General features: G+C 35.3%; 1 pseudogene; it reads right to left on the bottom strand.

Annotated features, from left to right (window-relative positions):
- Window positions 1-13280: 13280 nt before the first annotated feature.
- On the bottom strand, window positions 13281-68090 carry LOC132544762 (serine-rich adhesin for platelets-like; annotated as a pseudogene).
- Window positions 68091-72089: the final 3999 nt, after the last annotated feature.

Raw genomic sequence — 72089 nt, 5'->3', positions numbered from 1 at the left:
GAACACAACAGCTTTTGAACGCTACAAGGCACGTTAGTTACTAATTAGTAATATTTACCAACCAAGGAAAAAACAGAGCACGTAGTCTTGATCCCGCACAGGTAGGGCGTAATGAAATCATCAATGAAGGGACGTGCATTTATGCTGTGGTGTGTATAATTGGAAATTATATCGTGTTTTTCTCAATTTTGATCCAAATGATTTATCAACTTTGTTCCTTCAGTAAGCCCTTTGGAGTAATGTTATAGTTTCAAGCATTGGTCTAAACTGGTGTATGTGACCACTGTTTCACTGTAAAAATCGCTACCTCGGTTAAGATTTAAATTTGTTGTATAGAATTAACAATTATTTAACTGATTATCGATTTGATGAAACATTGAAAGACATACACACATACCGATGACGTATGCACAGATTGATGCCACATTTGAACTGGTATACACAAACAGATGGTTCCTGACAACCCGTAATATAAACAATAATATGTATGATGTGGTTATAAGATTTTAAAATGCATTGAAATTTTAGCATTTCATTTCGGAATTTGAAATTTTTTTCATCAAGATCTTAATGACAAAGGAAACTTAGCAACAGGCGTAACCTATGAAAGCTCTTTCTAGACAACAACAATTAAGTATACAGCCACAACATTCAAACAGACAGTAAATTATATGAATGATATTAAATAATACTGAGACAGACTGTTAGAAACACTAACGCCAGTTATCATGAATGAGTGAAAATGTACTAAAATGTGTCAAGATTAAGTCCAAATGTTTCTTAAATGGTGACAGATAGTGTTTAGTGGAGGTCCCAACATTTTCCAACGTAACAGGGTAAAAGGATTGGAGGGTTGTGGTGCGGGTGTTATGTAGTCATCCTGTCGAAAATTAGGATAGAAAAAAATACTAATAACTGCACAAACATACCAACGACCGCAGGTGCTGAGGAGTTGGCAACACAGGCTCCTTCATCACACCACTGAAAAGACACGTTTCATTATTATTTCGTTCCTAATTAGGCCTTCTAGGAGCAGCAGAAATTATATTTCAAAGATTTTTGCCTTATTAGGAAGTAAATACTTTCAAAAACGTTCATGAATATCTGGTCTGTGTTTTTAAAATCATAAAACATTGAAACAGATGAAAGTTATAAATCTTATCGAATTGTTGACGTCTCAAAAAATCTCTGAGAATGCTTTTCGTAAAATATCTTGACTTATTTCGGTGAATATTTTGACCTCCATTCCAGTCAAATGTTTCATATTTAACATTGATTCGGTCAAAGTTGGTTTTCTTTAAACGTTTTCTATGTTTCAACATGGAGGCCTCCCCAGAAAAAGCAAGTCAAAGGGAGCCGAAACAGCTACATATATATGAAGAAGTCACGTGTTCATTTTCTGGATATACTTTATCGAATCCTAAAAGATAATTTATGTAAATTGATATCGATTTAATAACGATGATCTCTTGTACTTATAAACCTTCTTATATCCACACGAGGTTCCTGGTAAAGCTGACTTGGTAAAGCTCCTGCATTGATCAGTACCAGGACGGAAACACCACATTCGATAGCATATATCGGCATATTTGGAAGCATAAATTCCCTGAAAGAAAACTCATACATTCAAAGCTTTGAAAACTATTTGATTCCGACAGTCAACCATTACTCAATACATCAGGTAAAAATAACATCACTATTAGTAAATGACCATTTTGTCAACAATATAATGCTATGTTTTTTTTTTTTTTTATTAAAGATGAGATTAATGAAAGACAGCAGCAAATAAGCTGCAGCTTCTGTTTAAGGCCAGGCTAATATGATTTAATAAGCGTCGTTTCGAATGATAAACTTACCCTGCACAGGTAGGATCCAACTCCTTCCTGTTGAACGCACTGTTCATCAGGTGGGGTCACCGTATCCGGAAAATTCTGACCAGCTGTTGTTGTGACTGAAGTGGTCGTTGTAATTGTTGGATTAGTAGGTTTGGTTTCAGTCATAGTTTCTGTAGTTGTGGTAGTAGGAACTGCAGTTGTGGTTGAAGGATCTGTAGTTGTGGTTGTAGGATCTGTAGTTGTGGTTAAAGAATATGTTGTTGTGGTTGTAGGATCTGTAGTTGTGGTTGTAGGATCTGTAGTTGTGGTTGAAGGATGTGTTGTTGTGGTTGTAGGATTTGTATTTGTGATTGAAGGATCTGTAGTTGTGGTTGCAGGATCTGTAGTTGAGGTTGGAAGATCTGTAATTGTGGTTGTAGGATCTGTTGTTGTGGTTGTTGTGATTGGATTAACATATCCGTTGCATGTTTTACAACAATTCTTTCTGTAACCTTCTGACGAAAAACAATTTTCTGACCGGCAGCCTGATTGTCTATCACCGTATTGACAACCTTTGAAATGAAAACAGACATTAAAGTAGCTCGACACATTATTGTATAAAAGTATACTTTTTAAATGACATTATTTTATATTAATTATCCACAGCTTGATAACTTCTGTTATGTTTTACTGAAAATGACATTTGATAATGCTATACAAATTGAATCAATCAAATCGTATTTCATGTCGTGTTTTATCTCAGTGACAAATAAATTCTTTGCTTGAATTTGAATTTGAATAGGCCGATCTGACAATGGACGGGTATCAAAAAAGATCAAGTCGAAAAATCTAGTAACGCTACTTCTATTCATTTAGAATTTCATTAAGGACATGCAAGCGAGGCTTACACAGTAGAGATCCGCCCCCACCCCCTCCCGTCCCTCCATCCTACCCAACCTCAAAACACAACAACCACCTAATGGTGTTTCGTCCAGAATGTGATTCTAATGGCATGTCAACTTTCTTGGGTGTATAAGAAGAAAAAAAAGAAATTTTACTAAAAATTTCAGATTGAAATCGATGGTTCTTAACTTATGGCCAAGGGTATATTGACCAAGTAAAACTTCCATTCGTCACGTCAAAGGCTTATTAATGCCTAGCGTACATTTGCAGTGTATATTATTGTGCCGTGACGTTCGTTAATACACTTGTCAACAACACTTTGAATTAAGACATATTCAGGAAAAAACTAACTTTTGCACTATTTCAATATATGGTCTCAGTAATAATAAATGTACGCGCATGAAGGAGTGAATATCGCCGATTCACAATCCTGCAAGATGATTTTCCCACTAATTCCATTTTACTTAAAAGTTTTGTTTACTCAAATTTGTATGAAACGAATTATTGTATTTAGGTAAGGAAGAATATTTCACTGTTATCCAAGGTTATCGCAAAAAGAAAACGGGATCGTGCGAAAAGTAGTTGCCATCTCCACAACATTTTAAGACATGGTCATTTCAAGTAATAGTTTGATGTCATATGTGCATGCGTAATAAGTTCTTTCGACTGCCTTAAAATATGTATAAAACGTGTGGTGATATTAAATCATTACTAACTTTACCTCCTCCTACGGGACGACTCTGTTGAATTCTTACCAGGTATAGACGTCCGAGCAGCCAAGCAAGATGCACAACATAGGTTGTATATGGAATGTTCACATTCATAAAGAGAAAAGGTCTTGAAAAACGTAGTACAAGTATAAGCGGTGGTATCCGTAGTATATACAACAGCCGGACTGTCACCAAAGACACAGTGATCTGAAAATGTGAAGTTTGTAATGCATCCTTAAGAACTATATATGGGTACATGAGAACACAACAGCTTTTGAACGCTACAAGGCACGTTAGTTACTAATTAGTAATATTTACCAACCAAGGAAAAAACAGAGCACGTAGTCTTGATCCCGCACAGGTAGGGCGTAATGAAATCATCAATGAAGGGACGTGCATTTATGCTGTGGTGTGTATAATTGGAAATTATATCGTGTTTTTCTCAATTTTGATCCAAATGATTTATCAACTTTGTTCCTTCAGTAAGCCCTTTGGAGTAATGTTATAGTTTCAAGCATTGGTCTAAACTGGTGTATGTGACCACTGTTTCACTGTAAAAATCGCTACCTCGGTTAAGATTTAAATTTGTTGTATAGAATTAACAATTATTTAACTGATTATCGATTTGATGAAACATTGAAAGACATACACACATACCGATGACGTATGCACAGATTGATGCCACATTTGAACTAGTTTACACAAACAGATGGTTCCTGACAACCCGTAATATAAACAATAATATGTATGATGTGGTTATAAGATTTTAAAATGCATTGAAATTTTAGCATTTCATTTCGGAATTTGAAAATTTTCATCAAGATCTTAATGACAAAGGAAACTAAGCAACAGGCGTAACCTATGAAAGCTCTTTATAGACAACAACAATTAAGTATACAGCCACAACATTCAAACAGACAGTAAATTATATGAATGATATTAAATAATACTGAGACAGACTGTTAGAAACACTAACGCCAGTTATCATGAATGAGTGAAAATGTACTAAAATGTGTCAAGATTAAGTCCAAATGTTTCTTAAATGGTGACAGATAGTGTTTAGTGGAGGTCCCAACATTTTCCAACGTAACAGGGTAAAAGGATTGGAGGGTTGTGGTGCGGGTGTTATGTAGTCATCCTGTCGAAAATTAGGATAGAAAAAAATACTAATAACTGCACAAACATACCAACGACCGCAGGTGCTGAGGAGTTGGCAACACAGGCTCCTTCATCACACCACTGAAAAGACACGTTTCATTATTATTTCGTTCCTAATTAGGCCTTCTAGGAGCAGCAGAAATTATATTTCAAAGATTTTTGCCTTATTAGGAAGTAAATACTTTCAAAAACGTTCATGAATATCTGGTCTGTGTTTTTAAAATCATAAAACATTGAAACAGATGAAAGTTATAAATCTTATCGAATTGTTGACGTCTCAAAAAATCTCTGAGAATGCTTTTCGTAAAATATCTTGACTTATTTCGGTGAATATTTTGACCTCCATTCCAGTCAAATGTTTCATATTTAACATTGATTCGGTCAAAGTTGGTTTTCTTTAAACGTTTTCTATGTTTCAACATGGAGGCCTCCCCAGAAAAAGCAAGTCAAAGGGAGCCGAAACAGCTACATATATATGAAGAAGTCACGTGTTCATTTTCTGGATATACTTTATCGAATCCTAAAAGATAATTTATGTAAATTGATATCGATTTAATAACGATGATCTCTTGTACTTATAAACCTTCTTATATCCACACGAGGTTCCTGGTAAAGCTGACTTGGTAAAGCTCCTGCATTGATCAGTACCAGGACGGAAACACCACATTCGATAGCATATATCGGCATATTTGGAAGCATAAATTCCCTGAAAGAAAACTCATACATTCAAAGCTTTGAAAACTATTTGATTCCGACAGTCAACCATTACTCAATACATCAGGTAAAAATAACATCACTATTAGTAAATGACCATTTTGTCAACAATATAATGCTATGTTTTTTTTTTTATTAAAGATGAGATTAATGAAAGACAGCAGCAAATAAGCTGCAGCTTCTGTTTAAGGCCAGGCTAATATGATTTAATAAGCGTCGTTTCGAATGATAAACTTACCCTGCACAGGTAGGATCCAACTCCTTCCTGTTGAACGCACTGTTCATCAGGTGGGGTCACCGTATCCGGAAAATTCTGACCAGCTGTTGTTGTGACTGAAGTGGTCGTTGTAATTGTTGGATTAGTAGGTTTGGTTTCAGTCATAGTTTCTGTAGTTGTGGTAGTAGGAACTGCAGTTGTGGTTGAAGGATCTGTAGTTGTGGTTGTAGGATCTGTAGTTGTGGTTAAAGAATATGTTGTTGTGGTTGTAGGATCTGTAGTAGTTGTGGTTGAAGGATGTGTTGTTGTGGTTGTAGGATTTGTATTTGTGATTGAAGGATCTGTAGTTGTGGTTGCAGGATCTGTAGTTGAGGTTGGAAGATCTGTAATTGTGGTTGTAGGATCTGTTGTTGTGGTTGTTGTGATTGGATTAACATATCCGTTGCATGTTTTACAACAATTCTTTCTGTAACCTTCTGACGAAAAACAATTTTCTGACCGGCAGCCTGATTGTCTATCACCGTATTGACAACCTTTGAAATGAAAACAGACATTAAAGTAGCTCGACACATTATTGTATAAAAGTATACTTTTTAAATGACATTATTTTATATTAATTATCCACAGCTTGATAACTTCTGTTATGTTTTACTGAAAATGACATTTGATAATGCTATACAAATTGAATCAATCAAATCGTATTTCATGTCGTGTTTTATCTCAGTGACAAATAAATTCTTTGCTTGAATTTGAATTTGAATAGGCCGATCCGACAATGGACGGGTATCAAAAAAGATCAAGTCGAAAAATCTAGTAACGCTACTTCTATTCATTTAGAATTTCATTAAGGACATGCAAGCGAGGCTTACACAGTAGAGATCCGCCCCCACCCCCTCCCGTCCCTCCATCCTACCCAACCTCAAAACACAACAACCACCTAATGGTGTTTCGTCCAGAATGTGATTCTAATGGCATGTCAACTTTCTTGGGTGTATAAGAAGAAAAAAAAGAAGATTTTACTAAAAATTTCAGATTGAAATCGATGGTTCTTAACTTATGGCCAAGGGTATATTGACCAAGTAAAACTTCCATTCGTCACGTCAAAGGCTTATTAATGCCTAGCGTACATTTGCAGTGTATATTATTGTGCCGTGACGTTCGTTAATACACTTGTCAACAACACTTTGAATTAAGACATATTCAGGAAAAAACTAACTTTTGCACTATTTCAATATATGGTCTCAGTAATAATAAATGTACGCGCATGAAGGAGTGAATATCGCCGATTCACAATCCTGCAAGATGATTTTCCCACTAATTCCATTTTACTTAAAAGTTTTGTTTACTCAAATTTGTATGAAACGAATTATTGTATTTAGGTAAGGAAGAATATTTCACTGTTATCCAAGGTTATCGCAAAAAGAAAACGGGATCGTGCGAAAAGTAGTTGCCATCTCCACAACATTTTAAGACATGGTCATTTCAAGTAATAGTTTGATGTCATATGTGCATGCGTAATAAGTTCTTTCGACTGCCTTAAAATATGTATAAAACGTGTGGTGATATTAAATCATTACTAACTTTACCTCCTCCTACGGGACGACTCTGTTGAATTCTTACCAGGTATAGACGTCCGAGCAGCCAAGCAAGATGCACAACATAGGTTGTATATGGAATGTTCACATTCATAAAGAGAAAAGGTCTTGAAAAACGTAGTACAAGTATAAGCGGTGGTATCCGTAGTATATACAACAGCCGGACTGTCACCAAAGACACAGTGATCTGAAAATGTGAAGTTTGTAATGCATCCTTAAGAACTATATATGGGTACATGAGAACACAACAGCTTTTGAACGCTACAAGGCACGTTAGTTACTAATTAGTAATATTTACCAACCAAGGAAAAAACAGAGCACGTAGTCTTGATCCCGCACAGGTAGGGCGTAATGAAATCATCAATGAAGGGACGTGCATTTATGCTGTGGTGTGTATAATTGGAAATTATATCGTGTTTTTCTCATTTTTGATCCAAATGATTTATCAACTTTGTTCCTTCAGTAAGCCCTTTGGATTAATGTTATAGTTTCAAGCATTGGTCTAAACTGGTGTATGTGACCACTGTTTCACTGTAAAAATCGCTACCTCGGTTAAGATTTAAATTTGTTGTATAGAATTAACAATTATTTAACTGATTATCGATTTGATGAAACATTGAAAGACATACACACATACCGATGACGTATGCACAGATTGATGCCACATTTGAACTGGTATACACAAACAGATGGTTCCTGACAACCCGTAATATAAACAATAATATGTATGATGTGGTTATAAGATTTTAAAATGCATTGAAATTTTAGCATTTCATTTCGGAATTTGAAAATTTTTTCATCAAGATCTTAATGACAAAGGAAACTTAGCAACAGGCGTAACCTATGAAAGCTCTTTCTAGACAACAACAATTAAGTATACAGCCACAACATTCAAACAGACAGTAAATTATATGAATGATATTAAATAATACTGAGACAGACTGTTAGAAACACTAACGCCAGTTATCATGAATGAGTGAAAATGTACTAAAATGTGTCAAGATTAAGTCCAAATGTTTCTTAAATGGTGACAGATAGTGTTTAGTGGAGGTCCCAACATTTTCCAACGTAACAGGGTAAAAGGATTGGAGGGTTGTGGTGCGGGTGTTATGTAGTCATCCTGTCGAAAATTAGGATAGAAAAAAATACTAATAACTGCACAAACATACCAACGACCGCAGGTGCTGAGGAGTTGGCAACACAGGCTCCTTCATCACACCACTGAAAAGACACGTTTCATTATTATTTCGTTCCTAATTAGGCCTTCTAGGAGCAGCAGAAATTATATTTCAAAGATTTTTGCCTTATTAGGAAGTAAATACTTTCAAAAACGTTCATGAATATCTGGTCTGTGTTTTTAAAATCATAAAACATTGAAACAGATGAAAGTTATAAATCTTATCGAATTGTTGACGTCTCAAAAAATCTCTGAGAATGCTTTTCGTAAAATATCTTGACTTATTTCGGTGAATATTTTGACCTCCATTCCAGTCAAATGTTTCATATTTAACATTGATTCGGTCAAAGTTGGTTTTCTTTAAACGTTTTCTATGTTTCAACATGGAGGCCTCCCCAGAAAAAGCAAGTCAAAGGGAGCCGAAACAGCTACATATATATGAAGAAGTCACGTGTTCATTTTCTGGATATACTTTATCGAATCCTAAAAGATAATTTATGTAAATTGATATCGATTTAATAACGATGATCTCTTGTACTTATAAACCTTCTTATATCCACACGAGGTTCCTGGTAAAGCTGACTTGGTAAAGCTCCTGCATTGATCAGTACCAGGACGGAAACACCACATTCGATAGCATATATCGGCATATTTGGAAGCATAAATTCCCTGAAAGAAAACTCATACATTCAAAGCTTTGAAAACTATTTGATTCCGACAGTCAACCATTACTCAATACATCAGGTAAAAATAACATCACTATTAGTAAATGACCATTTTGTCAACAATATAATGCTATGTTTTTTTTTTTTTTTATTAAAGATGAGATTAATGAAAGACAGCAGCAAATAAGCTGCAGCTTCTGTTTAAGGCCAGGCTAATATGATTTAATAAGCGTCGTTTCGAATGATAAACTTACCCTGCACAGGTAGGATCCAACTCCTTCCTGTTGAACGCACTGTTCATCAGGTGGGGTCACCGTATCCGGAAAATTCTGACCAGCTGTTGTTGTGACTGAAGTGGTCGTTGTAATTGTTGGATTAGTAGGTTTGGTTTCAGTCATAGTTTCTGTAGTTGTGGTAGTAGGAACTGCAGTTGTGGTTGAAGGATCTGTAGTTGTGGTTGTAGGATCTGTAGTTGTGGTTAAAGAATATGTTGTTGTGGTTGTAGGATCTGTAGTTGTGGTTGAAGGATGTGTTGTTGTGGTTGTAGGATTTGTATTTGTGATTGAAGGATCTGTAGTTGTTGTAGGATTGCTGTAGTTGTGGTTGCATCTGTAGTTGAGGTTGGAAGATCTGTAATTGTGGTTGTAGGATCTGTTGTTGTGGTTGTTGTGATTGGATTAACATATCCGTTGCATGTTTTACAACAATTCTTTCTGTAACCTTCTGACGAAAAACAATTTTCTGACCGGCAGCCTGATTGTCTATCACCGTATTGACAACCTTTGAAATGAAAACAGACATTAAAGTAGCTCGACACATTATTGTATAAAAGTATACTTTTTAAATGACATTATTTTATATTAATTATCCACAGCTTGATAACTTCTGTTATGTTTTACTGAAAATGACATTTGATAATGCTATACAAATTGAATCAATCAAATCGTATTTCATGTCGTGTTTTATCTCAGTGACAAATAAATTCTTTGCTTGAATTTGAATTTGAATAGGCCGATCTGACAATGGACGGGTATCAAAAAAGATCAAGTCGAAAAATCTAGTAACGCTACTTCTATTCATTTAGAATTTCATTAAGGACATGCAAGCGAGGCTTACACAGTAGAGATCCGCCCCCACCCCCTCCCGTCCCTCCATCCTACCCAACCTCAAAACACAACAACCACCTAATGGTGTTTCGTCCAGAATGTGATTCTAATGGCATGTCAACTTTCTTGGGTGTATAAGAAGAAAAAAAAGAAAATTTGACTAAAAATTTCAGATTGAAATCGATGGTTCTTAACTTATGGCCAAGGGTATATTGACCAAGTAAAACTTCCATTCGTCACGTCAAAGGCTTATTAATGCCTAGCGTACATTTGCAGTGTATATTATTGTGCCGTGACGTTCGTTAATACACTTGTCAACAACACTTTGAATTAAGACATATTCAGGAAAAAACTAACTTTTGCACTATTTCAATATATGGTCTCAGTAATAATAAATGTACGCGCATGAAGGAGTGAATATCGCCGATTCACAATCCTGCAAGATGATTTTCCCACTAATTCCATTTTACTTAAAAGTTTTGTTTACTCAAATTTGTATGAAACGAATTATTGTATTTAGGTAAGGAAGAATATTTCACTGTTATCCAAGGTTATCGCAAAAAAGAAAACGGGATCGTGCGAAAAGTAGTTGCCATCTCCACAACATTTTAAGACATGGTCATTTCAAGTAATAGTTTGATGTCATATGTGCATGCGTAATAAGTTCTTTCGACTGCCTTAAAATATGTATAAAACGTGTGGTGATATTAAATCATTACTAACTTTACCTCCTCCTACGGGACGACTCTGTTGAATTCTTACCAGGTATAGACGTCCGAGCAGCCAAGCAAGATGCACAACATAGGTTGTATATGGAATGTTCACATTCATAAAGAGAAAAGGTCTTGAAAAACGTAGTACAAGTATAAGCGGTGGTATCCGTAGTATATACAACAGCCGGACTGTCACCAAAGACACAGTGATCTGAAAATGTGAAGTTTGTAATGCATCCTTAAGAACTATATATGGGTACATGAGAACACAACAGCTTTTGAACGCTACAAGGCACGTTAGTTACTAATTAGTAATATTTACCAACCAAGGAAAAAACAGAGCACGTAGTCTTGATCCCGCACAGGTAGGGCGTAATGAAATCATCAATGAAGGGACGTGCATTTATGCTGTGGTGTGTATAATTGGAAATTATATCGTGTTTTTCTCATTTTTGATCCAAATGATTTATCAACTTTGTTCCTTCAGTAAGCCCTTTGGATTAATGTTATAGTTTCAAGCATTGGTCTAAACTGGTGTATGTGACCACTGTTTCACTGTAAAAATCGCTACCTCGGTTAAGATTTGAATTTGTTGTATAGAATTAACAATTATTTAACTGATTATCGATTTGATGAAACATTGAAAGACATACACACATACCGATGACGTATGCACAGATTGATGCCACATTTGAACTAGTTTACACAAACAGATGGTTCCTGACAACCCGTAATATAAACAATAATATGTATGATGTGGTTATAAGATTTTAAAATGCATTGAAATTTTAGCATTTCATTTCGGAATTTGAAAATTTTCATCAAGATCTTAATGACAAAGGAAACTAAGCAACAGGCGTAACCTATGAAAGCTCTTTATAGACAACAACAATTAAGTATACAGCCACAACATTCAGACAGACAGTAAATTATATGAATGATATTAAATAATACTGAGACAGACTGTTAGAAACACTAACGCCAGTTATCATGAATGAGTGAAAATGTACTAAAATGTGTCAAGATTAAGTCCAAATGTTTCTTAAATGGTGACAGATAGTGTTTAGTGGAGGTCCCAACATTTTCCAACGTAACAGGGTAAAAGGATTGGAGGGTTGTGGTGCGGGTGTTATGTAGTCATCCTGTCGAAAATTAGGATAGAAAAAAATACTAATAACTGCACAAACATACCAACGACCGCAGGTGCTGAGGAGTTGGCAACACAGGCTCCTTCATCACACCACTGAAAAGACACGTTTCATTATTATTTCGTTCCTAATTAGGCCTTCTAGGAGCAGCAGAAATTATATTTCAAAGATTTTTGCCTTATTAGGAAGTAAATACTTTCAAAAACGTTCATGAATATCTGGTCTGTGTTTTTAAAATCATAAAACATTGAAACAGATGAAAGTTATAAATCTTATCGAATTGTTGACGTCTCAAAAAATCTCTGAGAATGCTTTTCGTAAAATATCTTGACTTATTTCGGTGAATATTTTGACCTCCATTCCAGTCAAATGTTTCATATTTAACATTGATTCGGTCAAAGTTGGTTTTCTTTAAACGTTTTCTATGTTTCAACATGGAGGCCTCCCCAGAAAAAGCAAGTCAAAGGGAGCCGAAACAGCTACATATATATGAAGAAGTCACGTGTTCATTTTCTGGATATACTTTATCGAATCCTAAAAGATAATTTATGTAAATTGATATCGATTTAATAACGATGATCTCTTGTACGTATAAACCTTCTTATATCCACACGAGGTTCCTGGTAAAGCTGACTTGGTAAAGCTCCTGCATTGATCAGTACCAGGACGGAAACACCACATTCGATAGCATATATCGGCATATTTGGAAGCATAAATTCCCTGAAAGAAAACTCATACATTCAAAGCTTTGAAAACTATTTGATTCCGACAGTCAACCATTACTCAATACATCAGGTAAAAATAACATCACTATTAGTAAATGACCATTTTGTCAACAATATAATGCTATGTTTTTTTTTTTTTTTTTTATTAAAGATGAGATTAATGAAAGACAGCAGCAAATAAGCTGCAGCTTCTGTTTAAGGCCAGGCTAATATGATTTAATAAGCGTCGTTTCGAATGATAAACTTACCCTGCACAGGTAGGATCCAACTCCTTCCTGTTGAACGCACTGTTCATCAGGTGGGGTCACCGTATCCGGAAAATTCTGACCAGCTGTTGTTGTGACTGAAGTGGTCGTTGTAATTGTTGGATTAGTAGGTTTGGTTTCAGTCATAGTTTCTGTAGTTGTGGTAGTAGGAACTGCAGTTGTGGTTGAAGGATCTGTAGTTGTGGTTGTAGGATCTGTAGTTGTGGTTAAAGAATATGTTGTTGTGGTTGTAGGATCTGTAGTTGTGGTTGAAGGATGTGTTGTTGTGGTTGTAGGATTTGTATTTGTGATTGAAGGATCTGTAGTTGTGGTTGTAGGATCTGTAGTTGTGGTTGTAGGATCTGTAGTTGTGGTTGAAGGATGTGTTGTTGTGGTTGTAGGATTTGTATTTGTGATTGAAGGATCTGTAGTTGTGGTTGCAGGATCTGTAGTTGAGGTTGAAAGATCTGTAATTGTGGTTGTAGGATCTGTTGTGGTTGTTGTAATTGGATTAACATATCCGTTGCATGTTTTACAACAATTATTTCTGTAACCTTCTGACGAAAAACAATTTTCTGACCGGCAGCCTGATTGTCTATCACCGTATTGACAACCTTTGAAATGAAAACAGACATTAAAGTAGCTCGACACATTATTGTATAAAAGTATACTTTTTAAATGACATTATTTTATATTAATTATCCACAGCTTGATAACTTCTGTTATGTTTTACTGAAAATGACATTTGATAATGCTATACAAATTGAATCAATCAAATCGTATTTCATGTCGTGTTTTATCTCAGTGACAAATAAATTCTTTGCTTGAATTTGAATTTGAATAGGCCGATCTGACAATGGACGGGTATCAAAAAAGATCAAGTCGAAAAATCTAGTAACGCTACTTCTATTCATTTAGAATTTCATTAAGGACATGCAAGCGAGGCTTACACAGTAGAGATCCGCCCCCACCCCCTCCCGTCCCTCCATCCTACCCAACCTCAAAACACAACAACCACCTAATGGTGTTTCGTCCAGAATGTGATTCTAATGGCATGTCAACTTTCTTGGGTGTATAAGAAGAAAAAAAGAAAATTTGACTAAAAATTTCAGATTGAAATCGATGGTTCTTAACTTATGGCCAAGGGTATATTGACCAAGTAAAACTTCCATTCGTCACGTCAAAGGCTTATTAATGCCTAGCGTACATTTGCAGTGTATATTATTGTGCCGTGACGTTCGTTAATACACTTGTCAACAACACTTTGAATTAAGACATATTCAGGAAAAAACTAACTTTTGCACTATTTCAATATATGGTCTCAGTAATAATAAATGTACGCGCATGAAGGAGTGAATATCGCCGATTCACAATCCTGCAAGATGATTTTCCCACTAATTCCATTTTACTTAAAAGTTTTGTTTACTCAAATTTGTATGAAACGAATTATTGTATTTAGGTAAGGAAGAATATTTCACTGTTATCCAAGGTTATCGCAAAAAAGAAAACGGGATCGTGCGAAAAGTAGTTGCCATCTCCACAACATTTTAAGACATGGTCATTTCAAGTAATAGTTTGATGTCATATGTGCATGCGTAATAAGTTCTTTCGACTGCCTTAAAATATGTATAAAACGTGTGGTGATATTAAATCATTACTAACTTTACCTCCTCCTACGGGACGACTCTGTTGAATTCTTACCAGGTATAGACGTCCGAGCAGCCAAGCAAGATGCACAACATAGGTTGTATATGGAATGTTCACATTCATAAAGAGAAAAGGTCTTGAAAAACGTAGTACAAGTATAAGCGGTGGTATCCGTAGTATATACAACAGCCGGACTGTCACCAAAGACACAGTGATCTGAAAATGTGAAGTTTGTAATGCATCCTTAAGAACTATATATGGGTACATGAGAACACAACAGCTTTTGAACGCTACAAGGCACGTTAGTTACTAATTAGTAATATTTACCAACCAAGGAAAAAACAGAGCACGTAGTCTTGATCCCGCACAGGTAGGGCGTAATGAAATCATCAATGAAGGGACGTGCATTTATGCTGTGGTGTGTATAATTGGAAATTATATCGTGTTTTTCTCATTTTTGATCCAAATGATTTATCAACTTTGTTCCTTCAGTAAGCCCTTTGGATTAATGTTATAGTTTCAAGCATTGGTCTAAACTGGTGTATGTGACCACTGTTTCACTGTAAAAATCGCTACCTCGGTTAAGATTTGAATTTGTTGTATAGAATTAACAATTATTTAACTGATTATCGATTTGATGAAACATTGAAAGACATACACACATACCGATGACGTATGCACAGATTGATGCCACATTTGAACTAGTTTACACAAACAGATGGTTCCTGACAACCCGTAATATAAACAATAATATGTATGATGTGGTTATAAGATTTTAAAATGCATTGAAATTTTAGCATTTCATTTCGGAATTTGAAAATTTTCATCAAGATCTTAATGACAAAGGAAACTAAGCAACAGGCGTAACCTATGAAAGCTCTTTATAGACAACAACAATTAAGTATACAGCCACAACATTCAGACAGACAGTAAATTATATGAATGATATTAAATAATACTGAGACAGACTGTTAGAAACACTAACGCCAGTTATCATGAATGAGTGAAAATGTACTAAAATGTGTCAAGATTAAGTCCAAATGTTTCTTAAATGGTGACAGATAGTGTTTAGTGGAGGTCCCAACATTTTCCAACGTAACAGGGTAAAAGGATTGGAGGGTTGTGGTGCGGGTGTTATGTAGTCATCCTGTCGAAAATTAGGATAGAAAAAAATACTAATAACTGCACAAACATACCAACGACCGCAGGTGCTGAGGAGTTGGCAACACAGGCTCCTTCATCACACCACTGAAAAGACACGTTTCATTATTATTTCGTTCCTAATTAGGCCTTCTAGGAGCAGCAGAAATTATATTTCAAAGATTTTTGCCTTATTAGGAAGTAAATACTTTCAAAAACGTTCATGAATATCTGGTCTGTGTTTTTAAAATCATAAAACATTGAAACAGATGAAAGTTATAAATCTTATCGAATTGTTGACGTCTCAAAAAATCTCTGAGAATGCTTTTCGTAAAATATCTTGACTTATTTCGGTGAATATTTTGACCTCCATTCCAGTCAAATGTTTCATATTTAACATTGATTCGGTCAAAGTTGGTTTTCTTTAAACGTTTTCTATGTTTCAACATGGAGGCCTCCCCAGAAAAAGCAAGTCAAAGGGAGCCGAAACAGCTACATATATATGAAGAAGTCACGTGTTCATTTTCTGGATATACTTTATCGAATCCTAAAAGATAATTTATGTAAATTGATATCGATTTAATAACGATGATCTCTTGTACTTATAAACCTTCTTATATCCACACGAGGTTCCTGGTAAAGCTGACTTGGTAAAGCTCCTGCATTGATCAGTACCAGGACGGAAACACCACATTCGATAGCATATATCGGCATATTTGGAAGCATAAATTCCCTGAAAGAAAACTCATACATTCAAAGCTTTGAAAACTATTTGATTCCGACAGTCAACCATTACTCAATACATCAGGTAAAAATAACATCACTATTAGTAAATGACCATTTTGTCAACAATATAATGCTATGTTTTTTTTTTTTTTTTTATTAAAGATGAGATTAATGAAAGACAGCAGCAAATAAGCTGCAGCTTCTGTTTAAGGCCAGGCTAATATGATTTAATAAGCGTCGTTTCGAATGATAAACTTACCCTGCACAGGTAGGATCCAACTCCTTCCTGTTGAACGCACTGTTCATCAGGTGGGGTCACCGTATCCGGAAAATTCTGACCAGCTGTTGTTGTGACTGAAGTGGTCGTTGTAATTGTTGGATTAGTAGGTTTGGTTTCAGTCATAGTTTCTGTAGTTGTGGTAGTAGGAACTGCAGTTGTGGTTGAAGGATCTGTAGTTGTGGTTGTAGGATCTGTAGTTGTGGTTAAAGAATATGTTGTTGTGGTTGTAGGATCTGTAGTTGTGGTTGAAGGATGTGTTGTTGTGGTTGTAGGATTTGTATTTGTGATTGAAGGATCTGTAGTTGTGGTTGCAGGATCTGTAGTTGAGGTTGGAAGATCTGTAATTGTGGTTGTAGGATCTGTTGTTGTGGTTGTTGTGATTGGATTAACATATCCGTTGCATGTTTTACAACAATTCTTTCTGTAACCTTCTGACGAAAAACAATTTTCTGACCGGCAGCCTGATTGTCTATCACCGTATTGACAACCTTTGAAATGAAAACAGACATTAAAGTAGCTCGACACATTATTGTATAAAAGTATACTTTTTAAATGACATTATTTTATATTAATTATCCACAGCTTGATAACTTCTGTTATGTTTTACTGAAAATGACATTTGATAATGCTATACAAATTGAATCAATCAAATCGTATTTCATGTCGTGTTTTATCTCAGTGACAAATAAATTCTTTGCTTGAATTTGAATTTGAATAGGCCGATCTGACAATGGACGGGTATCAAAAAAGATCAAGTCGAAAAATCTAGTAACGCTACTTCTATTCATTTAGAATTTCATTAAGGACATGCAAGCGAGGCTTACACAGTAGAGATCCGCCCCCACCCCCTCCCGTCCCTCCATCCTACCCAACCTCAAAACACAACAACCACCTAATGGTGTTTCGTCCAGAATGTGATTCTAATGGCATGTCAACTTTCTTGGGTGTATAAGAAGAAAAAAAGAAAATTTGACTAAAAATTTCAGATTGAAATCGATGGTTCTTAACTTATGGCCAAGGGTATATTGACCAAGTAAAACTTCCATTCGTCACGTCAAAGGCTTATTAATGCCTAGCGTACATTTGCAGTGTATATTATTGTGCCGTGACGTTCGTTAATACACTTGTCAACAACACTTTGAATTAAGACATATTCAGGAAAAAACTAACTTTTGCACTATTTCAATATATGGTCTCAGTAATAATAAATGTACGCGCATGAAGGAGTGAATATCGCCGATTCACAATCCTGCAAGATGATTTTCCCACTAATTCCATTTTACTTAAAAGTTTTGTTTACTCAAATTTGTATGAAACGAATTATTGTATTTAGGTAAGGAAGAATATTTCACTGTTATCCAAGGTTATCGCAAAAAAGAAAACGGGATCGTGCGAAAAGTAGTTGCCATCTCCACAACATTTTAAGACATGGTCATTTCAAGTAATAGTTTGATGTCATATGTGCATGCGTAATAAGTTCTTTCGACTGCCTTAAAATATGTATAAAACGTGTGGTGATATTAAATCATTACTAACTTTACCTCCTCCTACGGGACGACTCTGTTGAATTCTTACCAGGTATAGACGTCCGAGCAGCCAAGCAAGATGCACAACATAGGTTGTATATGGAATGTTCACATTCATAAAGAGAAAAGGTCTTGAAAAACGTAGTACAAGTATAAGCGGTGGTATCCGTAGTATATACAACAGCCGGACTGTCACCAAAGACACAGTGATCTGAAAATGTGAAGTTTGTAATGCATCCTTAAGAACTATATATGGGTACATGAGAACACAACAGCTTTTGAACGCTACAAGGCACGTTAGTTACTAATTAGTAATATTTACCAACCAAGGAAAAAACAGAGCACGTAGTCTTGATCCCGCACAGGTAGGGCGTAATGAAATCATCAATGAAGGGACGTGCATTTATGCTGTGGTGTGTATAATTGGAAATTATATCGTGTTTTTCTCATTTTTGATCCAAATGATTTATCAACTTTGTTCCTTCAGTAAGCCCTTTGGATTAATGTTATAGTTTCAAGCATTGGTCTAAACTGGTGTATGTGACCACTGTTTCACTGTAAAAATCGCTACCTCGGTTAAGATTTGAATTTGTTGTATAGAATTAACAATTATTTAACTGATTATCGATTTGATGAAACATTGAAAGACATACACACATACCGATGACGTATGCACAGATTGATGCCACATTTGAACTAGTTTACACAAACAGATGGTTCCTGACAACCCGTAATATAAACAATAATATGTATGATGTGGTTATAAGATTTTAAAATGCATTGAAATTTTAGCATTTCATTTCGGAATTTGAAAATTTTCATCAAGATCTTAATGACAAAGGAAACTAAGCAACAGGCGTAACCTATGAAAGCTCTTTATAGACAACAACAATTAAGTATACAGCCACAACATTCAAACAGACAGTAAATTATATGAATGATATTAAATAATACTGAGACAGACTGTTAGAAACACTAACGCCAGTTATCATGAATGAGTGAAAATGTACTAAAATGTGTCAAGATTAAGTCCAAATGTTTCTTAAATGGTGACAGATAGTGTTTAGTGGAGGTCCCAACATTTTCCAACGTAACAGGGTAAAAGGATTGGAGGGTTGTGGTGCGGGTGTTATGTAGTCATCCTGTCGAAAATTAGGATAGAAAAAAATACTAATAACTGCACAAACATACCAACGACCGCAGGTGCTGAGGAGTTGGCAACACAGGCTCCTTCATCACACCACTGAAAAGACACGTTTCATTATTATTTCGTTCCTAATTAGGCCTTCCAGGAGCAGCAGAAATTATATTTCAAAGATTTTTGCCTTATTAGGGAGTAAACACTTTCAAAAACGTTCATGAATATCTGGTCTGTGTTTTTAAAATCATAAAACATTGAAACAGATGAAAGTTATAAATCTTATCGAATTGTTGACGTCTCAAAAAATCTCTGAGAATGCTTTTCGTAAAATATCTTGACTTATTTCGGTGAATATTTTGACCTCCATTCCAGTCAAATGTTTCATATTTAACATTGATTCGGTCAAAGTTGGTTTTCTTTAAACGTTTTCTATGTTTCAACATGGAGGCCTCCCCAGAAAAAGCAAGTCAAAGGGAGCCGAAACAGCTACATATATATGAAGAAGTCACGTGTTCATTTTCTGGATATACTTTATCGAATCCTAAAAGATAATTTATGTAAATTGATATCGATTTAATAACGATGATCTCTTGTACTTATAAACCTTCTTATATCCACACGAGGTTCCTGGTAAAGCTGACTTGGTAAAGCTCCTGCATTGATCAGTACCAGGACGGAAACACCACATTCGATAGCATATATCGGCATATTTGGAAGCATAAATTCCCTGAAAGAAAACTCATACATTCAAAGCTTTGAAAACTATTTGATTCCGACAGTCAACCATTACTCAATACATCAGGTAAAAATAACATCACTATTAGTAAATGACCATTTTGTCAACAATATAATGCTATGTTTTTTTTTTTTTTTTATTAAAGATGAGATTAATGAAAGACAGCAGCAAATAAGCTGCAGCTTCTGTTTAAGGCCAGGCTAATATGATTTAATAAGCGTCGTTTCGAATGATAAACTTACCCTGCACAGGTAGGATCCAACTCCTTCCTGTTGAACGCACTGTTCATCAGGTGGGGTCACCGTATCCGGAAAATTCTGACCAGCTGTTGTTGTGACTGAAGTGGTCGTTGTAATTGTTGGATTAGTAGGTTTGGTTTCAGTCATAGTTTCTGTAGTTGTGGTAGTAGGAACTGCAGTTGTGGTTGAAGGATCTGTAGTTGTGGTTGTAGGATCTGTAGTTGTGGTTAAAGAATATGTTGTTGTGGTTGTAGGATCTGTAGTTGTGGTTGTAGGATCTGTAGTTGTGGTTAAAGAATATGTTGTTGTGGTTGTAGGATCTGTAGTTGTGGTTGAAGGATGTGTTGTTGTGGTTGTAGGATTTGTATTTGTGATTGAAGGATCTGTAGTTGTGGTTGCAGGATCTGTAGTTGAGGTTGGAAGATCTGTAATTGTGGTTGTAGGATCTGTTGTTGTGGTTGTTGTGATTGGATTAACATATCCGTTGCATGTTTTACAACAATTCTTTCTGTAACCTTCTGACGAAAAACAATTTTCTGACCGGCAGCCTGATTGTCTATCACCGTATTGACAACCTTTGAAATGAAAACAGACATTAAAGTAGCTCGACACATTATTGTATAAAAGTATACTTTTTAAATGACATTATTTTATATTAATTATCCACAGCTTGATAACTTCTGTTATGTTTTACTGAAAATGACATTTGATAATGCTATACAAATTGAATCAATCAAATCGTATTTCATGTCGTGTTTTATCTCAGTGACAAATAAATTCTTTGCTTGAATTTGAATTTGAATAGGCCGATCTGACAATGGACGGGTATCAAAAAAGATCAAGTCGAAAAATCTAGTAACGCTACTTCTATTCATTTAGAATTTCATTAAGGACATGCAAGCGAGGCTTACACAGTAGAGATCCGACCCCACCCCCTCCCGTCCCTCCATCCTACCCAACCTCAAAACACAACAACCACCTAATGGTGTTTCGTCCAGAATGTGATTCTAATGGCATGTCAACTTTCTTGGGTGTATAAGAAGAAAAAAAGAAAATTTGACTAAAAATTTCAGATTGAAATCGATGGTTCTTAACTTATGGCCAAGGGTATATTGACCAAGTAAAACTTCCATTCGTCACGTCAAAGGCTTATTAATGCCTAGCGTACATTTGCAGTGTATATTATTGTGCCGTGACGTTCGTTAATACACTTGTCAACAACACTTTGAATTAAGACATATTCAGGAAAAAACTAACTTTTGCACTATTTCAATATATGGTCTCAGTAATAATAAATGTACGCGCATGAAGGAGTGAATATCGCCGATTCACAATCCTGCAAGATGATTTTCCCACCAATTCCATTTTACTTAAAAGTTTTGTTTACTCAAATTTGTATGAAACGAATTATTGTATTTAGGTAAGGAAGAATATTTCACTGTTATCCAAGGTTATCGCAAAAAGAAAACGGGATCGTGCGAAAAGTAGTTGCCATCTCCACAACATTTTAAGACATGGTCATTTCAAGTAATAGTTTGATGTCATATGTGCATGCGTAATAAGTTCTTTCGACTGCCTTAAAATATGTATAAAACGTGTGGTGATATTAAATCATTACTAACTTTACCTCCTCCTACGGGACGACTCTGTTGAATTCTTACCAGGTATAGACGTCCGAGCAGCCAAGCAAGATGCACAACATAGGTTGTATATGGAATGTTCACATTCATAAAGAGAAAAGGTCTTGAAAAACGTAGTACAAGTATAAGCGGTGGTATCCGTAGTATATACAACAGCCGGACTGTCACCAAAGACACAGTGATCTGAAAATGTGAAGTTTGTAATGCATCCTTAAGAACTATATATGGGTACATGAGAACACAACAGCTTTTGAACGCTACAAGGCACGTTAGTTACTAATTAGTAATATTTACCAACCAAGGAAAAAACAGAGCACGTAGTCTTGATCCCGCACAGGTAGGGCGTAATGAAATCATCAATGAAGGGACGTGCATTTATGCTGTGGTGTGTATAATTGGAAATTATATCGTGTTTTTCTCATTTTTGATCCAAATGATTTATCAACTTTGTTCCTTCAGTAAGCCCTTTGGATTAATGTTATAGTTTCAAGCATTGGTCTAAACTGGTGTATGTGACCACTGTTTCACTGTAAAAATCGCTACCTCGGTTAAGATTTAAATTTGTTGTATAGAATTAACAATTATTTAACTGATTATCGATTTGATGAAACATTGAAAGACATACACACATACCGATGACGTATGCACAGATTGATGCCACATTTGAACTAGTTTACACAAACAGATGGTTCCTGACAACCCGTAATATAAACAATAATATGTATGATGTGGTTATAAGATTTTAAAATGCATTGAAATTTTAGCATTTCATTTCGGAATTTGAAAATTTTCATCAAGATCTTAATGACAAAGGAAACTAAGCAACAGGCGTAACCTATGAAAGCTCTTTATAGACAACAACAATTAAGTATACAGCCACAACATTCAAACAGACAGTAAATTATATGAATGATATTAAATAATACTGAGACAGACTGTTAGAAACACTAACGCCAGTTATCATGAATGAGTGAAAATGTACTAAAATGTGTCAAGATTAAGTCCAAATGTTTCTTAAATGGTGACAGATAGTGTTTAGTGGAGGTCCCAACATTTTCCAACGTAACAGGGTAAAAGGATTGGAGGGTTGTGGTGCGGGTGTTATGTAGTCATCCTGTCGAAAATTAGGATAGAAAAAAATACTAATAACTGCACAAACATACCAACGACCGCAGGTGCTGAGGAGTTGGCAACACAGGCTCCTTCATCACACCACTGAAAAGACACGTTTCATTATTATTTCGTTCCTAATTAGGCCTTCCAGGAGCAGCAGAAATTATATTTCAAAGATTTTTGCCTTATTAGGGAGTAAACACTTTCAAAAACGTTCATGAATATCTGGTCTGTGTTTTTAAAATCATAAAACATTGAAACAGATGAAAGTTATAAATCTTATCGAATTGTTGACGTCTCAAAAAATCTCTGAGAATGCTTTTCGTGAAATATCTTTACTTATTTCGGTGAATATTTTGACCTCCATTCCAGTCAAATGTTTCATATTTAACATTGATTCGGTCAAAGTTGGTTTTCTTTAAACGTTTTCTATGTTTCAACATGGAGGCCTCCCCAGAAAAAGCAAGTCAAAGGGAGCCGAAACAGCTACATATATATGAAGAAGTCACGTGTTCATTTTCTGGATATACTTTATCGAATCCTAAAGGATAATTTATGTAAATTGATATCGATTTAATAACGATGATCTCTTGTACGTATAAACCTTCTTATATCCACACGAGGTTCCTGGTAAAGCTGACTTGGTAAAGCTCCTGCATTGATCAGTACCAGGACGGAAACACCACATTCGATAGCATATATCGGCATATTTGGAAGCATAAATTCCCTGAAAGAAAACTCACACATTCAAAGCTTTGAAAACTATTTGATTCCGACAGTCAACCATTACTCAATACATCAGGTAAAAATAACATCACTATTAGTAAACGACCATTTTGTCAACAATATAATGCTATGTTATTTTTTTTATTAAAGATGAGATTAATGAAAGACAGCAGCAAATAAGCTGCAGCTTCTGTTTAAGGCCAGGCTAATATGATTTAATAAGCGTCGTTTCGAATGATAAACTTACCCTGCACAGGTAGGATCCAACTCCTTCCTGTTGAACGCACTGTTCATCAGGTGGGGTCACCGTATCCGGAAAATTCTGACCAGCTGTTGTTGTGACTGAAGTGGTCGTTGTAATTGTTGGATTAGTAGGTTTGGTTTCACTCATAGTTGCAGTTGTTGAATCAAAATAACCATAACAGGTTTTACAACAGGTTTTCCGGTAATTTTCTGATGAAGAACATTCCTCTAACTTGCAATCAGTCTGCTTATCGCCGTATAAACAATCTTTGAAATTAAAGGTGAAAAGTTATAATGTTGAAACTTGCTATAGTCAATAATTTGCCCTGGTATTTAATTCAATTTCTGTCACTTTTAACAAATAACGTTCAATTTCTCTATAATTATTTGCTCTTGTGACTACAAGGCCATGGCAATTGCTATGTTTAAAACTTCGTGACGTCACTATTCTGTTTTTTACACTGTATACTTTGCCTGATACGTAAATAGCTAAATTTTCGGTGAGCAACATCAATAGTCATATTCGAAGATACAATAATGTTGATCTTGTTGCTATTGTGATGCGCGGCAAGGGCAGATTTCAATATGATCCAATAAATATTCATACAAGATGACGGCGTGTTCATTTTTCATTGTAGGCTTACACTTTTGTATCATAATAAACTGGTTACACATTAAGACTTTCTGTTTGCTATAATGATCTTTCTGCCCCAACGTGACGTAAATGGTCACATGGAGTCGTACGTAAATGGAATTCATATGTGACAGAAAAATGAATAAAATTAATTAAGGACGGAGGGAAAAAAGTAGTTCGAAGTTTGATAGAACAAGATGCAATAATAAGTGTCATAATTACTAACAACAGTTTAAATCTGAAAAAAGAAACTTTATTGCTTATCTTACTGCGAGGCTCTTGTGAAGACATCCGATGAATTAGAAGACGTCTGTAAAAGTGGCGGTTTAAATTTGAAACATGTTTCCTAAACTTACTACACATTTCCTCCTGAACAGACGTGAGTGACGCTTAGAAATCGGTTGCAAGGGAGATACATCGGACGAAAATGACGGACGGAAATGGTTCCGGGAAAAAATTATTTATTAAATAGTAATTTCATTGAAAAGTCAAATGTGCAAATGTAAGTTATATGTTTTTTTTTTTTTTTTTTTGTTTAAGTTTACAACTTACAGAAGAGATATATTCTGAAAATTACTTTCGTTTCGATTATTTCTGCGATCCTGTTTCTGCATTTATAGTTTAATCACCATACACGTTGTCAAAACCTACTATCTAGATGTATAAAAACATACCCACTTAGTCACATGACTGTCGAGAGAGACCACATTAACACGTAGGCTGAAAACCTTGCCAGAGCACCCAATTTCAGACATTCTTCTTGTTTCTTTTTATATAGAATTATATTCAGTTTTAATAAGACGCAGAAATGCCAACTCCGGCGAAATTTTGCCATGACTATTTCTATTTTTAGAAAACCTTTACGAATTTTGTAAAGAATGTACATCGCCTTTTTTTTTTCTAACCCAAAAACTATTCCGATATATTTGTTTTGATAATTTAGGGTAATGGCGCGATTTATAGAGCAAGTTTTAGGATCATTTGACAATATTAGAAATCTTCAGTGTTATGCACTCATGTCTGTTATTGATTTACCGTACTTATCCAACCAATTTCAGCATAATAATAACTTGACGAAAAACACACATACATATAAATAGATGTAATTAGGAAAAAGGGGAAAGGTTATGGCACAAGTCGAGAGGATCGAAAATAGAGACGGTCAGACTATGTTAAAGATTACATTCTTATATGTTCAAAGGGACGTATCACAAGATGGTCTATCGTTCTTGTTTTGCATTTCAAATCCGACTTATTTATGTTGCGAATGTCAACATGCCGCCATTTTGTACGAATCCTTATAGCATCACACTGTAGACTGTAGAACTACCAATCCCCGACAGTTTCCAGGAACATTATGCTTCTGATGCTGCCCAAGGCCACCCAATATGATACGAAATTATTCTTTTGTTTATTTTTCGCCGACGTGTCGCTACAACACGTACCTGGTATGGACGTCTCAGTAGCCTCACAAGTCTCGCAGCATTCGAGAGAAACGTTATAACAAGCGCTTGAATTGAACTTCTGGAACAGCTGTGCACATGTGTAATTACCGTCATATTTAGAGTATAGCACTCCTTCAAGGTCCCCTAAAGGACACGTGTCTGCAAGATCAACGTACACAGTGTCATCAAAGATTCTTTACACTCAAAGTTGTGGAACAAAGGAAACAAAACAAGAAAGGAAAAAAACAAATAAGGAATAAATACCAAAAGCTCATATATTTAATCGATTTTGAGTTGATCCTAAAGATCTAAAACACGGATACAATGATAAAAGTAATAATCATTTTGTAGTATTTGATCTACCACGATGCAAAAAGATGATATACAGAAACCTGAGAGAGTTCGACTTTTCGACGCGCCATAATGAATACTTGAGAATATTTTCTTACAACTCTGATATACGTCCTCCGATGATACCTGTCCGTCCGCTTATGCTCGCGGTGATCTTGGCATAGATCACCTTTTGATACATATGAGATGCATTGTGTATATCTTATCAAAGGTGATCTTATATATAAAGCTGCACAAGTGGTTCGATAAATACTAACAATATGACGAAATGGAAAAGAATTGATACTGCATTTAAAAAGCCAAATAAAATCCTTATAAATGAGAAAGATGGGAAAAAATTTCCTGACATTGGTGTCTGCACATTGTCTTTGTATGGTCAACATGAACACCAAGTTCCATTATCCTTGCTGAAGTGCAAGAAAAGTTATGCTCTGGACAAGATATTTTAACATAATTTAGGGGTCAAAAATTTGATATTTGAATTTGATACACAGCGCTTTGTCTCAGTATGATCAATAAATACACAAAGGCTGCTATCCTAGTTTAGATTATCTAGACAAACTTTTAACAAAGGTAAATACCTCTATAATTGAGGGGTCGGGGGCCCTGAATTTGGTACACAGCACATCCCCTTAGTATGATCAATCTAGATACTAATTTTTCTGATATTTGGGCAAAGATATGCTTCGGACACGACAGGACGGACCGACGGACAAGCGAATATAAGCTTCCCCGAATTTTTTTTGGGAACTTAAAATTATTTTCCACAAAGCAAAATGACACGAAGGAATTTTCACATTCTCTGCTTCACATTTTGTAGGCTATGTCTAATGTGAATGGAATTTCGAAAGAACCAGATATACATACCACTGACGACAGGCGCCGAGGTGTTATCTACACAGTTGCCTTGGTAACACCACTAGAATACAACAAGATAGACTCCGTTACAGAGTTTATATTGATAAAACCGTTCCCACAAACATGATGAAAGCTGGATGTTGTCATAGGCAATGGAAATATACTAACATATACAGCATGATTCGAGCAGCTAAAATTAAAAATTCAAGCAACACATTCCTTTGATTGTATCGAATTGAGTTGTATTCGTCTTTGCTACTTTTTCAAAAGTCTACATGCTCAAAAGCAAACAATAGTTTTATGTAACCAAATTTTAAATCGTAGAATAGAACAGTTTTAAGATAAGCAATGCCCACTCAGGAAAAAATAACTTTTTAGAATTGTTGTGGAAATGATACCTAAAAACGGATAAGTCAACAGGCAGAGTAAAACTGCAGCCGGTTACATTGATGTACGAAAGTTCAAATATCTAACCTAACCCTAATGATAACTTTACCTTTTGATTTCCACATGACGTTCCCGCGGCAGGGACGTAAGAAGAGCACCACTCGGCATTTGGTACCTTACAGTACATACTCGTGCACATGCTTGAATAATTGGAAGAGTGAAGTGTCTGAAAAATGATAATAATATAAATTAAAATGTCAATGTCAAAGGAACATTTTGAAAATATCACAAGCTGCTGAAACAGTTAGCTTACCCTGCACACACCGGACCCGTCACCTTCAAGTCGCACACACTGCTTGTCGGCCGTGATCGCCTGGCCCGCGGCCTCTTTGTCGTACGGGGCCAGCAACGCTGCGGTGTTAGTGTTATCTAAGGTCAGCAGACAGTTGTTGTTTTCTCTATGAAATCACAAGAACCGAAATGAGCCCCATTAACAATGTCGTGAAAGTCTGCATGCAAGCAAATGAAATGACTTGCCAACGAAGAAAACTTCACCTAGAAATAACTATCAATCTTTGTTACAATTCTTTCCATTTGAGAATATCATTTCAATAAAACAAAGAAGTCATAATCTAGGTTTGAAACATAAAGCAATTAGGGAAAATCTTTATAACGCATACATAAGATCTGCCTCTGGTTTTCGCCAAAGGTAGCACCTTTTCCTAAAAGGTTAGGTATAGCCATGCATGGATGACAATTGTATAGATTATTGACATTATGTATAAAAGAGAGACACTAGTTTATATTGTCGTAAACCACTGTAATGATACTAACATGCAATTTAAGACATTACAGACAGAAAACATGAATTACCTTATCAACGTTTTTGATGATTTCTGTTTTTGTTAAGTTCTGCGTTGCGCGAAGGAATAAGCATTGATAACATGAAAGGGAAAATTGTTTGGTCATTTTGAAGCAGGCCTAGTCGAAGTAGTTGTCGGCTTCTTACATGAATAACATGAGGTAGACCCACTGCATGTTATCCACAGCAATTAGGGTAAGATTTGTAACCCAGGAACACGACCATGACAGGATGGTCATCGTCACGACCAGAGATCGATTCACACGATTCGGATCTTAACTTTATTTTGAAAAGTTCAATTATCTACTATTTCAGCTTTTAGGGTTTCCTGGTTGTTTGAAATAGCGTTGCACATTGATAGTAAGGTGTATTAGCCTATTTTGAATAAGAAAGTGAAATTATATGTGCATCAGCGTATGAGTAAATCCATGATGATATTGGATCACAGTTGAATTATGACGAAATAGTAGTAAACATACAATACGAATCATTTACGAGGTTTAAATATAAAAAGATGTCATGGCACATTTCTTCAATGAACAGATTCTCCTCTATGGCTTTGAATGGCATGAGACGGGCCTCAAGTATGTTTTTTATGAGGTAGTCACCAGCTACTTGAAGGAGAAACCTCCTCTAAATGACTGGCTTCCGATAGGGCGGTAAATACAGCCTTACCTGTTCAACAAGTAGATGAAGTTCTCGAAGGATGCAACCGAACAGTTAGAGAATTTCCATGGATTGTCCCCCACTGATTCAAAATCATTCACAATAAAAGGCGCCATAATATATCCATCGCTTGCCAGACATGTATTGTTAGATTCATCGTGTACGGATCCAAGGCTGCATCAAACCAAAACATCATGTTAGAAAGCGATATTACACAACCATTTCAAAATGGTAAAACTGTATTACACTCGGACCAAAAGTCTGATCCTAATTTGCCCTTCATTACTCTTTGCATAAGAGTACGAAAATGGACTTGTATTTTGATTTGACTGACATGTAGATGTGCTCTAGATATTGACGAAATGACAAATACACAAATAAAATTATGCATTTTTTTCCTCCACTTGCATTCACTTTCAAGATTCCGTTAGCGGTTATTCGATTGGCTAATGCAAGAATTGACACAAAGTTGTATTTTCACAACAAATTTAATTTCAATATGATCAATGTTTTTTTTTCTTTTAAGTTTAAGTTTAACAAGATGGTTTGACCATACTATGGCACTGTAGGGAGTTTACTTGCCAAAATATACGTTATTTTAAGCCCATGTCCAGCCTCATGTTTTTCGTCTATCACTACATAGGTTAACTTTGCGTTTGCGAGAGTAAGTATTGCAAATGCTTAACATTGTAAGCACAACATTTAGTTTTAAGCAAAACAAATAGTTGTTTACTACTTTTTATATTGCTTTGACTTCAATCAAATCCTAAAAAACTATTTTTTTATCTTAAAAAATTGTTTAAATACAGAACACTTTTTTTTTTTTTTTTTTGGGGGGGGGGGGGTGGGTGGGTGGGTGGGATATAACGTTATAGATTTCGAAATTATATATGCCAGACGTCTAGTTCTTAGGTCGCGGTCAGAAATCGTTAATAAATATTTGTTTATCAGACACGTTTTCATTTCTTAGAACTCAATAGATGTGTTATAACAATTCTTACGAATGATATTTATGTATTGTGCTTCGGTCACAAGGTTAGGGCATCATCAAATGGAGCCAGAAATCAGATAAAACTTAGTGTGGGTTCTGTTTTAATCTACAAATAAGCGCTCGTTTATTGACCTTGTCAATTTTGATCAGAAATTTATTATCTGTATAGTTGTCCCTTGCTTTGTGAAGGATCTATTTTGATCCAGATATAATTGATTTATAATTTAGCAAGGTGTGATGTGTGCAATGTTAACTTACGATCATTGTCCGAAAATTGTGTAGTAAATTTTAATCCTACAAAAACAGAAACCTTACTGATATCTAAACGAGCAGTGCAATTCATTCACCTCTTGTCATGAACAATACTTTACTCACTGAAGTTAATGCGCCGAGGGATCTTGGTCTGTTTTTATACAAAATTATCATTTAAATGCACCTGGCCACAAGTTACATCTTATTTCTATAGAGTCAGATTCACCCTGCAAGAATGAGGATGGAATGCAGTTCACTTAGGTTTGATCAATTTCGTAGAAATCTTGTGAATGGTCCACTTTGCTTTTATAATCAAAGTGACGAGACCAATGATTACAGTGTCGACTTTTTTCGGAGATTCCCGTACGCTGTTTTAGCATCAATAACACTCATATCTCAACCGAAACGGTGACAACGTGCTTACAGATGATGAAAATTAATTATTTTATATGTGTTCAAAACTTCATCTTTAGCCCCAAGAGATTTGAATGATTGCTATTTTGGCCCAATACACAGTTGTCCTAGTATATACAATCCTAGGCAATTTTCCTCTCTTATTCCTTCAGTATCACTCTTTCACTTTCCCCTTATTATTTCCTCTATTCTTTGTCTTTTTTCATATATACCAGTATGAAAATCAACCTCTTCATCTTCACTTTTCTACTTGTTGTAATGTAACTTTAATTCATGCGCCTCAGAAAAGTAGACCGATTTACATAAGTTGAAAAACCTCCTTCTGAATTCAGTTGATATGTGAATATCCTTATATAATCGTGATGTAGATGCACATATCAATGAATGAAATAAATTTATATCAACTTAGCATGGACGATTTGATCAATTACGTCGTAAGGGTTCGATGCTCAGCCGGGACATTTTCTTTTCTTTCAATTGTAATTTTTTTTTGGTATGAAGCAAGAGGCTACATAAATCATGAACCGAAAATCGCGTTTTAGAACACGAGTTTGTTTTTAAGTCATTTTCGTAAAATATTTCATTTGAGCACAGTATCATGCGTCACAGACCCCAATAATATACAGTAATATATAAATACTCATTAGCTTGAAATAACGAAATATGTACACGTGTATTTACATGAAAATACCATTTTATGGTAATGACCGTAGCCACATTGCAACAACTGATCTGAGTGCATTTTTACTATATTAGATGATTTGACCATACGGGAAAATTGTACAAAGTTTATTTGCCGAAAGCTTAGCTATCTAAATACCAAATCCAAGCTGCATGGAGTTATCTCCCTTTAACAAACGTTCGGTAAATGTTCATTTTCATATTTCATATCGAATACTCTCGTTTCTGATGATCAGTTGCGTTTTGTTAAAAATCAATTTTACCAGAACATGTATATTTACGCCATACGTTGTAGTTATTTTTAGATACAGTTACATATCATTACTTATCACTGGTAAACGAAGAAGAAGAAGAAGAAGAAGAAGAAGAAGAAGAAGAAGAAGAAGAAGAAGAAGAAGAAGAAGAAGAAGAAGAAGGAGGAGGAGGAGGAGGAGGAGGAGGAGAAGAAGAAGAAGAAGAAGAAGAAGGAGAAGAAGAAGAAGAAAGAAGAAGGAGAAGAAGAGGAAAAAGAGGAAGAAGAAGAAGAAGAAGAAGAAGAAGAAGAAGAAGAAGAAGAAGAAGAAGAAGAAGAAGAAGAAGAAGAAGAAGAAGAAGAAGGAGAAGAAGAGGAAAAAGAGGAAGAAGAAGAATAAGAAGAAGAAGAAGAAGAAGATGATGATGATGATGATGATGATGATGATGATGATGATGATGATGATGATGATGATGATGATGACGGAGAAGAAGACAAGGGGCAAAAATATAGAGAATACCTGACCAGTGTCCTAAGATATAAGATGTATTTTGGCGAGGGTGAAGAAAGACAAAAGAGGCGAGCCTGGAAATACAGTTCCAAACTTCATCGGATATAACAGCGATTTTATGAATCTTAATAGATCAACATCATCATTACAACACGTAAATTCTCGTATTTCAACATCTATTTATATTTTTTAACGTAATACTTAAGTAAAATTTGTAATTCTGTCGAATTACCGCGGGAGCTAAAATACAGATATTTTCCGTCGCTTCCTAATACAGTAAAATATATGTGGCAGGTGCATTCCGACAATGGCAGCACCAGTTACAGGATAAAAGAAGTTCTCAATCTAACGGGATTTAGATTAAAGAATTACTATATACGTGAATTGTACATTGAAGTAGTCACATCTTTTACTCGGCACGATAACATAGTACCGTAACAATATGATGCGACCAAAAAGTAAATATACTATGATGTATATACAGGAAATAAATATAAGATATGGAACTATATGGTTATTTCCCTTGCCTCTCTTTCTGCTTCCAAAATTAAAACACAATATTCATGTAGAAATGATTGATATATCACTCAATATAATTATACATTTCACTACATGTATATAAGGAAAGATTGGTTTGGAATAAATTTGAGAAGGACATCATCTATTTTCAAACACAATACTCCAGTATTGTGAACTACCAGTTATACTTACTTGTGTCCTAACTCATGGGTTACGACTCTTCCCATTCTGCTTCTCAACGAGTACTCAATTACAGACTGTTTATAGTCCTTACACGCGGCTCCTACGTACGCCAAACCTGAAAGGAAATCGTGATGTGATAAAATGTCTTTTCCAATGTGGAATGAGAGAAGAAAAATCGTTTATTACTGCTCTGTGAATGAATAACTGCACAGCTAAAATCAGCTAATTTGTAGCGAATGGTAGCATTTTGGATCAGTTTAATATGCAATATAGCATTTTCTAAAACTCTTTGGGATTGTATTACTCGATGTCATTTAAACCCTCAGGTAATGTAGTATCAGGAAATATTCTAAGTATAGTGATATTTTCTCAAATGGTTGTATTACTCTCCATAACATTTGAACGGGGAAATCCTCCCATCAACGTCATTAACTAGAAACTTATACATACACATAATAATGCTATAAACATTTACCAAGGGAAATCACAAACTTTTTAAATCCGTTTTAAACAGCTCACTGATATTAAATTAGGCTAAAACAGGAGAAGTACCATTAGATTTCTTCCGTTAGAAATGTATTACCGATTATAGTTTAAATTCACGAAATTTTTATCAAATGAAACAAAATCGGCCAATAATCGCACAATGCACACAAACTAGTTCTGGGTGGAAAAAAATCTTAATGTGCCTTCCTTTAGTGCTTTCTCGATAGTTTTGAAGAAACCCTTGCAGAACTCGTAAACCAAGGAATGAAAACACCAAATAAGATAGATTCTCAGACTTGAACAATGTTAAGTAATTTCATTCGATAATATAACACGTTTTTGGCATGTATGCATCGGCCTAACGTGTTTCTGCTGAATACAGAGTTCGCTTTGTATTACAAATTTTCACATTTTCCTTTGTGGGAATATTTTTTCCACATCCGTATTCAAAAAGAAAAACAAACAAACAAACAAAAACATTGACTCCAAAAATAATTCTAAATCAATATTTGTCCATATTTAACATGGATGTGTCAAATCTCTCTTTTGTGTCAAACAGGAAAATATATGAACAATACAAAATCATTTCAATTCATGTTTTTAAGATGTGGTAATCCTTTCGTAACTGTTTATTTATTTGAATTTTTTCTGAAACGTTCTATGTAAATAGTAACTGTGGAACCACTTCTCGTATTACTGAGCGCCCGAGGCTGTATGGCCCAGACATCCGTGGTATACACACCCAATAGGCATGAATAATTTGTCCTGGGCATACCAGTATTACTGAGAGTACTGAGAGAAAGGAATTCACATTGAACAATGTACATAAATCGTAAGACACAGAAATGAATGGAAACATGTCATAATATAAAGACTTATGATACTGTACTTATGACATACTGCCTATGTATCTACTCCTGGGATTAAAACCAACAAATATTCACACAAGACGTCTAAAACTGTTGCACCTCACCTAATAGGCTGGTATACGTCTTTTCGCCTTCCGTATATGTGAGGTCGTACCTGTGATGAAAGGCAATGATTATTCAAAAATGTAAATATGTTCTCAAACCGACACTATATACTTTATAAGTTGTTACACTATGTGATAACCTACTTTAAGTGTTACTTTATACAGACATACTAGTTCAAAGCATCGCATAAGCAAACTCTTCACAATATCGAAGGAAAAACGCGACATTGACATAAAAGCTGAAGTTGATTTTTGAAGAGTCACGTGGTAAGTTGCGTTTGCGAAATACACTCGCCATTATTTTAATTAATGAAGCGGAGGCCTGTGGTTTTTCCACAGTTAGTCCAATTTTCCTCCATAGAAAGTAAGTCATTTTAACGCTTTCATTTTCAGGAGTGGTCGATATGGTCTTTGTTTTACTTTTTGCAATGGTTGATATAACAAAGGTTAACTTTCAAGGTGGAAACTGTGGAAATGTTATCCTGACCGGAAAGAAGCTATGAGCGGTAATACTGAAAACAGATACGAAAAACTTCATTTAATTATTCCGAAGGAGAGATAACTGAATGTACCACCAGTGACAGATCTCTGCATACACAAATCCATGAAATATAAAATGTCGGATGCTCGTTTCATAATATACACATTTAATTGACGTTCATTTGAAATGATCATATATATGGAAATCTTATGACTTATGGTAATTGTATAAAAGACACACAAGTGAAGAAGCCTTTTTAATACAAGGTCGATTCGGCTCTGGCTACTAACCTAAATTACGATATCTATTAACAATTGAAACCTCCTGATTGTGGTGCCTTAACATTACTAACAAGTTATTAGTATCATAAAACCACGTGACGTAAAACATACATGCTAAACAACATTGCCAGATCACAGGCACAAGCAGAGCTTGAGTTATAGAATTCCCAATAGCTGAAGTTCTGAAGTACTGCCAAAGAATCAACCCTTCCATTTTGGACCCTGGTCTCCGTCCACACGGATGTCTCCACGGACTACAAAAAATGTCAGAAATAAAGTATTTGTTGGAGATATGATAACATGACAGACGTATTATCAACGTATTATTATATATATTGGATACGATATAATTTACTTGTGAGAACTGGATGTACATGTTTTTAAACGTTTTCATCCTCTGCAATGTATGCCTTACTCAATTGTTATTTTTGGTGAATACGTGTTTACCTTACATCATTGTTATTCAGAATTAATTAATCTTTATCACATAACACATCTACTTCTCGTAATTAAGACCCCGTAAGCATGCTAAATAAGATTTCTTGATAATTTAAAGAGCACGTGAAAATATTTTTTGAGATACCAATCATGCGATATTCCATATGTTACATGGCCAAGTTTCATGACTTAGCATATGATTAAAGAGTACTCGCTTATTTCCCCTGATTTTCAATAATTCGTGACTCCATTTGACTCTGACGAAGGAATGAGGTCACCGCACATTGAATGGTCTATTGCTGTCTATCAAGTTAAACAGATCCTTTCTGGATGTTTACAAGTCTTATGAATTCACCTGAGATAAGGATACATATCCTGAAGAAGCGACGTAACATCAGGATTCAAACCAAGCTTTATCCGTTGCTGGTATTGCCAAAATGGTTTTGTGATAAAATAGCATTGAAACATATTCAAATATGATTCAATGTTTATTGTGGAACCTTGTTCATTGTTGCATGACAACTAAACGCTCAACTACGATTTTTTTTTAATGCAAAGGTCATATCTATTTGGAACTATCAATTCTAGTCAGATTAATATGCAAATGCTTATCCCGTTACTGTCTGCGTACGACCTACCTCAGATTTCAAACAAAGGAACCCGGGAAGGCCATGGGAAAAATAAAATGATTAATTGTGATGACCATTAATTCTTTATATGTTTGTAATTGTAACCAAGGTTGAAATATTTCCAGCAGAAATTCATCAAACCATATCTAAAATGTAATTTTTCCCGCATTCCCCAGGGGAATTGACAGACCCTTTGGTCATGAAATGCACAATTTGTATAAAGCACTTTAAGACTTCTCTCCATGGAAGTACATGAGATAACTTTAATACTCCATCTCCTGACTCTGTTGTATTTGATTCTACCACATATGTATGTTGAGACAAATTAAAGATTACAGCAAATTGAACACTTTCAGTCGCACCCCTCAACTCATAGAAGGGATCATATATCGTGTTTCACAATTTTGGTTCACCTTTCCAAGCTGTATGATAAACGCAATGATTCAAATTTCCCTATCGTGAACTTTCCACTACTTGTAGTAACATCTCTGTGTTCCCAGTCATGTTGCAATTGATTCCATATTCAATTCCGTGCTCCCTTTATCACGATTTTCATGTAAGAAGTCGTCAACTGACGGACAAACTCATAACATGGTTTCAAAGAGGCAGGTTGATGAAATGCATGGGGAGGTTATACGGTCGCCATAGTGATCACATCGAGAAAGGTTTGATTTCTTTGTGCGATGTGACCAAGATTTACAAGGCAGCGTCGTCGTTGGATTTTTTTTTTTTTTGGGGGGGGGGGGGGGGGGGGGGGGGGTCTATGCAAAATTTCGTTGAAATTGCTTCAGGGGTTTTCCAAAAGAAGTAAAAAATGTCAGCTGATTAGGACGAATGAAGTCCGACAAGGGCGATCGTAAATGGCGAAATAACAAAGCTTTCTCTCGGGTGACCTAAAACCAGAATGAATCAATTATTTAAATGTTAGAGAGGAAAGGTTATAACTAAATTGTACGGATTCTCTAACAGAAACAGGTCCACCAGTGTATTACTTATCATACATTTAGTCTTGCCCGTTTAGTCAGTCGCCTTCAGTACAACGCTTGATTCAGTAGAGTCACAAGTGTTTGCGTCCATAGGTCCCCTCCCAATGCATAGATAAGCGTGATTCGTAGATCTCGCCTGAAGAAAATTTTGACAGGGCAACAGAGGAAACGGCGAGCAATGTCATTTCTCACCAGATACGATGAGTGCGCTCGAGAGTGATCAGACACGGGGCACTTCGACACTTATACAAGAAATTAATCTATCTTCCGGAGCTCCATTCTCATCTGCCAGCCAATTCTAACCTTCCACATTTACAATTAAACGTCACACTACATGCAAGAAATAATCGAGCTTCTCTATCCTGTAAACGACGTCATCCTTCCTTTTTCCTTTTTTTTTTTTTTTTTTGTTTTTGTTTTTGTTAACCAGCAAACAGTTTCCAATGTCTACGTTATGCACAGATTTATGAGACGGATTTAATATTCGGATGAAAACATGACAATGTGACTGTCCAAAATGATTTTGCTTAGATATAAGAGGAAACTAACAATAAAACCACTGTTATGAGTTCCAATACATTTTTCGATGCTGTTAAAGTTAATCTGTCGTTAGCTACATGTAAATCAACACACAAGCTGTTTTTGCCATACTTACTTTACCTCAAAGATACACTATTTCAGGTAAAAGACATATACAAGATAGGAATAATCAGAGATTCAACCTCTTTTTTCGACATCCGAATAGTATGATAGATACTTACCTTAGATACATATAGACACGTGACCACTACCTTGAAAGAAGTCGACGATGACTCAATGCCAGCGTACATACCGTCTACCTATAACAAAAGATCATTCCCTATACTTTTTGAAGGATCCTCGTTTAAATGTTTCCTTTTTCATATTTTGTCCTTTTCCATGTACATTAATGTATTGTGATTTTGAATGAAGCTTTTAATACCATGCCGATAATGTCGTCATTATGTGCAACCGTTTGACGTTGCTATGCAGTGATATTTCAAATGACGTGTACATTAAACGTGCACATTATAATGTAAGGATCACACTATTGATGACACAGCAGTTAATGTGTACCTCATTAATGGTATGAGCGAAGACCTGTTTGATGTTTTCCATGGCGTCTATATCTTTTTGTTCCGCTGTTGTCGCATCGCTTTCGTTATACCAACTAAAGGAACAAACATACAAAAAACACACAAATGAATAACATCGTTTAGTACAAATTAAGAGTTAGATACAGTAAAGCGAAATAATTAAGTCAAATGAATTGAAACGTGGTATGCAGGTTACGACAAACCTCGGTGACTCAAAGTCAACCAACAGTGTCTACCACCTGCAATCTCGGAAGATTGTACAAAACATACCTTTCAATGTTCACAAACCATATCGTCATAGCCCCATCCTATCTATAAAATATTATATTGTTAAATTTCGTCTTAGTTGTACATTTGGGTTTAAAATACACAATAGCCGAATGATTTGTGTCGACATCGCGCGTCCAGTTAAAACTTTCGTAATAATCACAGGGTACACTAGTTATATAGCCCCCTTCACTATCATTGTCACTAGTATTGCCCCGTAGAGGCAGGCAATAACAGTCAATATTTTTGCAGACCAAATGTCAACCAATTGGAAAATTACGGACTGCGCTGTTTCAGGAGTGACAAAGAATTCCCCGGAACGAGGCTCCGACGTCTGATCGATGGTTCAAGACGTTGGACACAAAACTTTACAAGAAGCGCGGTAACTATACATATCACAGAGCTCGTTAATAACATATAACAGAGCTCGTTAATTACATATAACAGAGCTCGTTAATTACATATAACAGAGCTCGTTAATTACATATAACAGAGCCCGTTAACTACATATAACAGAGCTAGTTAATTACATATAACAGAGCTAGTTAATTACATATAACAGAGCTGGTTAATTACATATAACAGAGCTCGTTAATTACATATAACATAGCTCGTTAATTACATATAACGGAGCTCGTTAATTACATATAACAGAGCCCGTTAATTACATATAATAGAGCTCGTTAATTGCATATAACAGAGCTCATTAATTACATATAACAGAGCTAGTTAATTACATATAACAAAGCTCAATAATCAATATAACAGAGCTAGTGAATTACATATAACAGAGCTAGTTAATTACATATAATAGAGCTAGTTAATTACATATAACAGAGCTAGTTAATCACATATAATAGAGCTACAATTGCATATAACAGAGCTCGTTAATTACATATAACAGAGCTAGTTAATTACATATAACAGAGCTAGTTAATTACATATAATAGAGCTCGTTAATTACATATAATAGAGCTCGTTAATTACATATAATAGAGCTAGTTGATTACATATAACAAAGCTCAATAATCAATATAACAGAGCTAGTGAATTACATATAACAGAGCTAGTTAATTACATATAATAGAGCTAGTTAATTACATATAACAGAGCTAGTTAATCACATATAATAGAGCTCGTTAATTGCATATAACAGAGCTCGTTAATTACATATAACAGAGCTAGTTAATTACATATAACAGAGCTAGTTAATTACATATAATAGAGCTAGTTAATTACATATAACAGAGCTAGTTAATTACATATAATAGAGCTCGTTAATTGCATATAACAGAGCTCGTTAATTACATATAACAGAGCTCGTTAATTACATAAAACAGAGCTCGTTTATTACATATAACAGAGCTAGTTAATTACATAAAACAGAGCTCGTTAATTACATATAACAGAGCTCGTTAATTACATATAACAGAGCTCAATAATCAATATAACAGAGCTCGTTAATTACATATAACAGAGCCCGTTAATTACATAAAACAGAGCTCGTTTATTACATATAACAGAGCTAGTTAATTACATATAACAAAGCACAATAATCAATATAACAGAGCTCTTAAATTACATATAGTAGAGCTCGTTAATTACATATAATAGATCTAGTTAATTACATATAATAGAGCTCGTTAATTACATATAATAGAGCTCGTTAATTACATATAATAGAGCTAGTTGATTACATATAACAAAGCTCAATAATCAATATAACAGAGCTAGTTAATTACATATAACAGAGCTCGTTAATTACATAAAACAGAGCTCGTTTATTACATATAACAGAGCTCGTTAATAACATATAACAGAGCTCTTTAATTACATATAACAGAGCTCTTTAATTACATATAACAGAGCTCGTTAATTACATATAACAGAGCTAGTTAATTACATATAACAGAGCTCGTTAATTACATAAAACAGAGCTCGTTTATTACATATAACAGAGCTTGTTAATTACATATGACAGAGCTCGTTAATTACACAAAACAGAGCTCGTTTATTACATATAACAGAGCTCGTTAATAACATATAACAGAGCTCGTTAATTACATATAACAGAGCTGGTTAATTACATATAACAGAGCTCGTTAATTACATATAACAGAGCTCGTTAATTACATATAACAGAGCTGGTTAATTACATATAACAGAGCTCGTTAATTACATATAACAGAGCTCGTTAATTACATATAACAGAGCTCGTTAATTACATATAACAGAGCTCGTTAATTACATATAACAGAGCCCGTTAATTACATATAACAGAGCTCGTTAATTAAATATAACAGAGCTCGTTAATTACATATAACAGAGCTCGTTAATTACATATAACAGAGCTCGTTAATTACATATAACAGAGCTCGTTAATTACATATAACAGAGCTCGCTAATTACATATAACAGAGCTCGTTAATTACATATAACAGAGCTCGTTAATTACATATAACAGAGCCCGTTAATTACATATAACAGAGCTCGTTAATTACATATAACAGAGCTCGTTAATTACATATAACAGAGCTCGCTAATTACATATAACAGAGCTCGTTAATTACATAAAACAGAGCTCGCTAATTACATATAACAGAGCTCGTGAATTAGTTCTTGATTTGATGACGTGTGTGTTAATAAGAAACATTTCAAGGTAAATTTTCCAGACTTTTTAGCACGTCTTTTAATTCGCTTTTCTGTCAACTGTTTATATCTCCGATACAATAAAGAGATAATTCCCATATATCTATCAACATTTAGCCTCGCTAAGACATGGGTGATTCCGAACTTATGGCCACGTGTATATCGAGCAAACTAACTGGTTGAAAAATTGTAATTAATCAAATTGTCAGGTAGAACAATCGAGAATAAAGCACATGTAATAAACAGGACAATTTGAAATAAAGCTAATAGATCAGATGAACATTTAGAAGGATTGATGATATGATATTTTTAAAATTAAAATAAAAAATGGAAATGAAACACATCTTTTAAAAATGCTTAAATTTTATGTTAATGTGATGCTTTCTTGTTTTACCTAAGGCCTTCATATCATCTTGCTCTCGTCTATTTTCCTAGGAAAATATTTGCATTACAATACCAGACCGAACCTTATAATCAGGTTTTTTTTTCAAATTACACTTACTATTTGTATATGGAGTAATCGGCTGTTATCTTCAATTCGATGATTTGTAGTTGAGCAGCCCGCTTACCACGATGACTGTTAAAGTCTTCCAACTTCGATCTGATTTTGCCCTTCATCCGGAAATCATCAGAATCAGATGTGCTCTCATCTTTGTGGAAACGGTCAACTGAAAACGTTAAATAAAACAATCTTATTTGAGAAAAGTTTTTGGATTACTCGTAATCATACAATGTACCATATTTTGCTTTGAGATTTTAATTCATCGTTTCAGCTATGATCACATGACTTAAAAAAAGAGCATGATACTAAGAAGCAATAGGAGGATGAAGGAACTGAATGATGCAGTTCGATGGATCTAGTGTATCTAATGCTATATTTGTATTGATCACGCTTGTATCTTTTAAACATTCCATCAAGATATTGGGTTTATGAGCTCTCAAATATATCATTAGAATAAAAAGGGGGATAAGAAACAAACTGCTACAACAGTAAAAAACAATTTCTAAATACATGCATAAAATACCGTCCCGTTGTGGCTATTATAAAACGTTGTGAAATGAATCATGGTCCAAACACAATAATGGTGAAGTGAATCGGGTAGTCATTATGTGATATCTACCCTCTTCCCATTAGGGAAGGGGAATCCTATTGAATTTGTTTCACTTAGTTTTATAATTTTGCATAATTATATTCCCCTGCATATTATCAGCAAAATAAAACCAAAACAGTGGTAGGGAAATTAAGGGTTCGACAAGGGCTTCCCTTTGTCATTACTATTGTAAATTGAAGCCCCGATCAAAAAAAAAAAAAAGGGGGGGGGGGGGGGGGGGAGAGAAAGAAAACGACAAAAATACCATTGCTGTCGATTGCTGTCGAAGAAGGTTTAGCCTATATATCATTGGGTATCTGACGTCTGATGAGCATACATTACATCGAAATTTCCTGTTTCCAGGTATAAAACAATCAACCGAAGCTATGGAACCATCCATTTAACTCATACTTATAAGCAAAATGTTTCCAGAAATATGTGATTTCACCGACCCTACTTTATGTTGATATTCAGAAAACTAATGATATTCAGCAAGTTAGTTTAGGTTAGGTATGGTTAAACCCCTCATTCTGCACAATCTAAACCCGGCTTTTTGCATGCAGCCGTTTAAGACGATTATGCTCAGCTTCTAAACGATCATGCTCAAAAGATCAACTTCCCAAAGCATAAAAGCCAAATCGAAAGGTTAAAGGTAATTTCATTTCGTTGACGATTGAACATAAGACACAAGGGAATCAATTAAGAGGTAAACACACCGGAGCCAAACAATTGACAAAACTGCGTCATACAGCTGTTACGTCGCTCGGTGACTCGTCAGTGATGCTTGGGACATATTTACATCTAGATGGCGCCTGAAGTGAATCCAAATTACGAAAGTCAAAATCTTGATGGGGAGGTGCCCTAACCCCACAATTCAATTAATTTCGTAATGTTCACATTTCTGATAATTTTAAAAGAACTTCAAGTACATATATATTTTCTTATATAAATGTGTTATATAATCTTACGAAAGATTGGACGTTAATCAATGACAAGGTTAGGAAATCGCTGAATGAAGGCATAATTCAGATATATGTGGTGAACATTAAATTGCTTGGACGATGTGTATTAGGAATAATGAGTTCGAAGTTCAGCCGTAACATTTTTAGTTTTTTTCGCTCCATATTTTTTTTCGTTTAAAGCAGGTGAATACAGTATTAATGTGTTGGTTGAGACAGTGCGCAGTGTACCCATGTTTGGGCCTGCGACCCCGTAAGTACAGAGTTATGGTTCTTTGTAAAATGTCTCGAGTCCGGAACATAACTTTGCCCAAAGTTAAGCAAGAATGATGAAAAGTATTGTACAAATTGATCATACTAAAGTGATGTGAACAAAGCTCAGGACCCCTAAGTTACAAAGTAATTGACCGTCATTTAATGTTCAAATAATTATGTTAATAATAATTGTTCTGTAATTTATTCTAATATTGGCCAAGAGGTGCAGTGACACATGAAACAGCGGGTGTGGTGAAATTGTTGGAAAGTGAAACGATTTTGGATTTTGGTATAATAAATTATTTGATATTTTACAGTTTCATAGTAAAAATATCAGACTCTATGAAAAGATAAGTAAATAAAAATGAAACATAAAAAAATAAACAACAAAAAAAGTATTCCTTCTGAGCCTCGAATTCCCAACCATATCCAAGTTCCTTGTTTAAAACTTTCAGTATCGTTAATTTATCGACTTCACTGTACATAAGCAACTAACCAATAAATAATCAGGTAGTAGCTTGCTACTTAGGGAAAAAGTAGTCGATAAATTTCTTGAATAACTTTCGTGTCGTTTAGAAGCTTTGAAATACTGACTCTTTTAAACGCAGATATGCATCAGTGCATGATGTAGCGTTTTCAACAAAATGATAGCCTTGACGATCTGGGGATTTTGGAATTTAATAGCAAATATTTCGGCAAGTAAACCTTGTACAATGTTCTCAAGTGGTCAAGCCATGATGTGCTCAGTTCAGTTGTTCTTAAGTCGCTACGGCCATTAACATAAAATCAGTTTTATTATATAAATACTTATTGATTACAATCATAATTTTGTACAGAGCATAGCTTTGATTGTATTTCAACTATAATAATAAAACCGACTATATATATTGAACTTGGTGTATACATTGCTCTTACAAAAACAATGTGCAGTGTACCAATGTTCGGACCTGCAGTCCCTCAATTACCGAGTTATTGCCCTTTGTTGAAATTTTATTTCTGAAGCATAACCTTGCTTGCATTAAAACCAGGATAGTGAAGTTTGGTTTATACATACTAAGAAAATGTACAGTGTTCCAAAATTATCGACTGAAATCCCTTAAAGAGCCAGACCCACTTCTCGACCGATATCATTTTATATAAAAAAAATCATAATTTTCTATTTTTCTCGGGTATCTTTACAAGCGATGTCCCATGGACGTCCTACTCTCCTCTTTCTCCATTTTTTGTGTTGGTTCTGACCGCGTCTGAACGTATCACGTGACTTTTCCTATCAATGTTCATATCCTGGTGTTGATTATGTTACTAAGGTACGATATTACTATACTAAGGTACGATATTACTGTTACGAAGGTACGATATTACTAAACTAAGGTACGATATTACTGTTACTAAGGTACGATATTACTATACTAAGGTACGATATTACTATACTAAGGTACGATATTACTATACTAAGGTACGATATTACTGTTACTAAGGTACGATATTACTATACGATATTACTATACTAAGGTAAGATATTACTATACTAAGGTACGAGATTACTGTTACTAAGGTACGAGATTACTGTTACTAAGGTACGATATTACTATACTAAGGTACGATATTACTGTTACTAAGGTACGAGATTTTACTAAGGTACGATATTACTGACTAAGGTACGATATTACTGTATTACTAAGGTACGACGATATTACTATTACTAACTAAGGTACGATATTACTAAACTAAGGTACGATATTACTGTTACTAAGGTACGATATTACTATACTAAGGTACGATATTACTGTTACTAAGGTACGATATTACTATACTAAGGTACGATATTACTATACTAAGGTACGATATTACTGTAACTATGGTACGATATTACTGTTATATTACTATTACTAAGGTACGATATTACTGTACTAAGGTACGATATTACTGTTACTAAGGTACGATATTACTGTTACTATATTACTATACTAAGGTACGATATTACTGTTACTATTTACTGTTACTAAGGTACGATTACTACTAAGGTACGATATTACTATACTAAGGTACGATATTACTGTTACTAAGGATATTACTACTAAGATATTACTACGATATTACTGATACTACTGTTACTAAGGTACGATATTACTATACTAAGGTACGATATTACTATACTAAGGTACGATATTACTATACTAAGGTACGAGATTACTGTTACTAAGGTACGAGATTACTGTTACTAAGGTACGATATTACTATACTAAGGTACGATATTACTGTTACTAAGGTACGATATTACTGTTACTAAGGTACGATATTACTATACTAAGGTACGATATTACTATACTAAGGTACGAGATTACTGTTACTAAGGTACGATATTACTATACTAAGGTACGATATTACTGTTACTAAGGTACGATATTACTAAACTAAGGTACGATATTACTGTTACTAAGGTTACTAACTGTACTAAGGTACGATATTACTATACTAAGGTACGATATTACTGTTACTAAGGTACGATATTACTGTACTATTACTGTACTAAGGTACGATATTACTGTACTAAGGTACGATATTACTGTAACTAAGGTACGATATTACTATACTAAGGTACGATATTACTATACTAAGGTACGATATTACTGTAATATTACTATACTAAGGTACGATATTACTATACTAAGGTACGATATTACTATACTAAGGTACGATATTACTGTTACTAAGGTACGATATTACTATACTAAGGTACGATATTACTGTTACTAAGGTACGATATTACTATACTAAGGTACGATATTACTGTTACTAAGGTACGATATTACTGTTACTAAGGTACGATATTACTGTTACTAAGGTACGATATTACTATACTAAGGTACGATATTACTATACTAAGGTACGATATTACTGTTACTAAGGTACGATATTACTATACTAAGGTACGAGATTACTGTTACTAAGGTACGAGATTACTGTTACTAAGGTACGATATTACTATACTAAGGTACGATATTACTGTTACTAAGGTACGATATTACTATACTAAGGTACGATATTACTATACTAAGGTACGATATTACTGTTACTAAGGTACGATATTACTGTTACTAAGGTACGATATTACTGTTACTAAGGTACGATATTAGGTACGATATTACTGTTACTAAGGTACGATATTACTGTTACTAAGGTACGATATTACTATACTAAGGTACGAGTTTACTGTTACTAAGGTACGATATTACTATACTAAGGTACGAGATTACTATATTAAGGTACGATATTACTGTTACTAAGGTACGAGATTACTTTACTAAGGTACGAGATTACTATACTAAGGTACGATATTACTATACTAAGGTACGATATTACTGTTACTATGGTACGATATTACTATACTAAGGTACGATATTACTATACTAAGGTACGAGATTACTGTTACTAAGGTACGAGATTACTGTTACTAAGGTACGATATTACTATACTAAGGTACGATATTACTATACTAAGGTACGATATTACTATACTAAGGTACGATATTACTACGATTTACTATACTAAGGTACGATATTACTGTTACTAAGGTACGACATTACTGTAACTAAGGTACGATATTACTGTTACTAAGGTACGAGATTACTGTTACTAAGGTACGAGATTACTGTTACTAAGGTACGATATTACTATACTAAGGTACGATATTACTATACTAAGGTACGATATTACTGTTACTAAGGTACGATATTACTGTTACTAAGGTACGAGATTACTGTTACTAAGGTACGATATTACTATACTAAGGTACGAGATTACTGTTACTAAGGTACGATATTACTATACTAAGGTACGAGATTACTGTTACTAAGGTACGAGATTACTGTTACTAAGGTACGACATTACTGTTACTAAGGTACGACATTACTGTAACTAAGGTACGATATTACTGTTACTAAGGTACGAGATTACTGTTACTAAGGTACGAGATTACTGTTACTAAGGTACGAGATTACTGTTACTAAGGTACGAGATTACTGTTACTAAGGTACGATATTACTGTTACTAAGGTACGATATTACTATACTAAGGTACGAGATTACTATACGAAGGTACGATATTACTGTTACTAAGGTACGATATTACTGTTACTAAGGTACGATATTACTGTTACTAAGGTACGATATTACTATACTAAGGTACGATATTACTGTTACTAAGGTACGATATTACTGTTACTAAGGTACGAGATTACTGTTACTAAGGTACGAGATTACTGTTACTAAGGTACGAGATTACTGTTACTAAGGTACGAGATTACTGTTACTAAGGTACGATATTACTGTACTAAGGTACGAGATTACTGTTACTAAGGTACGAGATTACTGTTACTAAGGATATTACTGTTACTAAGGTACGATATTACTGTTACTAAGGTACGATATAACTGTTACTAAGGTACGATATTACTGTTACTAAGGTACGATATTACTATACTAAGGTACGAGATTACTGTTACTAAGGTACGAGATTACTGTTACTATGGTACGATATTACTATACTAAGGTAAGATATTACTATACTAAGGTACGAGATTACTGTTACTAAGGTACGAGATTACTGTTACTAAGGTACGAATTACATTAACCTAGAAAAGATACGATATTACTTTCCCTTGGCCCCTAGTTGTGCCTCTTCTATTTTATGACTGATCAGAAAAAGAAAATGGCCGTCTTGGATTTTTACTACGAAAGTTTGTCATCGGTGGGTTTTTTTTCAAATATCATATATAGATTCCCTTGGTCCCCTGTTGTGCCCGAATGATTTTGAGACTGATCAGAAAAATAAAACGGCCGACAGACGGCCGTCTTCGATTTCCAAAATAACAGTTTGATATCGCTATATCTTGGGAAGTATTTGATGGATCTCTCTCAAATTGTACATGTAGGTTCCTTATGGTCTCTTGTTACACCGGTGTGATTTACAGACTTATCAGAAAAAACAAAAGGACTGACAGGCTGCCATATTTGATTTTGCCTAATAAAGTTTGTTACCGTAAGTTCTTGAGGCGTAAAGGATATACCTCTCTCAAAATTCATATGTAGGTTTCCTTTGGTTCCAACAAGCAGCCATCAAGTACTCGATGGATCTCTCAAATTTCATATATAGGTTCACCTTGGCCTTAGTTGTGCTCGATTGATTTTCCGAAGAACCCCCAAAAAACAAAATATCCTATAGGAGGCTTATATCTTGGATATTTTTCCTTCTACACTCACACAGGCAAAGATACATATTTGCATGAATATATAGATACAAACATGGACGCATGCATGTCCCCTCATATACATGCATGCAAACACACATACATGTATATACTCACATGTATACATACACACATACATACCCACACTCACTTATACATACATATACACAAACACACATACATATGCACGCACATACACATACATGCATACCTACATACACGTACATACTCATATGCCTTCATACACACATACATACCCACACTCACCTATACATACATATATACAAACACACATACATATGTATACACTTAAATATCGAATACACATCTGTTATATATTGAGAGTATAATTATGATACAAAGAAACAGACATACAAACTTTATACATACACAAAACATATGCACACGTGCACGCAGGGATTCACCTAGGTACAAAGGAAAGCACGCATGCGTATACAATGAATAGATAGGAACATACCTTCATAACGCATAACCCTATTTATTGAGAGTACATGCTGGTAAGTTCAATCTCGTCGCACTTTACTGATAGGATACATATAAACATATACCTATTTATAGTTATAATTGATGAAAAATCATACGTAGAATATTTTTTGCTTATGAATGTAATGATACCGTGTTCCACTGCCAATATTTGTCTAGAATTTTATTTATTTTTGTCTCATAAAAAATATGTTGAGGTTTCCCATTATAGATATCTATCCGATGGACAGTCACTGTTTTCAGCTATGGTTTCATCTTGACTCATAGAGGATATACTGTAATATTATTGGCTTTATACTTTCATATATATTTTTAATACTTGACCATAGTGCCCATATCTTCTCAAACTTCTCTTTTCAATTTTCTCTTTGGCTATCACCTTGTCAGTTTCATACATATTAGATAAGTATTTTTTGAACTCGGTCAAACTTGGATTTCTTTTCTGTCTAGAGCTATAGTAGATAAAAAATTTAGAATGAATCACAATAATGTTGACTGGAATAGATTTTTGAAAATCAAATGTTTTACCAAATAAAATAATATCTTTTTTTAATTTCAAGGGATTGGTTGGTTTATAAGTGTATCCATCTGCATATGTCCTGCCAGAGGTCTTGTGTTATTTGAAAATCATAAAAAAAGGCGTTTTAATAGTTTCTTTGCTTACTTTACACAGGGTACATAAATCACATTGTCTAATTCCAGTTATTTTTAGATAATGATGAAGAGGAAGTATTCCAGAAATAAGTCTAAAAATAAACCATTGAATACTACTGTCTTTTGTAATTTTGAAAGGGAGAGCAAAACTTTCTTTAAACTTAATATTTGAACATGACTGGTTAATAGATATCCTTTTGTCTATTGCTGTGTTTGTGTTTTTTCGGTTAATGAGAATATTGTACATGTCCCTACTTCCTATTTCATTTTTTGATATCACATTAATGTGGATAGGTATTAAAGGTTTTTGAATAGATAAATTATGTGCTCTTATATCATTATCTCTCATAAATGTTTCGATTGATTCACAAATACTTTTATAATGTAGAAAGTTTCCAGTAGTTATATTATCTTTCTTTTTAAAGGGGTTTTTATAATTAATGTCTTTATCGCTATTTTTTGATAGATATTAGATGGGTCTCTTAATAATCTCATATGTGGGTTTCCCTTGGTACCCAGTTATGCCCCTTTGATTTTGGGAGTATTAGATAAAGAAAATTGGCGATGGGCAGCCATGAGGTTTATTATCGCCATTTCTTGGTAGCAGTGGATTGATTTTCCTCAAATGTCATATGGATGTTTCTCTTCGTCCCTGGTTGTGTCCGTTTGATTTTAGAACCAATCACAAAAATAATGTCGGAATTTTAAAGGAGGCCATCTTTTATGTTGTATAACTAAGAGCAAAAAAGAGGAGAGGAAAGAACAGGAAAGATCTAACTTTTAAATTACAAATAATCCCTCTGGGATATCTTGTTAATGGTAATTAAAAATCATGGTGTTTTTGTGTTTCCGCTACTATTGCTGGTTTAAAGTGATGTTTTCATATTAAGTGGAAACAATATACTATACACAAACGGTTTCAGCCTAAGACACTGATTTTAGTGTTTCTGAAAGCTGGTTATGGGAGGATCATTTCTCTTCATTGCCTGTTTACCTCTTTAAAATGACAGTAAAATTGTTCATACTCCAGAAATCGCTAAAATCTGACACATTTTGGTCATGGTGCCTGAATACATTTGATGTATAGCAAATAAGTAGAGATTCGGATGAGTTGATATTTATGTCAGATAATGGAGAAAACTTTGTTAATACTTCACTGCATACTCAAACTCATATCTAAGTGCTTATAAAACCCGTGAAATCCTTACAAAACAAGTCTACAAACGTGCCACGGGTAACAGTCACGAATGCTGTGGTTTTTTTTGTTTTTGTTTTGGTCGCTGTTTGCGATCAGTCGACCAACTATTACGCGATTTTGATGTTTAGTTAATGATTGGGTAGATGAGACACACCTAAAATTATCAAGGAAACTGTCTTTTCATTCTCCTAATTGCCGAGATATGATTTGCACTGTTCGCTGCTCCACATCCCGTGTATATGGACAAGAATTCGCTAATGTAACCCTGAGTGTGACATTGCAAGAAAAAATAAATAAAAATATTCATAAGCTTACAAATTTTGTTTGAAGTGTAACTGTAAAGTGTGTCTTTCTATGTGTAACAAAAAATCCTTTTGAAACTAACTTCAGTTAAGAACAAAGAGAATTAATGAATTTAGAGCATGTAACATTGACACTATTCCCAAACTGAGATTAATGGTTCTTTGACCTGTTTAACGTTTAGTATTAGGTTTGTTTATCTCAAAACATTGTCCATCATCTTGAATTAAAAAATTGCATTTTTCAAATTTATCAAGTATTTCAGAAATTTTATGAAAACAGGTTTCCTCTTATTGTTCTGTCAATGTTACATGCGATTATTAAGAGATAAATATAATCAGAATTATGTTCTTGGTAAACAAGAAAAGTCATTTTCCCAATATGTTACTGTCGTATAAAGAAAATTCTATCATTATTTTTGCAACCTTCTCATTTCAGTAATAAAGTAGTTACACATATGTTGCATGTAACATGGACACAAAAAATATGAATCATAAAGCATGCCAGAAATGCTATTAAAACATATAAAAAGCCCCCCAATACACTATCTGTATGTTTTGATTTAAACATATTTTATTGCATATAAATATACATGAAGGATTGGGCACAAGTTTTCCAACTTATACTAAGCCCGTTCCAAGTAATTAGTATTTAATATAAATGTTGATGATGGCCTATTGTTATATATACATATATATACTCTTATAAACAGAGAGAGAGAGAGAGAGAGAGAGAGAGAGAGAGAGAGAGAGAGAGAGAGAGAGAGGGGGGGGAGAGAGAGAGAGAGAGTTACAAAAACAACATATACATATTGAAGACTACATATAATTCTTACTAAGAACAATAAGTAATGTTGTCTATTTGTATGTAAATTATAATTATACTCCCACATATCTCAAATATGATATCGTTTAAGTAGTCGCATGTAACATTGACACCAAAAAACGTGCAACTATTTATTTTCGGGTCAAGGATACGTACGGAAATCGTTCCCACCAAAAAATCGCTATCGTGAGGTCAAACCTGTTTCAAATACCAGATCTACCGTTTTTTTTTTTTTTTTTTTTTGAAAAATACAAAGAAAAAATCACACACTTTATCAACGATCATATTTTACTCCGAAGGTGTGCGTAACACTTCGTTACGTGATCAAAATTACTAGATTCCATGGTCTCCTCAAGTTCCTCTACACCGATAGACGCTATTTTGGAAATCTGCATAGTCACATGTTAACGTTACTGGGAGCGGGTCGAAATATCGCAAAAAAAATTATCGTTACGCGATCTGTTACAGAAATACAACTGTTCCAAAGAGAGGGGGGTATTTTAGGGTAGTTTGGACACGAAAATTAATTATATTTTATTACCTCATATATTTTCCGAACTCTAGTTGATTGATGAAAATTACGACAATCATATCGTACCTTGTGTTGACACTTCGTAAATTTGCAAATGCCGTGTCGATGATGCGTTTCCAAACAAATTTAATGAGGGAAACGTGCACGTAACGTTTGTTGACGCGAAAAGTTACATACATTGGTCTATTTTCAATCCTATTTTTTTACAGCATTAATCAAATCCTGTACAAAACAAGCGTTTTTATCGATATACCGATCATTTTGCAGTTGATTAACAACTTTTACAGCACCACAATTCTTCAGGCATTTAATAAATACGACTCGGGGTTTCACTACTGCAGAAATGTCACACTTTTTGCCTATAATTTATCCACTGGCGGCGTACAACTTGTGCTGCTTCCTTGTTATTTAATCAGTTAGATCAATTTGTTTTTTTTTCATATGACGATAAAAATAAACCAACTTTAATATTTAAACAATGTTTATTCTCCATACTTGCATGATTTTGTTTGTTTTTTATTAGATAAACTACTTTGACATTAAAATTTCATTAGCGAATTCTTGCCCATATTTGAATGTTCAGAAAGGTTAAAACCGCACCGCTTAGTGCTGGCGTGGTTGTGTCCGTGATCAAGACACTAAACCGAACCGTTTAGTGCTGGCGTGGTTGTGTCTGTGATGTGATAAAGACACTAAACCGAACCGTTTAGTGCTGGCGTGGATGTGATAAAGACACTAAACCGAACCATTTAGTATTGGCGTGGTTGTGTCCGTGATCAAGACACTAAACCGAACCGTTTAGTATTGGCGTGGTTTTGATAAAGACACTATCCGAACCATTTAGTATTGGCGTGGTTGTGATCAAGACACTACCATATAATTTTGGCAGGATATAGAAGGTACGATGCACTAATCATATCATGTAGTTTTTTAGGACAGGTCTCTCGTCCACAAGTCCTGTCATTCGGCATCATATCCTAAGCAAGCAGGGCTTCGCTCACCAGCCAATCAATGGACTGAGAAAGTAGTTGAAACAAATACGGCATACCTCTTATGACAGCTCTCACTGAGTAGTTTGATTCACCTCCCAGTAAAATACAAGTATACAAGGACAGTGTATACATTTGTCATTTAAAAAAAAATATAAATCTACGATTACCAAACTTAATCAGTCTTCATGTTACCTAATTGAACATGTATTAGCTAAATTTCAACAGCCTCCGCCCTCTTAAACCATCCTTGCTCTGTATTTAAGACGTTACGCAACATAATCATATCTTTGTCTAATGCTATACTTTATTTTAAAGGTGTTTCGGAATCGTTTGCTCCTGAAAAAACTTACCTTCAGATTCCCATTCAAATTTTCCGTTGAATTTGATGGCTGTTGTTAGAATATTTCCAAAAACACCGTAAAAGACCAATCGGATGACAGACAAACCCATCTGTCTGGCTTACTTTCGATAGAGAATGTGTGGTAGTACATACAGTGTAATGTACTTAAAAAAATCACTGATCCGAAACATCGCTGTAACGCATTTTAAAAGTTCTCTTAGGTGCCTTTTGTTGTCGATATGAGCAATTTAGTTCGAGCTATCTAAATCATATGTTGTCGGCAAGGCAAAAAAAATCCCAGTTAACCCACCCACTAGATTTTAGCACTACAAATTTAATACATTTTAAAACAATTATGAAACAGGCAATCGGGAGGTAGCCACTCTTATTGGCCCAGATTGACATGGTGCCTTACTTTAAAAATCAAACCAAGGTATCCCATGAAAGATTGCATGTCGGGGATTCAACTCAACACCTTTCCACTTCAGATCAAGGAATTGAACACAAGAAAGAGCACGTTACCACTATACAACCAGATATTTTTTTTTTTTTTTTTTAAATATCAGAGAGATAGAAATTACAAGTATAGGTAGAAACACATGAAATCGATTAATAGTAACCGTTTTGCATTTTTCTACCTAGCGAGGTGTTAGAGGTATGACCTATGTGGTAGAAAGATACCCAAATATCCAGATCGAATTAAACATTTGCCATCCTCTAAGCACGTAAAAAAGATTTACATAGCGCTACTTAATATTTTTCAGTTTATTAAATGTCTGCCAAAGTTCCGTACTAATTGTTAACATTAATAGACGTCAGGAGTAGGCACAACACGAAGCAGTTCTGGTCCAATCCACGATTCATCTGTGCTAAGAGTTGTTTACACGTTTCGTGATCGGCGACCGGAACATTTCCATCAAGCTATGTCTGTTTAGTTATTATTATTGTCAGTGATAAATACTTGAACATTTTCATATAGTAAAGAATAAATAATTTTAATAGGATTTCACGTTTTTGTCACTGCATTGGTCATATGAAGAGATAGTCTACGGATGATAGAGCCACAGATGGCAGATCTTATAGTGTTATCATACTGAAATGTCAAAACCCGTACAGGGCATCCCATCCTGTCGTATTATACTGTTAATCCTGTTCACTGCTGGGTGACAAGCAGCACATGCAACATGCCATTTTTATGATTTTGGTTTATCACTCGGGATCAGAATCGCATTACCCTCCAGATGTTTCACGAACTGGTCCACGTGGTGTCCCTCGATTCTGTATAATGGATTATGTAAGTGATAAGCACCATTCAGAACAAAGGTTTGTAGAAGTGAGGACCACCTTTCCAAACGCTGAATTTTACAGGTAAATAGAACCGTTCAGAACCAATATTGTACACGTGAATAACATATGTCTGTACACTAGATTGTAGAAGTGAACATCACCATTACAAGCATGTACTGTACTCGTAAATGGCACCTTTCTATACACTGGATTGTACAAGTAAATAACACCGTTCACAACCAAGGATTGTACAAGTATATAACACAGTTCACAACCAAGGATTGTACAAGTATATAACACAGTTCACAACCAAAAGGATTGTACAAGTATATAACACAGTTCACAACCAAGGATTGTACAAGTATATAACACAGTTCACAACCAAGGATTGTACAAGTATATAACACAGTTCACAACCAAAAGGATTGTACAAGTATATAACACAGTTCACAACCAAGGATTGTACAAGTATATAACACAGTTCACAACCAAAAGGATTGTACAAGTATATAACACAGTTCACAACCAAGGATTGTACAAGTATATAACACAGTTCACAACCAAGGATTGTACAAGTATATAACACAGTTCACAACCAAGGATTGTACAAGTATATAACACAGTTCACAACCAAGGATTGCACAAGTAAATATACCACAACCAAGGATTGTACACACCACAACCAAGGATTGTACAAGTGAATAACACCGTTCACAACCAAGGATTGTACAAGTAAATATCACCACAACCAAGGATTGTACAAGTATATAACACCGTTCACAACCAAGGATTGTACAAGTAAATAACACCTTTCACAACCAAGGATTGTACACGGAAATGACACCGTTCACAACCAAGGATTGTACACGGAAATGACACCGTTCACAACCAAGGATTGTACAAGTATATAACACCGTTCACAAACAAGGATTGTACAAGTATATAACACCGTTCACAACTAAGGATTGTACAAGTGAATAACACCACAACCAAGGATTGTACAAGTATATAACACCGTTCACAACCAAGGATTGTACAAGTGAATAACACCGTTCACAACCAAGTATTGTACAAGTATATAACACCGTTCACAACCAAGGATTGTACAAGTAAATAACACCAAGTGAATAACACCATTCACAACCAAGGATTGTACACGGAAATGACACCGTTCACAACCAAGGATTGTACACGGAAATGACACCGTTCACAACCAAGGATTGTACACGTAAATGACACCGTTCACAACTAAGGATTGTACAAGTGAATAACACCACAACCAAGGATTGTACAAGTATATAACACAGTTCACAACCAAGGATTGTACACGTTAATGACACCGTTCACAACCAAGGATTGTACAAGTAAATATCACCACAACCAAGGATTGTACAAGTAAATTTCACCACAACCAAGGATTGTACAAGTGAATAACACCGTTCACAACCACGGATTGTACACACCACAACCAAGGATTGTACAAGTAAATAACACCACAACCAAGGATTCACAACCAAGGATTGTACAAGTATATATCACCACAACCAAGGATTGTACAAGTAAATAACACCTTTCACAACCAAGGATTGTACAAGTATATAACACCGTTCACAACCAAGGATTGTACAAGTAAATAACACCGTTTACAACCAAGGATTGTACAAGTATATAACACCGTTCACAACCAAGGATTGTACAAGTATATAACACCGTTCACAACCAAGGATTGTTCAAGTGATTAACACCGTTCACAACCAAGGATTGTACAAGTATATAACACAGTTCACAACCAAGGATTGTACAAGTATATAACACAGTTCACAACCAAAAGGATTGTACAAGTATATAACACAGTTCACAACCAAGGATTGTACAAGTATATAACACAGTTCACAACCAAGGATTGTACAAGTATATAACACAGTTCACAACCAAAAGGATTGTACAAGTATATAACACAGTTCACAACCAAGGATTGTACAAGTATATAACACAGTTCACAACCAAAAGGATTGTACAAGTATATAACACAGTTCACAACCAAGGATTGTACAAGTATATAACACAGTTCACAACCAAGGATTGTACAAGTATATAACACAGTTCACAACCAAGGATTGTACAAGTATATAACACAGTTCACAACCAAGGATTGCACAAGTAAATATCACCACAACCAAGGATTGTACTAGTAAATATCACCACAACCAAGGATTGTACAAGTGAATAACACCGTTCACAACCAAGGATTGTACAAGTAAATATCACCACAACCAAGGATTGTACAAGTATATAACACCGTTCACAACCAAGGATTCACAACCAAGGATTGTACACGGAAATGACACCGTTCACAACCAAGGATTGTACACGGAAATGACACCGTTCACAACCAAGGATTGTACAAGTATATAACACCGTTCACAAACAAGGATTGTACAAGTATATAACACCGTTCACAACTAAGGATTGTACAAGTGAATAACACCACAACCAAGGATTGTACAAGTATATAACACCGTTCACAACCAAGGATTGTACAAGTGAATAACACCGTTCACAACCAAGTATTGTACAAGTATATAACACCGTTCACAACCAAGGATTGCACAAGTAAATATCACCACAACCAAGGATTGTACAAGTAAATATCACCACAACCAAGGATTGTACAAGTGAATAACACCGTTCACAACCAAGGATTGTACACGGAAATGACACCGTTCACAACCAAGGATTGTACACGGAAATGACACCGTTCACAACCAAGGATTGTACAAGTATATAACACCGTTCACAACCAAGGATTGTACAAGTATATAACACCGTTCACAACTAAGGATTGTACAAGTGAATAACACCACAACCAAGGATTGTACAAGTATATAACACCGTTCACAACCAAGGATTGTACAAGTGAATAACACCGTTCACAACCAAGTATTGTACAAGTATATAACACCGTTCACAACCAAGGATTGCACAAGTAAATATCACCACAACCAAGGATTGTACAAGTAAATATCACCACAACCAAGGATTGTACAAGTGAATAACACCGTTCACAACCAAGGATTGTACAAGTAAATATCACCACAACCAAGGATTGTACAAGTAAATAACACCACAACCAAGGATTGTACAAGTGATGAGAACCGTTTACAACCAAGGATTGTACAAGTAAATATCACCACAACCAAGGATTGTACAAGTAAATAACACCTTTCACAACCAAGGATTGTACAAGTATATAACACCGTTCACAACCAAGGATTGTACAAGTAAATAACACCGTTTACAACCAAGGATTGTACAAGTATATAACACCGTTCACAACCAAGGATTGTACAAGTATATAACACCGTTCACAACCAAGGATTGTACAAGTGAATAACACCGTTCACAACCAAGGATTGTACAAGTATATAACACCGTTCACAACCAAGTATTGTACAAGTGAATAACACCGTTCACAACCAAGGATTGTACAAGTATATAACACCGTTCACAACCAAGGATTGTACAAGTATATAACACCGTTCACAACCAAGGATTGTACAAGTATATAACACCGTTCACAACCAAGGATTGTACAAGTATATAACACCGTTCACAACCAAGGATTGTACAAGTGATTAACACCGTTCACAACCAAGGATTGTACAAGTATATAACACCGTTCACAACCAAGGATTGTACAAGTGATTAACACCGTTCACAACCAAGGATTGTACAAGTGAATGACACTGTTTAGTGAAACAATGGACTCAGCTGCAACATACAAGTGTTTCGTCCTTTTAGGAGTTTTCAGTGATATTAGGGGATCTACAATCTTGGGAGGTGTCGGTGGATATTTAAATTTATCGAATTCTAAAAATCTGTTAGGGTCACCTCATCGGTTTAACGGTTATCATATTTTAAAATTCAATATGTAATGATATAAAGATGAACTCTTCAATCTATTTACTGAAAAATATATTTCATAGCATGTTTTTACATGTATGCTGCTCTCGGTTGCCATTAAAACCAGATCGAAATAAACACATGCTTTGGTGAATAACTTCTGTGATATATACCGGCCATACTCTTAACAAACTCGTCAATACCAGGAAATCATCGCAGATTCTAGAATTCTCAATTACATGTAGTTTCAAATGGTGATAACTAGAGAAAAATTAAATGGTCCTCCGTTGGATATTATAGATAAACATGCATGTATCACAGATTTTAACGAGTGCGTAGCAATCAAAATATTTCAAGATCAGTCGTATAAATATATATATATGTATATATATATACACAACACCCACCCATACATACCCACATACACCCTCACACACATACACACACACACACACACCATCACACACACACACACACACACACACACACACACACACACACACACTCTCTCTCTCTCTCTCTCTCTCTCTCTCTCTCTCTCACTCTCTCTCTCTCACACACACACACACACACACACACACACACACACACACACACCCACTCTCTCTCTCTCTCACACACACACACACACACACACACACACACACACACACACACACACACACACACACACACACACACACTCTCTCTCTCTCTCTCTCTCACACACACACACACACACACACACACACACTCTCTCTCTCTCACACACACACACACATATATACTGTGTTTATCAAAACTTCAGATTTTGATTGAGCTCGCAGGAAATTTTGTTAAATTTCTTGCTTGTAATTTGTGTGACAATTGTATTTTTGCCTAAATAAGTATTTTTTTTAATTGTTAAAAACCTGATTTAGTAGATAGGAGTCAACAAAATCTTATCAAAATACAGATCCTAATTCTCGCTAAAGATCTGACAATATCCGAGAAGTGTGGTGAATTTTTTTCAAATTAAACTACCGCTTACCAAATTTTGAGAATGACTGAAAGCGTGTTGCGTTTAGTCATTTCGTCACAGCATGTCGACAACAGATAGATAGAGCATACATACCTGTCAATCTAATGAAAATACTGATTCCCTTTCGTACTCCTACGCGGAGAGTAACAGAACGATAATTAAGACCCAAACTTTAATTAGATCAGAGTCAAAATCCATGAATTGTCGTATCATTTCATCAAAAGACTTAACATCACTGTAAATTTATAGAATTTCGATTAACGTAGCTTTTATTAACTTGAATTATGGGACTAATGTCCCTCCCCATGGACATTCATGACTCGATCTTTCGATCATTTTTCATTTGCCGCAAGAATGTAAAATTTGTCTGATGTCCTATTGTATATATAACTAAATTTGGGATTATTATGTTTTCTTTAACTACACAACAATTTCTTAACGACTCGCTCGAAAAGCTGTCGTTTAGCCTCGAGTTATTAATCCGCCTAACGAGGGGGTTATGTACTCTTATCTTCCTGCAAATACAAAAACAGTTTGATATTATCTTTAAAAGAACACTAAATACTGTTGTTTGGCCCCTTGTCATTAAATTGTTACGCGGTCGGGTGTCTCGCTGTTGTGTTCAGATTATGATATTTCAGGGTGATGACACTATATAAAAACGCGTTCGGATGACCTCATCATCCATAGATAACGTATTTAAATTATTTTAGCATGGTTGCAGAACTACAACCACATACAAACCTTTTTTTAAACGTAGAAGTTTGGGAAAAAATGTCCTGATTGTGTATCGAGGGTTTTGTGTTGTTTTTGTGACTTTCCAGAATATCCACTTTTTACCTTTCAAGACTTTGAATTCTGTTTGTAAGGTCTTTTCGTTTTGTTTTATGTCATATACGCATTTATCTTCATATTTTTCTTTAATAACTGTCTCATTTAGAGTGGTTGTATACTTGTACTTAATTCTGTTAATGAGGCAGTCGTGATTCGCGAATCGTAAACGTGAAAATTCGCACGGTTATTGCTGCAATGTTAACAATTCGTAAAGCTTTGTGCCTTGATACGTCACAACTATTATGCACATACTAAATCATTTGTACATCAAAGTAGATACACATATAACAACACCTGGGTCGTCACTTAAGGGCGTATACTTTTGACAAGCATTATTAGTCAACAAAATTGTATTTAGTCTATCAGCACCCAAAAACCAAATGGCAGGCTATTCAAATTACGTTGCGTCCTTGATAGGTCGACAGTACTTACTCCAGTATACCTGTGGATTGCATTCACAGTCCTTACCTACTTAAGTATACCTGTGGATTGCATTCACAGTCCTTACCTAGACAAGTATACCTGTGGATTGCATTCACAGTCCTTACTTATACAAATATACCTGTGGATTGCATTCACCATCCTTACCTACACAAGTATAACTGTGGATTGCATTCATAAACCTTATCTACACAGGTATACCTGTGGATTGCATTCACAGTCCTTACCTACACAAATATACCTGTGGATTGCATTCACAGTCCTTACCTACACAAGTATACCTGTGGATTGCATTCACAATCCTTACCTACACAAGTATACCTGTGGATTGCATTCACAGTCCTTACCTACACAAGTATACCTGTGGATTGCATTCACAGTCCTTACCTACACAAGTATACCTGTGGATTGCATTCAGGATCCTTACCTACACAAGTATACATGTGAATTGCATTCACAGTCCTTACTTACTCACGTATAAATGTGGATTGCATTCACAGTCCTTACCTACTCACGTATAAATGTGGATATCATTCACAGTCCTTACCTACTCACGTATACCTGTGGATTGCATTCACGGTCCTTACCTACACAAGTATACCTGTGGATTGCATTCACAGTCCTTACCTACACAAGTATAACTGTGGATTGCATTCACAGTCCTTACCTACACAAGTATACCTTTGGATTGCATTCACTGTCCTTACCTACACAAGTATACCTGTGGATTGCATTAACAGTCCTTACCTACACAAATATCCTCCACGGAAACCCACGAGACTCGGCTCTCGTTGTTTGATTAAATTCGACGATGATAATATAAATATATATAGGACACTAAGCGGACATTTTTATCACGCTGTGATGATTCCCGCATAGACGAATGACTGACCTTGACCCTGGCGAAAACTGGTCATCCTGGTCGGCCCTGGTGCCTTACAATACTGTGTGGAAACCACTCCTGACTAACTAGCTAAAGCTGAGAGCCCGCCATGTGAAGCTACAATAAGTGAATTAATACAAATATTTAAACATATCACCCACATTTCCATAATTCCTTAACATCTAGCATAACATAAATCCTGAATACTTATCTAATTTACCTTATTAAATCAACCATGATGTAAACTATCTGTTACAAACACTAAATATCTTTTAAATACGTAATGATAATGTGTGGCTCCAATTTATTCACAAAATAACATAACATCGCACAATACGTAACTAACACCTCATGGCTTCCATACATTTTCCACCCTAACACATACTTGCTACGTTCAACACAGCGACAATAGAACAGGGCTTCCATACTTTTGTGAATACGTTAAATCCACGATACAGGCTACATAATTACATATTTAACAATCAAGTATGTATCTATATCCCATATACAATAGCAGTACATACACTTTATGAAGTTAACATAAACACGACATAAATATAACTTATTTCGCTAACATAATAAACAATGGTCACGGCTGACTGGAGCGAACAACTACCTAGATTGTATGACACAAAGCGGAAATAGAATGAAAGGAAACTTCTCACAGTCTGTCTTCTGTGCCTGTTTCACGTGCTGTAAAACAGCGATGAATCCATATCAGGTTCACTAACAAAATAAACAATGTCTGTTATTGTCAACAGTTCACCTCGTGCACGTCTACCCGTGACGTATTTTCGCCCAACATCGGTGCCTAACTATTAAGGCTAATTACCTAGTAATCAGATAATGGTTGTCGGATACTATCACAATCAGATAATGGTTGTCGGTTACTATCACAATCACATAATGGTTGTCGGATACTGTCACAATCAGATAATGGTTGTCGGATACTATCACAATCAGATAATGGTTGTCGGATGCTGTCACAATCAGATAATGATGGTCGGATACTATCACAATCATATAATGGTTGTCGGATACTGTCACAATCATATAATGGTTATCGGATACTGTCACAATCAGATAATGGTTGTCGGATACTATCACAATCATATAATGGTTGTCGGATACTATCACAATCAGATAATACTGTTCGGATACTGGCACAATCAGATAATGGTTGTCGGATACTGTCACAATCATATAATGATGGTCGGATACTATCACAATCATATAATGATTGTCGGATACTGTCACAATCAGATAATGATGGTCGGATACTATCACAATCATATAATGGTTGTCGGATACTGGCACAATCAGATAATGGTTGTCGGATACTATCACAATCATATAATGTTTGTCGGATACTGTCACAATCAGATAATGGTTGTCGGATACTATCACAATCATATAATGATTGTCGGATACTGTCACAATCATATAATGATTGTCGGATACTGTCACAATCAGATAATGATGGTCGGATACTATCACAATCATATAATGGTTGTCGGATACTGTCACAATCAGATAATACTGTTCGGATACTGGCACAATCAGATAATGGTTGTCGGATACTGTCACAATCATATAATGGTTGTCGGATACTAGCACAATCTTATAATGGTGACCGGATCGCAATCGAGGTTATTGCAGTAATTGATACAGACATACAGACAAAGTACTGAAATTACTTAAAGGCTAAACACGTTGATACATATAACCAAGGAATAAAGAAACACAGGATGACATTATTTTCAATATCTTGCGAACGCATTGTTACAAAACAATGAAAATCAGTCAAGCTACTCTCTAGGTTACAGCACACATGGTCCTGTATGGATTGTTGCATTATTGTATTGTGTAACGATGTCTTCCTAAGAAAGCACGAAACGGGAAAATTTTGTGCACAGCAGTGTTATGGCATTGAGTTACACCGCTCTTTATACCATAGGTAGTCTTCATAGAGACACATCATTTCCCGATTTGTTGGTTAATTTCTGATAGCATTAAACAATGGCACGGCTGACGGAAGTTCAGAGGAGTCAGACCATTGCTATGATTATGTAAGGTCAAAGGTTAATACAGTTTGCCAGGACATTTTGGTGTCCATATTTGCACCCTTGTTAGGCTGGGCGAGTTGCTGACAGACCTAGGTCTGGGAGTCCGCGCGTGTCAAAACGTCAGGACAGGTTTATTCGTCTCGCGCATTTGCACAATCGGCACCTTACTGCCACTGAAACTGCCCTTCATATCATAGGTACTCATAATCGTCCTATCCCTGCAAAACCTGTAAGGAAACGATTGCGGGAATTGTTGTGCGGGCACATCGTCCGTTTGTTTGTCTGTCTGTCCCTTAACGCTGCTCGTCGCCAGAGTCGTATGGTTTTGATTGCGGTGCATGCCCCAAGAATATTCCTATTGAGGCAGTGGAGGCGGGTTTGTTTACTGATGAGTCCCGTTTCACCCTGTTTCGAGTAGGCGTTCGACGTCGTGGAGAACATTTTGTTGACTGATGCTTAGTAGAGAAGGATAGGTTTGGGGGTGAATCGGTTTTGGTGTGGGGAGGAATCTCACGTAGAGTTAAATCACAACTGGTTGTGGTAGCGGGAAATTTAACTGCCGCTATGTATAGAGATGAGATCCTCTAACCTCATATTGTTTCATTATTGCAGCAAAACAGCCTCACATTCCAACGGATAACGCTCGGTCCCATGTATCGAGGATCTGTCGCGACTTTCTCACGAACAAAATGTGAGATGACTATCGCTGTAAAAAATTGAAATTTTGAATACATTTTCCATGAGGTCAATGGAATTTGTGCAAAATGTACAGTTTACGAAAACAATTCAAAGTTCTAAATCAAGAAATTGCCACGGACATTGGTATTGGATATTAAACCCAGAACAAAACTTTTATAAATGGTTAATTAGCCACTGTAACAACCTGCGTTGACATCATCCAAGTTCCGAAACGTGATAGGATGGAGTTAGATTCAAAGTCCATGGTAATAGTAAGTAGCAATAGACGGTCAATTCCGATCTGTAAATACAGTGGGCTGTGTTAATCATTGAAAAATATCTCCATTATAAATGACTTTTTTAAAAAAAACTTACATTTTCAGCTGTTTAATAATGACAGGATTCATTTTAATCTCTTTCACGTTGGATATCACAACAGAGAAGTCATGTGCACTTGTCTGCACGTGTATAGGCGGAAGTTAACACTGACATATTAGTATAAGGAGTCCGCATTTGGTCTTTTGACTACAGATTTATAATTTAGTAAAATCGGCCTCATTGCTGATTACGTAGCATATTGGTGAGTCTTATGCTTGTATAATTACTACTCGTCATATTAAGGATAGTATTATCTTATCAAAATGAGTAGAGAAAGAACGTTATTTTTTGGCAATACACACTTTCCGATCACATGCAATACGCAGTTGGGGCCTCCGTTTGTGTCAGCTGACGCGCACACGAGGTGACAGCAGGGCATGGAAGACACCAGGTTTGTATATAATATTGCGTGACGCTTATGTGTTATATATACAGTCATTAAACGATTATGGGATGAAATATACTTTGAAATTGATTTTATTCCCGACCTAATTAACATATCACGAGATGACGCCGCTCTCATGTGTATTACACATAGTTACCCGAGTACCGTTTACGTTTGAGGAAAAGTTATCTTAAACAATTTTACAAATATCAACATTGTTCAAGCATAATAGTCATATCAACAATACATCTGCTGATATCGCTAACGCATTGCTAAGGCAGTAGTGCATAACGCATCACGATTACTCGATTGTGCTTGTGTTTAAAAAAATATGTATATATACACGTGTGCTGATCTGTCGTTCTCGGTAGAATAAAATAGTCATATGTGTCATATATTGGGGGCTCGTGATCCCCAGCTGACACAAACTACAACAACACACCTGTAAGCATTACACTGAGAACGAGGTTGTCTTTATTTGCATCACGTGATACAGCCAATATACAAAAGTGGCGCTAACATCAGGACTGTTGGACCAAAATACTGATGATCCTTTATCATTTTTAATCATGGTTCTCTAAACTAACAAACAACACCGAAAAACACTGCATTAACTTTTTTTAATAAATATATTTTTTTAAATAATTTCTTCCATATCAGTTTAACAGCATATGTATAAAACAATATCAAAAATATCAAATCCAACATATTTGTATTTCACAGATTACACAAAAATGTATATGAAAATTGATGATATATGTAAATGATACATAAGATTTCTAACACTCAAGTATCTTTAACTTTTTTAAATTAAAGGAATAAATATGACTTCATCACAACCAAGTCGTAATATATACCGGAATAAGTGTTTTATCATTGACCTTAGTAAGCATATTACATATGCCTTACATATACCTTCAGGTGAAAACCGGAATATTAGCAATGACACCACAGTATACCATAACGAACTTCGTGTTTGGCAATAACATTCTATTACATTTGACACTTAAGATGACAAGTTATAATTCTAAATATTGAGTTTGAAACATAAATGAGCAAATATTATGAAACATATAAGGTATAATATTTCAGAATACAGTGCTTCGTAAAGAGTTCAAGCCTTCAGGGTGACGCTTTAAGTCCTAAAAAGTCCTAATGTCATTTTCCAAAACTAATGTTGGGGGACATCGACTTCAAAACAGTTGTCATGCTGTCTAGATATGCAGACATACGTTTTGCGGCGGGATCATCACGTTTAGACTGTCACAGATTGTTTTCATTGACCAATCTCAGTGTCGCGTCTCGAATAACTTAGAATTGTTGTTAAGTAAAATTTTATAAAGTACAAATTGATCAGTTCTCAAAATTAATTTTCAGTGAAATATATTAAGATTGAAAATATATCTACTTACAAACGGATTTCTTGCATGCCTTTAAGATAATGTATCATCTTTCACTATGCAGCAACATTCGGCAGGTGTTGCAACACTGCATTAAAATATGTTATGTCTGAATTCTATTTTATGAATACGCAATATAAGTTTATTTCCGTCACATAAATGAACACACACACATACACACACACACACACTCTCTCTCTCTCTCTCTCTCTCTCTCTCTCTCTCTCTCTCTCTCTCTCTCTCTCTCTCTCTCTCTCTCTCTCTCTCTCTCTCTCGCTCTCTCTCTCTCTCGTACGTGTCTGTTTTCTTCATTACGTAAAACATGCATAGCTCATTGTTATATAACACAGGCACATCCTTCACAGCGATGTATGATATCAGATACTAGTATTTGCATAACTTAGCGGAATATCATTATGGAAACATTTGCTTTATTTGATCGAAAATCTGCCAAGATACTGCTGATCCTAACACCATTCGGTAGACGTCATCTTACATCCTATGTTTAACTTGCGACTTCCGGTGACCTCAATAAATCCACATTCACCGGAAGTCTTGTCATCTGTGTTAATGTCGCCTGTTGCTTCGCGAACTGCCATGTCCTGCCTCCTGTAAAAAGCCAATCTTATCAGTAAAACATGAAACAAATAAAAAAATATTTTTGTACGTGAATTTATATCCTCGTCGCTTGAAACTTAACCTACACGTTTAAAATACGCCTAAAACACACCAATCTGTAAAGGGAAAAGGGATGGCCAATTTCAGTATCATGTAACTGGTTGGAAGGTCCTGTTGGGTTCCTCCATGAAATGTGAGTCGGAACTGAAGTATTAGTTACATAACAGTATGATGCTACCTAGTTTGTGAATAGCTGTTTTTTTTCCGGTAAATATATAGATTTAACTTCATCCTACCAAAAATCGAAATGCACCCATGCAGCATGGAAGAAATAAAAGAGTATTAGGCCAAAACACGCAAGCAGCCGATCGCTGCAAATATGAAATTTAACTTGATTTTCCGTGTTTTTCCCTTCTTACTAAATAAATGTGGTATCATTCAGATGGATGAAATATGTAACAATGTCCTTGACACCATTCATAGGTCACTGCCTATCTGTATCAAAGCGAGATATGATAACGAAATTATCGTCTTTAATTATTAAAGATATACAGTTTATGATATCAAAGCAAAAAGGCTATACCAACATCTAAACACATTTTTATTTTATATTTAAAAGCGATGAAAGAAAATAAAGACATGGGAAAAGTACAGGGAGGATAAGATCGTGTGAAGTCACTGAGGGAGCGATTCTTCAAAGACGACCCCAATCATTTACATCTCATTCAACTCGAGCATGTCACGTCTACATCTAACCATTACATGCTGAACCAGAAGGATCATTGACAAGGATCTAAAATACTTTATTATTGAACCGGTATATTTCATTTAACTATTTCGACGTGTGATTCAATTCTTTTGTTCAAATTGCTTTTATAACGTATCAGTAAACAAACTGACAAAAAAACACTTACGGAAGCTGAGGAGCTGAAATAGTAGTTCATATCGTCTTCACGTTTTCGATCTCGTTTTCTTCGAGCTAAAATATAGATATACCAATAACAGTCAGGTTTACCATGCCTTACTATGATACAGTAACACTACACAATACCATTTGTTTTTTTGTTTTTTTTGTTTTTTGTTTTTTTGTTTTTTTGTTTTTGTTTTTTTTGTTTTCTAACCTTTTGTAAAACTTAAGACAGAAAAAAAAATATCCACTTCGTACAAATTTGAGAGAAAAACATTCATCTAAACAAGTAAATGAAAATGACAGTTTTACATCACAAAAACACTTGTTTCATTTAGAGAAACGCCATACTTACATTGCTTTTGATCAATGTAATTATGATACGGTGAATATCCTAATGAAGCCGGCATGGATTTCTCCGAACCATTTAAGTCCAAACCGTCGTTATAGTAAAACGACGGTTGATGGTTCCAGCTGTATGAGTTAGCCTTAAATCGAGTTGGTAGGGCGGTCGATGAACCAGGTGGCCTAACGTGATTATAAAAGTAAGCAGTCATGATCACACAAGCAAAACATACGTCTATATATTATTTAGAATAAAACAACTTTGCAGTTTTTTTCTTGAAAGCCATAATGAACATTAGTACAATAAAGGGAGCAGATGATCTTGCTACCAGTACACGTGTGTGGGGAAGTTGGCCGCAGTTTCATTTTCACCTTTAACTACTACGAAAATAGTTTCTAATTCAACATCAAACTTTATTCCATCTTTGTATTTTAATGGCGAAAAAACCCTTTACGAATGTTTTTGTTTTGCTTTTTTTATCGTATACAATATATGATGCATTTAACATCAGTAATCTTCTTGAAGATGAAATATTGTCTGAACTTCTTTTGGTAAATTTGTCAAGTACACCGATGAAAATGACAGTTTTAACTCTGATCCAAAAACACTTGTTTCATTTAACAACATGTGATACCATTTTTCTTTTGTATCATAACGAGCAACAGGAAAGGCACAATGCCGAAACAACACGTGTTATGATTTAATATCCTAATGAAGTGGGATGGATTTAACATCTGAACTTTAAGTCTAAACCGTCGTTATAGTAAAACGACGGTTGATGGCCAAATGTATGAGTTAGCCTTAAATCGAGTTGGTAGGGCGGTCGAAACCAGGTGGCCTAACGTGATTGTAAAAGTAAGCAGTCATGATCACACAAGCAAAACATACGTCTATATATTATTTAGAATAAAACAACTTTGCAGTTTTTTTCTTGAAAGCCATAATGAACCATTAGTACAATAAAGGGAGCAGATGATCTTGCTACCAGTACACGTGTGTGGGGAAGTTGGCCGCAGTTTCATTTTCACCTTTAACTACTACGAAAATAGTTTCTTATTCAACATCAAACTTTAGTCCATCTTTGTATTTTAATGGCGAAACAACCCTTTACGAATGTTTTTGTTTTGCTTTTCTTTATCGTATACAATATATGATGCATTTAACATCAGTAATCTTCTTGAAGATGAAATATTGTCTGAACTTCTTTTGGTAAATTTGTCAATTGCCCTGACACCGATGTACGCGGGAAAGGCCAAAGCAACGACATAACTATGAATTACAATAACTTAATAAAAGAATTAATTCACTCTGAGAGTATCGTCTGAACAATTTACCATAGAAATATCCTGATCGAACCATTGTCTTACTAACAACATGTGATACCTGAGTGTCTTTTCTTTTGTCTGTTGTTTTCTGTTGCGGCTTCTTAAGCAGATCCAGGTCAGGATGATAATAACGAGCAACAGGAGTGCCGACACCCCGACACCGATTCCAACAAGAACGCCAAGTCCGTCTGCAAATAAACACACCTATCATTATAGCCATGGTGCACATTTATGAGGTTAACTCAAAAAAATATTTACGACTGAAAATTTTTAACGGATTGATAACAAAAGGAACAAGAGGCCCATGGGCCTTAACGGTCATCTGACAAAAAGCAAGCCAAACCTAGAAAGTGGTTGAGGTCATTCATTTGAACAAACTTGGAAGCCTCTCCTCCAAGCATCTTACAGGCCCAATATCAGCACTCATGGACTTTTGCTTGTTGAGAAGAAGTCGTTTGTATATTTTAACATATTTGACCCCTGTGACCTTGAAAGTGGGTTGAGGTCATTCATTTGAATAAACTTGGTAGCCTTTCCTCCCAGCATGCTACAGACCCAATATCAGCACTCATAGACTTTTGCTTATTGAGATGAAGTCCTTTGTATATTTTAACATATTTGACCCCTGTGACCTTGAAAGTGGGCCAAGGTCATTCATTTGAACAAACTTTGTAGGGCTCCATGCCAGCATGCTATGGGCCAAGTATTAGCCCCCTAGGCCTTCTAGTATTTGAGAAGAAGTTATTTAAAGATTTTGACATATTTGACCCCTGTGACCTTGAAAGTTGTTCAAGGTCATTCATTTAAATAAACTTGGTAGCCTTTCCTCCCAGCATGCTACAGACCCAATATCGGCACTCATAGACTTTTGCTTATTGAGATGAAGTCCTTTGTATATTTTAACATATTTGACCCCTGTGACCTTGAAAGTGGGCCAAGGTCATTCATTTGAACAAACTTTGTAGGGCTCCATGCCAGCATGCTATGGGCCAAGTATTAGCCCCCTAGGCCTTCTAGTATTTGAGAAGAAGTTATTTAAAGATTTTGACATATTTGACCCCTGTGACCTTGAAAGTTGTTCAAGGTCATTCATTTAAACAAACTTGATAGCCCTTCATCCCAGCATGCCACAGGCACAATATCAGCAATCTGAGCCTTTTGGTTATTGAGAAGAAGTTGTTTAAAGATTTTAACATATTTGACCCCTGTGACCTTTAAAGTGGGCCAAGGTCATTCATTTGAACAAACTTTGTAGGGCTCTATGCCAGCATGCTATGGGCTAAGTATTAACCCCCTAGGCCTTCTAGTATTTGAGAAGAAGTTATTTAAAGATTTTGACATATTTGACCCCTGCGACCTTGAAAGTTGTTCAAGGTCATTCATTTAAATAAACTTGGTAGCC

Source organism: Ylistrum balloti, unplaced genomic scaffold, assembly GCF_031769215.1.
Source record: "Ylistrum balloti isolate Yb309-2 unplaced genomic scaffold, AGI_CSIRO_Ybal_v1 Utg369590, whole genome shotgun sequence".
NCBI lineage: Eukaryota > Metazoa > Mollusca > Bivalvia > Pectinida > Pectinidae > Ylistrum > Ylistrum balloti.
Note: the sequence above shows the minus strand (reverse complement) of the source record. Positions and strands in the feature narration are given on the sequence as shown.